We start from the raw sequence: 72,089 nt of genomic DNA, 5'->3' as shown, positions 1-72,089 counted from the left end.
CTCAGAGACAGTGTATCCAAGCTGTTATAGCATCAAATCACAGCCACCTAGTAACAATCTAGGCATGAAATAAATCATTTAGAGACTGGCTAGTGATTACTGAATGTATAGTGATCTAATGATACATTTTTCTGAGCAGGAATGTATGGCCAATAAGTAAAAGCCAGTCTCAGAAATCCCATTGCCTACAATTTTCTCAGCAGTTACATACTCCTGCTTTGTCTTTCAGGTTAACCTTGATAAACTGAGATTAATTAGGTGTAACATTTAGAGCTTGATAATATACAATATTATAGCACTCCAGGCCATTTCTTTCCTAGAACACATAGTGCTTCCTCATCTGCTCTTATACTGTATATTTAGCAGCAAAGGAAATGTGATCCTGGATGCTGACAGCATCACCTTTGAAGAATGGGCTGAGCTACTCTAACAGCTTTTTTCTTATTTTTATATACCAGATGTGGAATTCTGGCTGCTGCCAGATGAAAATTCAGCCAGTCATTTCAGCTTGATTGCATTGATAGCAATGAAAAGAAGTTTCTTGTTTCCATATTTCCTCCTAATAAATTCATAGCATGCTGTCAAGCTCCCTCTATAGTAAAAGTTACCTAATATTGTTAATATATACTCTCAGTTTTATTTTCCTGGTGCTCTCACCAAAAAATGTAAAGCATGATATAGAAATGTTCTTTAATTACAAAGCCTTGTTAACTATTTTATATACCACGTGACATGCCACAGTATCTCTGTTTTTTAAACTATGTTGTGCCGATTCTTTCCTTGCAATATTGATTGATCCCACTGTTCGTGCTCTCATGGTCATACATAAAACTGACAGTTTTACTACTCCTCAGGACTAAAAAAAAAAACAAACGACCACCTCACTTTGAGATGAAGACCACTTTATTTCAAATAAAAACAATAAATTCCATTATGTAGCTTTGACTAACCCCTTTCACACACACACAGGGCATCATCAGAGTCAATCTACAAGTACAAATCACCTCCATTTATACTAATTGAACATAACTACCTTTCCCACCCCCATTCATTTCTTTAATTAATCAAAATGCTCCATAAGCACAATGAATGCTATAACAATACTGCATGTAAATTTTTAAAATAAACAGCGACACCACAGAATTATGATGAAATGTAATACATATATACCCTAAAACCAACTACATAAATACAATAAAAATGTATTAAGATTGCAATAAAAATGCCATAAAAATGCCGTAAAAATGCAATAAACAAAATGCAAAAAAGATCATATTAGCAATGAAAAACATATTTGAATGCATGAATACATTCATAATTTTATTTTGTATCCTAATCATCCTGTTACACCTGCCCTGCTCTGTATTTCAAAACTACTGAAATAGAAATACGGTCATTTATTCCTGGTTCTTGCTTCACATTCAGCCTTATTTGCCACTCAGTTTCCTTTATTTCCACCTGTAATTTAGCCCCCCCTTCTCTAATATTAATTTTATCAATAATGAATAATATGAATGTTTTAAAATTAGTGCAAATTGTACTGTGCATATATAAAGCACTCCTTGCTTTTTTATTCTTAATATCACGGACATGCTCCGAGATTCTCTCTCTCAATCTTCTACTTGTCTTACTGACATAGAATCCCGGGCAAGATGTAGGCAAAATAAAGTGGTCTTCGTCTCAAAGTGAGCGGGACATTTCTCTTTTTTATACATAAAACTGAGCATGTCATTGCTTAATAGACATTAAAAAGCTAATATCATAGTACCTACTGAAAGAACAATAGTCTGGGCTTCCTTTGTTTGAGTGCTGAGATTGTCAAGTGCAGCAGTTTATTTTAATACTTTTAAAACACCCTAAAAGATCTTTACCCCAACATTGGGTTTCTTCAACAACTTGTATCTACAAGCCAAGAAAAAAGGCTCATGTAGAATCCAAAAAGAAATGTTGCTTATCATGTGCACCTTAGAAAGTTGCCTGTACATGTGTATGCCATAAGTAAGTGTGTGCATGAAACCTGAAATGTACTGATACCTTGTCCTGGATTAGTTTTTCTGCCTGTCATGAACAGAGTGCTGATGGTGGCATCAACTTCCTCACGGCCTTAATGTGGCTTAAGTGGGGAAACAGAAAATAAATGAATGGATAAAGAACTGAATTAATGTACAGCTTTATTCTACTGTTGACAACATAAGGTCTGAGGTAGCTACCATATTCATTGCTATAGCTCTAAATTGCCTGGGTTCTATCACCATTTACTCAATATGATAACTTGCACTGAACAAAAATGCACAGGGGAATGCATCTGCTAATAAGTCACTGCATCCAAATACTATGATGATATTGCATGTATGCATAATGAATACAGGTCTTTGATGTTTAATAAACATGGACCTTTAGGGTAAACATGGAAAACATATTAGTGATATATTCAGAAGAAGAACACTTTACTTTGTTGCTATTTTGATTCTCAAAACACTTCCCAAAGCAGCAAGGGATGAGTGCGCCTTGTAGTTCATATGCCATATTTTGACTACATGTTTTATTCACTTTGTCATTTGAAATTATGTATAATTATCATTATCCTATTCCAAGCATTTTTCATGGTTTGAGTTTAAGTGTTTTCAGAAACATATTGCCCAGGGTTAACCTGAATGTGAAGTTGTTTAATAGCTGGACTGGTTTTGTCTTATTTTGTTTTCATATAGTTAGTTATTCTCTCATCAGTATTACTTCAAATAGACTCATAAGGCACATTATCTAATACTTTTCTCAATTTGTCATGCAATTTACTTGAAGTTGGAGGGTAAATAGTAATAACTATTACATGTAAGTAAATGGGATAAATATTATATTTATGTTGATTTTAACTGTTAAGTAGGAACATTTTCATCAATTATCAGATTGTTCCATATGAGATTTTATATAGTTAAGTAAATTTTGCTGTCTACTTTTATTCTGCATTTTACCTTCAAGTTCCTTGTTTTAAAAGAGATACGCCACACTCATGTACATTACTATGCCTGCTTGTGGTCATTTTAATATAACAATAAAAAATACTTTAAAATCCATGTAAACTTTAACTTACTTTAATAAAACTGTATTATTGTTGCTTTTAAAAAATGGTTATCAGTAATCTATGAATCACATAATACCGTGTTAGCTTGGGAAGATAGAGTCATGAAATGTAGCATTCATAAATCCATCAGGATGACAAAGAAAGCTCAGGCTAGATGTGTTTATGTTCTTGCGATACCAAGAAACTATTTTAGAAACATCTAAAATTAATAAATGACTATAGATATGTTTATTGATATATAGCACATCAAAGCCAGTTGTTGAAACCTGACAGACTGACAGGGTGACTCTTTGGCCATTTTTTACATGAGGACAAGCCCTTCATTCTGAGGTCACACCACCTCAGGGTAAATTCTTTTAGTTATGTACTGTTGCCTGTTTTGCCAGCCAGGCTCAGCTGAGCAGGTTTCAAGGCATTTGGATGTCTACACAGTAACTGAAACACTTAAAACTACCATAATGCTAGAGCATCACTAATGTTTCACTTTACAATAACATAATCTGAAACTATGTCATGTGTAAGGTGTACATCCAATCTACAGAGAAAAAGGACCCCTCATTTTCCACAGAATGATGAATGATGACTGTTCTGAGCAGCAAGTTCAAATTATGAGTCACTGTTTCATTTGCTGAAACAAATGCATATGTGTTTAATTAGTGAGTTACTTACAGAACATTTTCTTTAACTCACCAAAAGAATAGGAATCTTTCTGGTCTCTCAGAGTGATAACGCAAAATAGTTTCCTTTTGAAGAGCCTGCAAATAATTTCTGTTACTATGCTACCATTTATATATTTAAATATGACATAGCAATAAGCAAAACTGAACCAAGTTGTATCCTTTAATGCTCCAGAACACATTTTTTACATCAGAACTGTTAAACAGAAGCTCAGCTTAATAAAGACTGATAAGATCCTTATCTAGTTCCTGTAAGTGTAATGAGTGTACCATTGCTTAATAAAAATCTAAAATGTAATAAGCTTATATAGAAGCTGAATGGTCCATTGTGTTCAGATCTTGAAATATATTTAATCTTGTCTTCTTATTTGTTATACTAATGTTGCTGAAGCACTGTAGTTAGTTATTACTAAATTTTAATTTCTTCTAACAATGTGACTTGATTGGGATAGACATGCTATTTTGATTTTATTTTTTAGGTAAGCTCTCTCTTTCTTGTAATTTACTTTATGTCTCTAAGAGGATCATAATACAATACCCTGCCCTGTAATGCAGAATCTTCCATACCTCTCAACTGTGCAGATTTTCTCAGAATGTCTAGATTTTTTTCCTCATATTTTAGGTCTGCTCCTCACAAAATCTGTGATTTTCCAGCAAATCACTGAGGACTGAAGTCACTAAATAATCACATACATTTTAGTTTCAGACATAATATCCTTCAAAAAATGCTTGATAACTTGGGGGGGGGGCATGGCTAGGATGCTGACATGGTATCAGCAGATTCCTCCTATTTTTATATTTCTTTGACTGGAATTTTGAAAATAAAACTATCTTGCAAACTGTATTCATAAAGATTCTGATACATTTAAGTACTATCTTAGTTTCCAGAAACATTTTTATGAAATCTTTAATTTTTCCTGTCAAATACATTCCCAGAAATTTTCTCTACCAATAACTTTGAAATGAGTCATCTTAAAACCAGATCTCAGGATTCTTCATTTTAAAAAGGAACTGCAGCCTCTTCTCAGTAATAGCCAGGAATTGTCATTGAAGATGGACAGAACTGATACTAAACTGGATAATTTCAAAGAAAAATGCACTAAGCAAATGGACCAAATACAAGAAGCTTTACAACAATAAAAAGCCCAGATGTCTGGTATAGAGGTCTCATTAAATGATGTAGAAGGAAGATTGATGGACGATGAACAGAACATAGAATTCTTATTAAAACAAAATACATCTCTTCTTAATAAAGTTGATGACCTTGAAAATAGGTCACTTAGAAATAATATCACAATATTTGGTCTTCCCGAGAAAATAGAAGTTAACATGACAAATTTCTTAACATCTTGGCTTCCCAAGATATTGTATTTACCTGAGGCAATGTCTTTTGGCATTGAGAGAGCACATTGGTCCCTGTCTTGTACCCCTTCATTAAAAAATAAATCATCTTCAGGATCTACAATTGTCAGATTTATTTCTCCTCACGGGACAAGGAATTAATACTTAAAACTCCCTTGGCTAAATCTCCTGTCAGAATTGATGACAGGATTATTCATTTTGACAATGACTACTCCTCTACAGTTATTTCCTAAAGGAAATGTTTTCTTCACCTAAATAAAGAACTAAAGAAAAAAAATTGAAGTCCATTTATTATTTACTGTTAGACTGAAGGACTTTCTTTCAGGTGAAATGAAGATTTTTTGAAGATTTGGATGCAGCTGTTTCTTTCTTAAAAGTCAATAACATTATTAAACAAAATGAAGACATGGATTGAGATGCTTCTTCCCTAAGAAGACAAGCCAAGAGATCTGGGTGGAAGACAAATGATAAAAAGAAGAAAGTAAATGACAAATTACTTATTTTATTTAGTATTAATATATTAACCTTCACTTTCTTTTTTTCAGCTTCCCATACATTCATTTCTATATTCATATAAATTTATCTGATATTCTTGCCAATATCACAAAGGGAAATCTGGATTTTCCTGCAGTAAGGTAAATTATTTATGTCTTACTTATTAATCATATTGCAATTTTATATGGTAATTTAATACTAGTTATATGTAATTATTTCATTATTTCTAAGATAATTAATTTATACTAAACAAATAGGTTTATTTGTGGTTAATATTTTTATACCATGTCCTTCTTTGATACCTAATATTAGGATGCATATGTAAGACCTGTGTTTTTCTTTTAAAAGTAAATATTATATTTTTTCTCAGATTATTAATATTTTACTTTTTGTTAATAATCCTATGTTGCATAATGTAGTGTTGATTTGTTTCTACTTTATTAGTATTACACTTCTCCATACTGTCTATCCCTTTATAATGTATTATATTTTTCCTTTCTTTCGACTGTTAATCCTTGGGTGTACATTTAATGTTTTTTCAGGAGCTTTTGTGTATCTGTGTTCAGAATTGTGATATCTGTCTTGTTTCTGTTTGTCTTGGTGCTGTTTATGTTCAGAGATGGTTTGGACAGTTGGGGTTGATCGCTTTATTTGTTGTGGTTAAATTTGTGATGTAGGTGTTGGGATGAGCTTGTGAACTTGGTGTGTGCTGGCAGCTTTTATTTGTTTTGTGGAGCTTTGGGAGATTTCCTAGGCTGGATGTGTGAATTTGTGCTTGGTATGTGTCTTTCAATTAGAGGTTTCTGTTGTAGCAGTTGTTTAGGTAGTTGTGTCCTTGTGTGATGCTCTATTTGCTTTGAATGTCTATGTTGACTTGGATAGAGGAGGGGGTTTGGTGTGTGAGGTGCACTTTTTGGGTATTTGCTGGTCTCTCACTGTGACTGTTTGTGATGGTGTGCGAGTTTCATAAATAATTCTGATAATGATTCAGCAATCCTGTCAAGATACAGATTTTGAAGTTTTTTGTCAATTGCATGCAATGTTTTTGCAGAGTGTCAATCAATAAAAAGGGCAGGTATATTTGACTCCAGTGAGGGTTGATCTTGTTCTTTAGCAAGGCTTTAGCTTTGTGACTTTTTATTTGTAGACATTTTCCACTAGAAGGAATTTGTGTTTTGGCGATTCCAATCTTGTGGAGCTCAGAGATGAAGCAGACACTCACTGTTTTCTGACTGATGGAAGATGTGGCAGTAGAATTCAAGCACTGATTTAGCCTCTTTGACATGCTCCACCATTTATATTTTTCTGTAAGGTTTTTGTCTGTTGTTCAGCAGCTTCCAGAATGAGATGGGCTGGACTAGAACTATATTAATATTGCAAAGACATCATGGGTAAATGTGTCTCAAGTATCTACAAACAAGAGCAAATTTCTAGTTTCCTACCAGAGAGATGCACTTCCTACTAACAAACCTGATACTCAGACAAAGTTTGTCATACTTCATCTAACATTAAAATCCCAAGAATTATAGTAGAGTTACTACAGAAATGCATTACTTCCTTATGATCCCTAGTAAAGCTTTACTGTGGATGAAGCAAACAAATAGCCCTTACTGTTAAAATCCTTTTATGCAATGTATGAATTTTCACTATGTTATTATATAAATATGTGAACATGCATAACAAGGGAGGAACAGTGAGGTGGTGTGATACACAATTAGTATGCCTTATCATTAAATGTTTGCAAGTTTTTCTTGAGTATACATATGTGCTTGTACATATGTATTAAAACAAAATCTATATTTGTTCTATACGATAACAGATTTAAAACATTTACATGCCTTAAGGCGAATTTAGTTGGTGGCAACGCTACAGGTTAATGCTTTGATTTAATGTGTTATGATACCAGAAAATGACTGATTATCATTTTAGAAATACATGAATATTTCTGGCTAGACAATTGCTGGGTTGCAGTAACTCTTAACATATTCTGGAAATTGTCTCCTGTAGCACACATAAGACCCTTCTGCTCAGTTGTCAGGTTTTATCTAAGCAGAAATACTAGTACAATAAACTTCCAGAGCCACATAAATTACATATTTTTAAAATTTTTAATCATATTCTTCAATTTTCATCTTGGCACTTTTAGGGGATGTTACTGTTTAATTTTGAGGTATTTTGAGCTATTTTGTGAATGGTTATATATTCAGAATTACTCCTTGTGCCTAATTGCATCTTGTATTTCTTTAACACTGTACTCATGATTATACAGATATTAGGGATATTTACTCTGGGTTTATAAATTTAGTTTTTAATATTAAATGCTATTTGAAATTATTATTATAATCTGCTAGTTATTTCTGACTGAAGCTTGCATTTCTTTTAAGCTTCTGTTTTTTGGAGAAACTTGAGTTAGGGCTGATTTTTATTTATTTTATTTTCATCTACATTGTTATTTAATTTTACCAAATATTTCATAATAGCAGAGAGGATGTACTTTTGCATTCTTCCCTGTTCGATGGGAGGGATTGTTTGCTCACTACTGCTGTATAAACAAGGAATTTTAGACTCCATGGACTGTTTGAATGGTTGCTTAACTTTATGTCTAATACTAATGATACTTATATCCTTTTTGGGGGTGTCTATTACTATTATTTTTACTTACAAACTGAATATTCTGAATTTCCAGTTTTTTCCTATGTTACTTATAACTTTTATGTAGTAGTTATGATATCTTTTTTTAGTTATGTGACATATTGCTTATGCCTTACATAAAATACATTTCTTTGAACATTAATGGTTTAAATAATAGTTGTAAAAGAGGAAATTTAATTTTTTTTAATTATTTAATGCTCATATTGAATTTTTTCAAGAGATCCATTTATTACAAAATGATTCAGATAGGCTTAATACTAAATCATATATGGTGTTAAATAGTTCTCATTATAATCAGAAAAAAAAAGAGGAGTAGCCACTTTAGGGAGAAATACTTTACCTGCACCTAAGATCATTAGTTCTTTTAAGGATGATAAAGGGCAATTATACTGGATTCCTGGGATAGGGGTTAGAATTGTTAAACAGCATTTAGATCTGATTGTTCAGACTTCAAGGGGCAGCATTATACTAGCTGGTGATTATAATTACATTTTAAAAGGGGAAGATACTAATGCTATTAAAAAGGAAAAATTACTGCCACAGCTAAAAATTATAAAAAAATATAGATTTAATGAATATCATAGATATATTTGATTTCTTAGACCCAAGTTCTCTTTTGTTTACTAATTAGACATATAATGGATCCTAAGCTAGGATTGATAGAGTTCATATTTCAAATGATATAATCAATAGGTTAGATAAGGTAAAAGTGATATCTTGTCCGATTTCTGACCATAATGCTATAACTTTTGACCTTCTCTTAAATAGTAACAATAATATTCCTATAAAATGTATCCCTGACTACATAACTAATTTAAAAGATTTCAAGAAAGTTTTCAAAAAGGAAGTGTAAACTTTTCTTGAAATTAATTATACTAGTGATATTTCTGAGCTTTATATTTGGGATGCATTAAAAGCATACCTATACAGTAAAATTGCTGATGGGTATTCTCTTAAGAAACAGCAATGGGATAAAGAATTAATTGACTTACAAAATAAAATAGATAATTTAAAACTTGATTCTTCAAAACCAATTACAATACATATAAAAGAGATGAGAGTTGAATGACAAATATCTGGAAATACTAAATCCTAAAACTAGGATTAATCTAGAAAGGGTTAAGCTAGTTAATTTTCTGTTAATCCTAAATCAGTACACTTTTTATTGTTTTGCAGGGGGGGCAAGCCTCCCTGCAACACCCACACACCCTGTAAATTGTATATACCAACTTCAAGATTGCACTACAGTGATGAAATGGTTAATTTCCCTGTTCCTCACTGGACCGCGATCTCCACTCACGAAACTCAGGCTATCAAATTACACTGCACATTCGGTATTGTGCATTCTTAGTAGTCTGGTGGTTCGGCATTGTGCCTTCCTGAAAAGTTTCTTTCAACCACTTGTCATTCAATCAGTGGCACTATGGGATTTCAATAGTAACCCATATATATATATATATATATATATATATATATATATATATATATATATATATAAATATAATGTTTACATATCTAAGGTGATTTGTGATTGTATTCTCCAGGGTTTTCCAGTGTTTTGTTATCTGCTGCTCTTTGTTGCATTGTTAGCCTGTATCTAAACATGTGCACCTGTAAGCTACATAATGTAGCAACTCATGTTTGATTATATTTAGGTTCATAGGTTCATACTAGGCTATCTGCCCTAGGGCATTTATAAGCCTAGCCAGAGTGTGTTTGGCTTTCGCCACCCATTTTAAATTAATTTTGCTATGCCCTTTTTCGAGGTTAGTATACTGTGCCTCTATCTAACAGTGACACAGAAGTGATACCCAGGGTAAACCTACGATCTCCCATCCACTCATCAAGATTCCTCTTGAAGAGAGTCAGTGAGGGACTCTGCCTAACCTGGACTGGGATTTTATTCCAGAGTGAAGGTAGCCTCTGGGTTATGAATCTGTCCCTCCATCATGTCCTATTTATTTCAGTGCTGAGGTTTAAGTCTCTCGAGCACGTAGCTCAATGGGATTTGGATTTTCTGAGGTGCAGCATGTCCATTAATTCCGGGTTGGACATGGCTTTATACGTCAGGCACAGATCGCCTCTGAGCAGGTGGTATGCCACTGAGTAGAGCTGGAGTTTCTTTAACCAGGCATCATATGGCATCTGTATGAGCCCTTTGATCCTCTTGGTGAGGTACTTTTGGGGTCTTTCCAGTTGCTGCAGGTGTCTGGTAAGGTACATCCCAAAAGGGGCATTGAACACAATTATGGGCCTGATGAGGGATGAGTAAAGAGGCATGATGACCTCCCCTGATCTAGATGTGAATCCCTTCATGATTAGGTGGGCTATATAAAATGTTTTTCTAACCACTTTGGCCACGTGGTTGTCAAATGAGAGATTGCTATCAAGTGGGTCCCCAGGTCCCTAATTACTTCTTCTGTACTTAATGGATTACCACCTATGTGGTAATTTGTGGGCACTTTGTTTTTGCCAAAGGGGATGACTATACACTTTCTGGCGTTTAGCTTGAGGCCATGGCTCTGGCACCAGTTGTCTGTTTTTATGAGGCCCTTTTGGAGGATGCTTGTGTTGGCTGGAGAGTCAATTATGGCGCCCAGTTTGCAGTCATCTGTGAACTTGGTCAGCCACAGTCCTTCCGTGTTGACCTGTACCTCCGAGAAATATATACCGAACAAGAGAGGTCCCAGGACTGAGCCTTGTGGATGCCACTTGTAACTGGTTTGGAGTCTGACATGGCTCCAGCAATTCTAACCATGTGGTTTCTGTCCTTGAGACAGTTTGCAACCCATCTAGTGACATAGGGGTTTATATTTAAGCTGGTGAGCTTATCTATAATGCCCAAGTGGGGTATTGTATCGAAGGCTTTTGCGAGGTCCAGGTAGGTTGTGTGGATTACCTTCCCCTCATCAATGGCCTTGGTGACTGTTTCAAAGAAATCAACCAGGTTTAAGAGGCAGGATCTGCCCTTAACAAAGCCAAACTGGGTAGGATCTAGTGTCTGTAGGTCCCCAATATCTTTATTTATGAGGTCCATGATGATCCTTTCCATAGCTTTGCAGACCAAGCTAGTCAGGCTTATGGGGCGATAGTTTCCAGGATCCATTAAGGCACCACCTTTGTGGAGAGGGACCACTGTTGCTGTACGCCACTCTTTGGGTACATATCCTGTAGTAAGGCTGAGATTGAACAGTAGTTTTATGTTTGGGTTTTATTTCTTCTTGGAGTTCATGTAGGAAGCAACCCGGGACACCGTCTGGTCCCATTGATGCTGAGTTTTTTGCTTTGGAGATGGCAGCTTTTACCTGAGCATCTGAGATGTCAGGGGAGCAGCACTCTGCTGGGATAGATATTTGCCCTTTTGGTGGGGAGGGGGGGAGAAGTTTGTGCTGAACCTGTCAGCTAGGATGTTGGCAATGTCTGTGGGTTCGGTGTATTTTTTGTCATTTTGGACTAATTCTGAGCATATCTGGGAATTCCCAGCCAGGTTCCTAACATAACTAAAGAAAGCCTTGTGATTATCCTTAGTGTCCTGTGCAATTTTTCTCTCGAAGCTGGCCTTAGACGATTTTATGAGTGCCTGTAGTTTTTTGCTAATACTGATCAGAGATGTCTTCCCTTTTTGGGATTTTGCTATATCATGTAGTAGCTTTCTCCTTCTATTGTATAGTTTCTTTATGGCTGGGGTCCACCAGACAGGACGTCTGCCTTTGGAGGATTGGGTCTTGGTTTTATTTGGGATTGCATGATCCATGCATTCCTGAAGGTGTTCATAGAATGCGTTTATAAAGGATTCTGCAGTCTGGGCCATATTTTCCACAGGCCCAGGGGCTTTGAGGGATTCCACCTCGGCTTTGAGGAGTGTGAAATTTGCTTTAGAGAAGTTTTTCACTGTGGTTTTCAGGGCAGGGGGTGGAGTCGGGATGTGAATATCCAGTGAGATTAGTTTATGGTCTGATCTTAGCAGTGAGGGATACACTTCTGGTCTGGAGCATAGAGTCCTCATGTTGGTGATGATCAGGTCCAGTATGTTTTCCTTTCTTGTGGGAGTGGTAACAAGTTGTTCCATAGCATTTGAGTTTATAAATTCTAGGAACCTTTGGGCTAGGGTGTTGGAGCTAGAGTAATGCTCCCAGTCTATGTTTAGGTAGTTGAAGTCACCCAATATAATGGTGTTTGGAGAGACCTTCATATTTTCCAGTGTTCTCAGGAAGACCAAGTGGGGTTCCTGGGTTTGGGAGGGTGGTCTGTAGCAGGCTATAAACTGGAAGGCAGTTTTACCCACTGTTAGTTGCACATGGATAGTCTCTGATGCTTCGTGCTGTGCCACCAACCTGGAAGTGTGGGTATCTTTGACGAATATTGATACTCCCCCTCCTTTTGTGGTTCAATCCAAGTTTTGGGGCCGAAAAGCATGGCATGAGGTATAACCTGGTAGTGCTGGGGTGCTCTCGGGAGCCTTGAACCAGGTTTCTGTTACTGCATAGATATCGATGTTCTCCATGCTAAGGAGAGTTTCGAGTGCGTGCATCTTGAGGTTTAGACTTCTGGCATTGAGTAGCATTACTCTTAGTTTCTTATCCCTTGTGATACCTATGGAGGTGGATTTGTCTTTTGAGCCTTGCCTAAAAAAGGCACTATGGGGGTAGCAAGAGCCTTTGCCAATATCCGAAAGCACAGGGGTGACAGGTGCAAGCCGTCCCTAGCGAAGCATTGTGGCTTGGCGAGCATGTCATCCCAGGCTGACAGGCATTGGATCTCCTTTGAATGACACCAATACTTAAGCCAATTGTTGAATTTGATCATCTTGTCTTCATATTGTGGCATCATTCTTGGTGAGGGTAAGATGCTACTCAAGGTCAGGGTCATACCAGCCTGGGCTACATGCTCAGAGAGCTCCTCTATGTCTCTTTTCATGTAGTCCAGGGAGGTACGTCTCAGGTCATTCACACCAGCATGGACAATGACTGAGTCATATTTGTACTTGCCTTGGAGTGACCTGAGTGCTTGTGTTATGTGACGGATCCTAGCGCCCGACAGGCAGCTCACCGTGACCTTCTCCTTGTTCAGCCTAGTGAGCGGGACGTCAGTGTGCCTGACGATAGAGTCACCTATTACAAGTGTATCAGGTGTGTTGTTTAGCCTTAAGGGCTGTGACTGTTCGGCACACTGGCTTTGTGAGCTATGTGTTGCACGTGTTTTGTTTTGGGGTAGCGGTTGCTTGGGTGTCTGCTTTGGAGGTCTCTGCTGCTTAGACAGATTTTTATTTAGAGCCTCCAAGTATGTTTTTGTATGTTTATGTGTTTGGTTTGCTGTTGTTGTAGGTCTATGTGAGACTGGAATTGTAGTGAGTGTGGTTTCCTTCTCCTCCTGACTGGTTTTGCCAGTACTGAGTTGAGAGAGCTTAGCCTCCAGTATGGCTATGTGGTTGCATCTCTCACATGTGTTGGAATTTGTTGGGAGGAGGAGAGGGTTGTCTGTGTACATGAGGCAGTTGTAACATTGCCTCAAGATTCCCAGATTCACGAGCTGGACCGGAGAGGAGATTGACAACTGACCTTTGGACTTGCTAGAATATTATTGAGAATTCCTTTATAATTGAAAAAAAGGGCCAATGGGGAACAAGGTACTCAAGGGGAGTTTGTGAGGGTGTAGTGCTTTTAATTTTTTAGTGCTGACTTATATAATTGCTTTAGTGAGCAAGTGCCAGGTAACTTAAATGCAATGTGTTACAGGTAACTTAAATGCAAAAACGACAAACAGTAACTTACATTTGTATTTTTTCCAGACTTGCTATGGCAATGAATTCCAGGCTGCTGGTGATGATTCAGCGAATACTTTTTCTCCTATTTTCTTTCTGAAGGATGGTCTTACCAATGTTGTGGTGTTGTCCATGTTTGATCATTGGAAACAGATTCTGTATAGTATAATTCTGTGGCTAGAGGTGGCCAGAAGAAGCAGTGTCTGACCTGAAAGTAAAGTAGTTTAGAAACAAAGTTACTCTATCAGTAATTAGAGACAATATTTATATTCCACCAGGAAATAACATCCCTTTCTTGAAGATATCCTATCTTGGTTCTCATCCAATATAAACAATGAAACTATACTCCTAGGTGACGTAAATATAAACTAGGCTTCTATTCAATCACCTGCATCACCTCAGAATATAAACCTATACAACTACACCCAAATAATTACCTCTCCTACTAGATTTAATAAAGATAAGAACTCTGGTAGTATAGTGGACTGGATATTAGTTTCTCACCCCAACTTCATTTCTGACAACGGCACCCTACCCGACTCCCTCCGCAATCATCTCCCTGCCTTTACTCATCTCTCACCATCTTCCCTCTATCTTCACCACAACTACATAACAATTCCTACCCTAAAAAACTTCAACCCTCTAGCTTTCTCTGACTCATTAAAACATATGAACTGGAACCCTGTAAAAACTCTCCCTCTTGACGCCACTATTACATACTTCAATACTACATTCAATAACCTACTGGATAGCTTCGCTCCCCCCAGAACTAAAAAAATCAAAACCAAATCTACCCCTTGGCTAACTAAAGCAAATATTATACTCATGCATCTCTGAGATAAATCTAGGAAGCATTACCATAAATCTAAAACACCTAACACCCTTACTGAATATAAGCAACTCCGTAATAAAGTGAAAAAACAAATTGCTTTAAACAAAAAGTCCTACTAGTCAAAGCCTCAAAACAATCATAGATCCAACCCAAAAAATTTGGAACAGTATATCTGGTCTCCTCCCTCCTGGCAAAAAAGGCAATCCCTGCCCTGACCCTAACTCTTCAGATCATATCTTAGCTACCCAATTCAACTCTTTCTTTATTGATTCAATAGCCAAGCTCACCACATCATTCTCCAATAATACTTGTACTCCACCCTCATCCCACCCCTTCAATTCTAGTCCCATTCACATCAACATTACTCATCTCCCCCCTTTACCATACAACCTGTCTCTCTATACACCATAAAAAACTTCTACTAGAACTAAAACCATGCTCTCATGCCCCACACAAACTTTCATCTAACTTTCTCAAGCTAGCTGCAGATGGCATAGCCCTTCCCATCACCATACTTATCAACCATTCAGTCCAAGAATCCTATGTACCCCTCCCTTGGAAGAAAGCATTCATCATTCCCCTTCACAAAGGAGACAACAATACTGAAATCTCCAACTTCCGTCCTATAGTCATCCTGTACCCTATCTCAAAAGTCCTTGAAAAATGCATACACTTGCAACTCCTTCCCTACCTCCTAGACAATCTTCTTTCTACAACTCAACATGGATTTAGATCTGGACATAGTACTACCACTGCCCTTATTTCCTGCCTTGACATCATCAACCATGCCCGAGACTCTGGCAACATTGTATCTACCTTTCTCCTAGACTTATCAAAGGCCTTCGATACTGTTTTCCACAAACTTCTCTTGTCCAAACTCTCTCTTCTCAATCTCTCCCCCTCCTCTATTTACTGGTTTTCCAGATACCTTTCTAATAGATAACAAGTTGTCATGTTGAACAATAATACATTTTCCTTCCTTCACACAGCAACAGGAGTGTCACAAGGCCCTATACTGGGTCCCTTACTTTCTAACATCTTCATTAATAATTTTCATCAGTGCATTCCTAATACCAAACTTGTCCAATATGCGGATGATTCCACCATAATTTGTTATGCTCAATCCCTGCCCAAACTCAAGCAACTAACACAAGATGCCTTCTCTTATACCGAGTCTTGGATGCTGAATAATCACCTTGCTCTCAATGCATCCAAAATTAAAATCATGATCTTTACTCCATCAGAAAACACCTCTATCAATAAAAATTCCTTCTCCATAGTCAATCAGACTAAGATTCCCATTGAAATCATCTCCCTTACAAAACTTCTAGGTGTTATCATTGATGAACATTTAAAGACTGACATTTGTATACAAACCAGTATTAAGAAAACACACCAAAAGCTCGGAATGCTGTATCATCACAGCCGTTATCTCACTCTCTCATCCAAACATACAGTTTCTATTTCCTACCTCATCCCCTCTCTCTTATATGGAGCCCCTCTTCTCACCAACCTTTAATCCCCCCTTAAGTTAAAACTGTTATTCTGCTACAATAAAATCTCTAAGTTTGCTACTGGGACCAAATCCTCCTCCCACCACTGTGATAAACTCCACTCCTTCAACTGGCTGGAACTCCCCCACTATCTCTCTTACATTCAGTTGCTAACTCCTCACAGACTCATTTTCAAACCCTCTAACTGCCCTTCCCTCTCCTCCTTGCACACCATGCATCATCTTGACAAACTACTCAGGTCCAGTAACCAGAACCTCCTCGAAGTGTACAAACCCTTACACTCATCTGTGCAATTTCTCCTGTCTTTCTCCCTTGCTCGTCTATGGAATTCACCCCCCCCCCACATTCAAATCACCAAAAAACACTCCACATTCATGACCATGCTCCATTCCCATCTCTCTTCTCACTGGGAATGCTCATGCTCTCACCCCACCTGACCCCCTCTATATAATTTATGCTCCTCCTTCCTTTTTTATCCTTTCCCAAAGCTCAACCTAGTGACTCCCTTCATTTCATTTCCACTCCCTCTCCCTTTTTTCCTTTCTCATAACTCAACCTATTCACCTTTCACTGTTCTACTCTTCTCCTATAATTCTTCCTCCCACTCACCTCATGAAACTTAGAGTGCATAAATGCCTGCACTCCAAATTATAGTTATGTACTCCAAAATACGTATGTTTTAATTTCATTCCATACTATCTTACAACACCTTCCTCAAATGTTATTATTCTGTCTTCTGTATTACTGTGCTACTCGAATGTTATTATCCTCTCTTCTATATTATTGTGTTTTAGTATTTTTTGAAAATTGCATTGTACTTGTTAACTTTGTTGATATTAACTTTGTAATAATTGTATATGGCACTTTTCTCCCCGGGCCACCATTGAAAATGGGCTCATTCTGGCCCAATGGACTTTCCCGGTTAACAAACTGCAAATAAATAAATAAATAAAATATATTTTTTGTCAATGTAATGCAGCGATGTTCTCTGGGGCCATGCATGGAAATGAACCAACAGATCTTCTTGGCTGTAACTTGAAGACTGTAGGTATTTTGTACAGAGTTTAGTGTGAAGAACAGCAAACATTATTCCCTTTTTGGAATCAATATTTATATTGCCACAGCCTTTGCTGCCTCTTAAGGAATATTTGAGTACTCATTTGCTATTTTTAATTTAAGAGCAATGCTTGCTGTATGTTCAAAGCAATGGGAGAAACTGAGGTTTTGGTCAAACATTATACCAAGGTATTTTTTTCTGTGTAACTACAAGTGCTGCTGTTCATAGAAGATCTACTATGACCACTGAATTATTATTTCTAAATTTTTGATCAGATCCAAAAATCATTGCTGTTGTCTTTTTGACAGTGTATTACTAAATCCATTTTAGTTAACCAAATCCATTTAGCACTCAAAAGTTTTTGGAAGTTGTGTCGTAGTTTGGGTAAAGTATAACCGAAAATGAGCATTATTATGTAATCAGCATAAAGTGTATAGTCTATAATAAACAGATCAAATGTCATGTTAATGATATATACTGAAAAGAGAAGGCATCACAAGCTAGAACTTTGGGGTTCTGCTGAGGTTATGTCTCTTCCAGATGTGTTCTGGCCATGTTTATTTGTAAAACATCAGCTTCATAGGTAGGCCAAAAGCCATTTCCAGACTATATTACTGATACTAAATGTAGAAGAGTGTGGCTATCAAATGTTAATGCATATTCAGCTTAATAAAAATGGCTCTTGTTAATTTTTCTTTCCCATTGCCTCATAAATGTAGTTAGTTACTTACTATATATAAAACTGTTTGAATGGTGTTTTCATCTTTGGATCCATTCTGCACTATGGAAAGTTGTATTTGGAATGTATTATACTGACTGGCTGTAAGGTAGTTTTCCTATAATATTAACCTGTCTGCAAAATATGTAAATTGGTCTGTAGTCTCCTGCTGAGTTTCAGTGTTTGATTTTCAGAAAAAAGAGAATTATATCATGTTTCTAGGTGTATGGAATAATGCCTGTGGGAAGAATTAGACTGTAAACATGACATAGTAGTTTGCAAAAATTGTTTGCTGACATTTGTACACATTTGGAGTTTTTTTTTTTTTGAGTACTTAACTTTTTTTACTTGTATTAATATTTTGTAGTATCTCATATACCTGCTTTGATGAAATGATCTTGAAATGAAAAAGTGCAAAATTGCAGAGGTCCCATAACAAGTTAGAAGTAACTCTTTGGCAACCTAGAAAGAGGATTTAAACTACCATACTCCTCTGATCTGGGCTACCACGTCAAAGTGTCAGTGATATAAACCAATGCAATCTGTCATTTCCAGTGACTCTCAAAGTGTTTATTCCAACAGTAGTGCAATAGTTTACCTTGCCTCAGTTGGCAATGGACAGGCTACAAGGACTGGCACAATCCCTAAACTATATGTGGGATTAATTTGAGGCAGTATAGCAGGGCTAAAGCAATAAATGTTTGGACAGTGGTAAATTGGAAGAAAAGGAACAAGTACCTGAACAAAAGAGAATTGAAAAAAATGTTTGAACACTGGCAAGTTTCAGATGGAAAAAGATGGAAAGAGATATGCCATTTGACCACTTGAGTAAACATTAAACTTTAGGGGAATAGTGGTAATGGTGACCAAGTATAGTATTGTGAAGAGAGAGTGTGTGGTTAAAAATATATGTTAAAGTCCCAAAATATATGTTAAAGTGCCTCATGACTATAGGCTTGCTCTTTGGAATGCCTAAGAAGTGCTTGCTGTTTATTCACCATTTGTCTATTCCAAGAATGTGAGCTACTTCAATAAATATAAGGGCTTACGTTACTAATTTAAAGGACTAAGTCAAATACGGGCGGCACAGTGGTGCAGCGGTTAACGTTGTTGCCTCACAGCAAGAGGTTCTCCGGTTCGATTCTCAGCTGGGGTGCCTTCTGTGTGGAGTTTGCATGTTCTCCCTGTGTTCGCGTGGGTTTCCTCCGGGTACTCCAGTTTCCTCCCACATTCCAAAGACATGCATCTGGAGCATTTCTCCCCGGGCGCCCGCTGAAAACAGGCTCTGTGGAACCTAGTCGGACATTCCTGGTCAACAAATGTTAAATAAATAAAAATAAATAAAATAAAAAAAAAAATACTGTGAACTGGCTGAGCTGCATGATTCATGCATAACAGGCAGAATAGGTTGAGGTATAAGAAACAATGAAACAGTGAAATAAGTGATATGTTATAAAGGGAAGCAAAAGCAGACATGATCTAAAGAAAAACAAAGTATGTATGAGAATAAGAGAAATATCAAATACATAGTTAATAGACTTAACTGGAAATTGATTTGTTTTAAGATAAAAAGATAAGTCAAATAAAATCATAAATATAAATAAATAATTTGAGAATGTTTGCACCAATAATACAGAAAAAAAGGATCTATGGGATGCACAGAAAATATTATGCAGTTGAAATTCAATCCTTGCATACTTGGTGCGGCTATAATTATTAGACAAATCATTGTTTTTTCATTATTTTTGCAGAACCTATGCTAGAAACAAGTTTTTCAAGAATGTATAAAGGAAAGATCATTTGTGTTTGAAATAAACTGCATACTATTAAGCAGAAACATGAAAAATCAGCTGTCAGTTGGCACAACTGAAGTGAAAAGAGTTGATGCAGCTAAGAATCAAAAATCTTCAGTAGTGAGACAAGAATATGAGCATTAACATAACATGAAATGTGGAAAGCTAGTAAGCAAAATGTTGAATTTATACTAGACACAAGTGCAGATTGAGACATTCTGTCTGAAGATACATTTGAAACATTATGGTTGAGAAGCACCAAAAGATAGCTATCTGCACATTGTTAACACATTCAAGGTGCCAGAAAACAAATGGACCAACACTATGGTTAACATTCATTGAAAAACTGCATCACAAATTCAAAGAAAACACTTCAGTGATAGGAAATGCTTAGGAACAGAAAAGTTTAATAAAACAATAAATCACAAAACTTTCAAGCCAATGCCCTCCTTTAATTGCACACTGAAGAAGAGCATTGGACACTCTTTTTGTTCTTGGAAGAAGGGACAGGAAAAGTTTCCCTGTTGTCTCACAGTGCTGTGCCCATCCCTGGTGAAACAGCTGCTGCCATTAGTAACACAGCTGATCCGATTTCTTCCTGCCAAAAAGAAAGAGAAAACCAAGAATGTATTTACTTCTCCTCAAATTAATTCAGATAGCAGTGGTTTACTGGCTCTGACTCACAGTTTAATTTAGGGTATTGATCCTTCTTTTAAAATAGATTCTGGTAAAAGAAGGAGCAATTCCTTTTTTCCTGAAGAGATTCAAGATTCTGAATCTTAACAGGAAGATGCAGGGACAGATACAGGGATTTTTCCTAGGATTTCTGACTCAGCTTAGTTGTTGATTCTCCCTGTGGGAGAGGTTCTTCTTCTCAGAGACTATTGTTAAGAGCATACCAGTATCTTCAGTGGGACAAAACTGAGGTTTTTTCAAGCCCTCAGAAAATACTATGAGTTGTTCCACAAGGATTTTCCAGAACCTACATGCATTCCTCCTGTTCTGCCTGCTTTAGAAGATGTGTATGTGTGTGTGTTACTGCCTGCAGTTTGTATGATAGTCAGGCAGTTGCCCCTAAAAAGGCAGATAGGATGTATAAAGTTCCTCAGTCTTTTGAATTTTTATACATTATTCACAAACCTGACCCAGCAGCTCTACCTTTAGTTGATCCCACTGCTGCTAAGCACTTAGCTAATTCCATGTCCTACTCTTTCTGATAAGGAGTGAAAATCATTGGTAGGTATGGTAAAAAGTGCATACTTCTGCAATTTTTATTTTCAGAATTTTGAATTGTCAGGCTCATATGTTAATGTTTTTTCTGGCACATTTTGAAAGCATGAGGAATATTTTAGCTGCAGTTTCTGCTTGTCAGGAAAAATCTACTTTAAATAATTTAGTTTCTTCTGTTGCACAGGCCATTCCTCTTTGTCTGCAGTGTGTGTATGACTCTTTTGATACTTTTTAAAGTGCTATGTCCATGGGTACTGTTTAGAGAAGGTTTGCATAGCTGTAGTCTCAAAACCTTCCATATTATGTTAAAATGAGATTTTAAATTTCCCCTTGAAAAGAGATTTAGAGTTGTTCCCTTTGCTGCAGAGGTGATCAAAAAATGTGATGAAAGTGCCAAGCTCATCCAGGGAATCTCTAAGATTTTTCAGCCCTCCTTTTCTAAATTGTCCAAGGGATACTTTATCTACTCATCTAATTTTAGCAAAATACACATTATACAGTCTCAAGAAAATTCAAGTAAACAGACATTTAAGAAGAAACGGCAAGTGGGTGGTGCTTGCACCTTTTGATTGCTTCTTCATGTGTTAATGTACACAACTTTTGCGGTTGCTTCTTGTTTTCTGTTACGTCCATGAAATTTAAATGCAAGATGTTCCTGCAAAACAATCCTGCCACAGATGAGCGAATAATGTTCTATCGGTAACAGGTATGGGCATTATCTGTTTTTAATACTATAAGCATGAGAAATGTAAGTGAAGAGCAATTAATGGCTCATCTGGTGGCCATTTCTGATGAATACAACTATCACTTACCCTGAATATTAGTCAAGGTCACTAATCTGTTTTTCCATCTTATGCTATACCTCTCAGCCTCTGGTTACTTAGCTAATCCTGGATAGTTAGTGATCACTACTTGAAGCTATGATATGTTTATTTTTTTAAATGGTCCCCATCATGTTCTGCATAGGCTTTTCATTGCACTGGACCAGATTCATCACATAAGCTATTTTGAAGTAAAGACATTGTAGACTGGGTCCTGTAAAGTGTCCATGTTTAATAACATCACCATCCTGTCCTTTAGCATAATGAGAAGTGGTGTTAAGTTGACTAGCATTTATTTCCCTGGATACCATTTTCTTGGATACCTGCTATCTCACAGTAATATACATTTCATGCTTCTGAAGGTCATGTGATCTGTACGGGAAGATTATTATTGATGTGAATACTGCCACCTTTATTTCTGGAAAGTCTCCTTCTCTAGCAAACCAAACATACATCAGAAATATTTTAAACCTCTACTCTTATAACCCCTGGGTATAGCTATCAAATACATAGGCAACTGTTTCTACATCTGTATGCAGTACAAAATCTACAGTCTACTTGCAAAATGAAATTTAATGCCATTAAGGAATTATTTCTTCTGTACAGCTGCAACCTCTGTAATGTATGTGTGTGTGTGATGCCCTAGTTAGGGATGTCAGGTTAATTAATTTCCTCAGGGTCAAACCCTGTACCTTAGTGACAAGAAACAAGAGCCTGAATCCTCTAGACCAGCTACCAAACTACACAACAATGTGAGTTTTTGGTGCATTTTAAAGAAAGTACGATCTTTACTGCATTTCTAAGGAATTGTGCGCATCAAGGGAAGATAAACTTACTGCTGCTTGTGCCAAGTCTGTTTACAATGTGCAACTGTTTTTTCAGCAAATGGTCATCACTATTGTGCTTCAAAATTTGAAAGCAGTACAACAGGTAGCATATTGCTTTCAGTGCAGAACACTATGGGCTCTACTCCCACAGGATGTAGCTAGATTGCTCATATTGTGTAGTACTTTAAGGGGGATGGGGGTGCTGCAGGCCTAAGTGTGTCCTTTGGATAAGATGACTAGTAACTATGAACCTGTTATTGGTTTGCCATTCATTCCCTGTAACAATATTACCAGCCTACCAATTTTTTTTTCTTAATGTAACAAAGGTAATTTATTCCTCAAGGGCAGCAGACACTGACTTTGCAGATGAAATAGTGAAATATAAAGTTGCTAGCCGCAGCATCTTCATTAGTTACAGATCTCCTTAATGTGGAATTATTCAGATGACTTTTACTTTTGCAGAGATTGTGCATATACTGACTGATTTTTTGTGACTTGTAATGACAGAAGTCTGAGATGCCTTTTTTTGTCATTATTGGTTCATACCTTTCATTTCATTGCTAACTGGAAAAATGTTTGAAATTACAAATTTAAAACACACTCTAAAAGTGGTGCTGTATTATACAAGGAATATAATTTAATAAAATCAGGAAGGTGAATCAAAGAAAACAAGCATGTATGCATGGTCCTAAAATGTGCACAAGGGGTCTGTGGTTTGAAAACAGCCCAAAGTTAAACTGGCCAGATGCATTTTCTTTAAATGTGGGTTTCAATGCTATTTCAATGAACGTGAATTTCATGGGCAGGGAAGTTTACTGGTAATGCTACGTCTGTTTTCATTGTGACACTGTATTGTTTTGCTTAGCAAAACTATCAAGAAAAAAGTTTTTGAAAACTCAAAGCTTTTAAATGGAGATTGCAGTACAGCGAGGATTGGGAACTTTACACTTTTCTTCACTGTAGTGCACTCTCAGAGTTGGTATACATAATTTGTTGGGGGTGTAGGGGGCACAATTCCCCACATGGGGCTGCAGGGGGGCTTGCCCCCCTGCATAAAGGTAAAAAAAGTAGATTTGTGTGTGTTTTTTTTTTTTTGATGTTTGAATTTTCAGAAACTCAGTCATATGGTCTTGTCCTTATGAATTTTGAGCTTCTGAAAACTCGATCATCTGCTATATATATATATATATATATATATATATATATATTTTTTTTTTTTTTCTTTTTTTCTTTTTTTACACTGTATATATGGTTTACCTTTACAAGCTCACAAATAAAATATGCGACCCGTCAAATATCTAACTCAAAAGGTCAGAAACTGCACTTTGGAATGCTTAAAACAGTGAAACTGCTGATCAACAAATTCAATATTCCAGAAATGTTGAATGTTTTTGAAACACCTGACATTTCAGGGTGTCTCTAAATACCGTTATGCAGGGGGGCAAGATGCCCCTGCAGCCCCCCCTCCTAATTTACTACACTAACTCTGAGATTGCACTACAGTGAGGGAATGTTCCAATCCTCACTGTAGTGCAATCTGCACTCAGAATGCCGAATTCACATGAGTGAATGCACACTGGCATTCTCTCAGTTGTGATTTCAGCAATTCTTTGTTCGTCATTACAAACTTTGGAACTTGTACTTTGGCACATCTGCCGTCGCAGATGTGCACTTCAACCATATGAAAGTAAACCATATATATATATATATATATATATATATATATATATATATATATATATATATATATGATAATTCTTCTTTTGAATAAATTTTTCCTTTTTCTTCTTTCTTTTTTTTTTTGTCATTTCTTGTTTCTCTTCCCATAGGTCTGTTACTGAAAATTATATCACAACTAATGATATGTAATATTTAACACTACTTCTGTTTTTATATATTCTGTTTACATTTGAAGTTCTGCTATTTTCCCACTTGGGCTGAGCCTGCAATTGGTCAAACGTGATCTGTGCTTTACCCAGGTAAAAAAAAACCTTAAATAAATAAAAAAATAAATAAAAGCATCTTTCTGCTGTTCAATCTGCACTGTTTTCCCCTAAGAAGGATTGTACTACCAAAAATTCACTAATCAAATATACCTTCCTTCAATTCTCATGGTATATATGCAAGAAAGTATGGCATCCTGAGAAATTACATCATTTAAGTGCACTTTCTAGGAGCTTCACTCTGCTCTATATAGCAAGCTATATCTCCATATGCTTCTTTAAGGTTTTCAGCCTATAAAGCTTCTAAACTGTTGGATATGCATGCACTTTGAATTTCATTCATTTTTTTCTCATCAGTTGACCCCAATTTCTTTCCTTGTTTTATCATATGTCCACATTGCTGTTGTTCTAGGGGTCATCAGCAATGTCAAAACTGCTTATAGCCTTTAGAATTTTAATTTGAAGGCACCACATACTCTTGCAGATGTGTCGCTACAATTGCTATGTCTTTTACCTGCTCTGTTGTACTCCCATCCCCACCTTTATTAACTTAAAAAATAGTCCATTAATCACCTTCTAGTATGTGGACAAAGCACAAACACTCTAGATGTTGGCAAAGAGAAACTTTGCCTTATCCTTACCCACTTATAATCATCTCGGACTCAACTTGATGTTATGAACCTCTTCTTTGCTTCTTGTATTAGGCCATTACCTTTTCCAAACCTGTGTAGGGTAGAACCTCATCATTCAGTGCCACTGAAGTTAATAATATGTCCTGACAGCATTCATACTCATTTGCACAGTACTAGATGCTGGTTCTTAGTCAATCCCCTAACTCCCAGAAATATTCAGATATTGTCCAAGTTGAACTTTCTTTTTCTCAGTACTGTTATGAACACTGCATAAAGCCCCCAGCAAATGTTTCTATTTAGTCATTAGAATGTTAATCAAATATTTTGTTGCATTAGTCTGCTAGGTTGAAAAATCAGTACAGGTGAGTGCAGATCCTTCCCAACCTTTGGCAATAAGGCCACTATGACCTCATCCATTCAGTTTGATGTACTTCCACTTGAACTGTTGTCAATACAAGGACTTCTTCCAAACCTTTTAAATCTTCATCAGAGTACAGTGGAGTGCCACAGCCTTCCTCCATGTCAATAAACCAGTAAGTGACTGTGACTCTTCCTGCTTTAATGACCTACCCAGCTCCTCCTTCCCTCCTCACCATTAATCCCTCCTAAAAATCTCCAACAAATCCCTCATTACAGCATTCCTTGTTTTCAGATTACTCTTTTGGAAGTGCACTAAATGTCACATTTATCTCTCTCTGGCTTATGACCACTGTTTTTCCCACTAGCTGCAAGGCACTTATTTCTCAACCAACTGTTTCCTATTTTACCTTTCTCACCAAGACCTACCCCTGGCTGTTATCACTCCACATTCATGCCTGCACATCACATACAGCAGCACCATGGTTTCCTTCACTGTTTTGTTAGCCGGTTTGAACTCTAACTTCTCACATACTATTTTCTCATTTGATTTGCGCAATAACTTCTCCTTTACTATTTTCTCTTTCAATATGCTCTAGAAGCTGATGGCAATGGTATTGAGACAGGCCAGTTTGAGCTCCCATTGCTGATTCTTCAGGATCAGTGCTCAGTATGAAGTCTGTGGGGAGAAGGTTTGTTGGTCATGTTTGGGGTAATGTCATATAGCAATACTAGGTCATGGTAAAAATAACATCTATCAGAAAAGTGGAAGAGAGAGTGCTGAACATACAGAGGAAGGTGTGATGCAGTAAGTTTAGATTTTTAATGAGTGTATCCGTCAACAGGATAGGACTATGTGCTGGGGGTATCATGAGGGATGGAGTGACCACTGGTCAGGTATTCATGGAAGGAGTGAGACAGGACAGTTATATGCTCAAGAATGGAGGTATGCTGTAAGGGAAGATTTGGTGGACATGATCACTAATGTGGATCAAGACCAAATTATAACATGGCAAAGGTGAAGGAGATCATAATGCAGTGTCTATTGCATTTCTCTTGAAATATATAACGTAGTAGCTGGAAAAACAAAAGGAGGGGATCATTTTATAGACCTGGAGCTGAAGAAATAAGTGTCCATGTATCCATATGCAATCTGTTCCCATGGTGAGGGTTGTGAGATATCTGTGGTTCAATACTAGAGGAGAAATGAGTTTAGGTCATGATCAGAGAAGAGACATACTGAACTTTTCTCAGTGTAGGTATGGATACTGCAGTATCACTAAAAGTAGGACAGGGGAGCTGTATGTAATTCACTTCAAAACTCTATTGACATATATTTTAATGTCTGTTGAAGGCTTCATACTACAGAGACTGGTCAGAGAAAGGTAAAGGATCAGATAAAAAAAATCAGTCTATTAAATATATGTGATTAATGCAGCCAGAGGTGAACTCTGAGTGGAATCTTACAGCTTGCTTCACTTCACTTTTTTGACAGTAGATTGTTTCAGTTCTGTTTTTCTTTTATAGCAGTTATTTGATACTTAATTTCTTACTAAAAGGTAGGTCTTTGTCTCTTACTCCTTTAGTAGTTTTTAACCTTTCATTTACTGGTACCATCTTTTTATATAGTCTTTACTTCATTGTCAGCTAGCCTATTTTTCCAAAATAACAACTATGCTTACTTCTTTATATACATTGCTCTGTCATGTCTAAATGTGTTGTTCTTTCTGCTGAGTTGATCTTAGTAAATTATGTTTTGTCATTAAACACACAGATAGATGATTAGGTACAGATTATGGAACAAGAGGGGATCAGAATACTCTAGAACAGTCAATGAGAACAAAGAAGACTGGGACAGGAGTGAAAAAATAAAAAAACGGTGTCTCTTTGTAGCAGGATATGTGATTGCTAATGGGGAAGAGGAAAAATAGAAGGATCACTTTATTAAGAGAAGGAAGGGTCAGCAGATATACATAATTTCTCTGCTATACACAAGCACAGAACTGTGATCACTGCTGCTACATGACTGCATAAGTGAATATGTTAAACAGTCACTGTGTGATGTTGCAAGCATGATAGCGAGTGTGTTAGCATAAGTTCATGTTTTTTGATTATTCACTTAAGCCTGGGAGAATTTAAGTGTACAATATATTACCTAAAGTAATTAATGTATTTTTGTGTAATGGATATATCTAGAATCTTGGAGCATTGTTACAGCATTATTATTCATCTCTACAGAATCTGCTTTTGCAACCTGTTTTAACCAATGGGAGATATGAACTGTAAATGGTTGACAATATAATTATAAGGCTAGGATTCTTGAATAAACATTTCAGCCATTCCAACTAGAAGAAATGTCTCTGAAAGTCATGTAAGGGGATCTTTGTGAATTTTTGATTGTTTTAGGAGTTAATACAATATCTAAGATAAATATATATCCATAAGAGTACAGCCTTTAGACATCTTTCTTCTTGAGAAGCACATAGGAATGGATACCTGCATTGTATATTAGTATATGTCTATTTAGATAAATAGATATAAGATTAATGAACACTGAAAAATGAAAAATCACACACATTTACACATATACACACATATAGTAATGCTATTGCTAGCAGACTGCACTGTTTTAAGCTTCTCTGAAATTTAATTCCATTAATGGAGCATCAGACCCAGAGGATTAATTCTCAGCCATCTGTCAAATTCACTGCTACCCTAGTGTGCTTTAAGGAATTTGTTGAGACAAGGTCATCTTGCATAAGATGTCCTTTTTGGGAAGAAAGCTTCCTGATTCAATAGTAATGTGATTGTGGACAATGAAAGGACTTTCAAATGAGTGTTATTTTGATAAAGAGGAAGGTGCAAGCAGGAACAAGAATGAGTTCACAATAATATGCTGATTTTCTCTTTCTTTATTATGTGTATATTATCTGATATTTTATTGATTTTCAACACATGCTAACTTTTTAAAATACCCTCAAAAGTTATAACTAGTTTGTGGATCACTCTGGAAATTAGGGTACTGTATCAGTGAAATTGGTACTCATCACTTTGCTTTGGGGATCCCACATCAAAACTGTAAAATACAAAAAAAAAATGTACACACCTATTTTGTCAGACAACTGCTACATGGCTGAGTTAATTATGGTTTCCATCCATGTTAGTAAACTAGGTTGTAGCATTTTCTTTAGAATGATTTTGCCTAAATATAAGAGTAGAATTAATTTTACTTTATAACTCTTTCTCTTGGAAAATAACTGTATGTATTCCACAAAACATATAATCGTGGACAGTTTATGAAGTAATGCATGAAATAATTCAAAACAGTTCAGGTTTAATAAGGAGAGCAGCACAGTCAGAAATGTTTTCACATTGAAAACAGTAAAGAAAATTACAGCAGGCATATGCACATTTGTCTTTTATTTAGACTCATCTGGGTGTCGTAGCTATTCTACATCTTTAAACAAACTGGCCCATGCCTTTCTTTGCTGGCAGACTTCTGCATGATATAAATACATTTCTAAACAGCAAAAAGAGATCTGCTTATTTGTCACCACTTCAGAAAACATACAAGCTGTCAGCACTTGGCCTCCCTAGGCTACCAATGTTATTTCAAACATTTTGGCTGCAATTCATAAAGAAAAATATTTATTTCTTTATTAATTTAATTCCTATTGCTTTATGCTGCCCTTTCTGTACTCAGCTGCTCCTTTTGATTAGAATTCTGCTAAGGAAGACTACTACATGCATTTACACTTTCTGTGTGCAAAAAGTCACAGTAACGTCACCCTTGTCCAGTCCCACCTCTATCTTCCATCTGCACTTTTATTATTGAATACTTATAAGACAATTACTATAGCTTTATCCTATGCATCATAGTATAGACAAACCATTCTTGGCTGCATTTCTGCATTTTTGTCAATGTTTAGATAATCTAATATAGTTATATGTAGATTTCATGCCACTTGAAGTTATGTCAGTAGCCTACTTGCCAATAGATAATATTTCCTTGTGACTTCTTACCCAATTGTTTTATTATGTGGTTTCTGCATCAAAATTAAGCATTCTGCCACATATCTCAGCACAAACTCATCTTGTTAAATGTCTAATTAACAAACGGATAATTAACAAACTTAAAAGGGATATTGAGGAATATAAGAACAATACTAGCTACCCAGAGCCACCTCTTAAAAGATGGGAACATAATGATAGAACTAAGTTTAATAATGCAACTGGGTACAAAAACCAAAGGACCACTTGGAGTGATGAACAAAATAGGGGAGATTATGACGTGGATTTTCCACCTTTAGAGAATGAGGACCAATATAATTATAAAAACCAAAGGTGGTTCCAAAATTTTCAGAAGAGGGGAGGGAGAAGGGGGAGAGGGAGGTATTAACAAGAATATTATACACCCATACCCCCACCCCCATCCCCACTTATACTATTTTACACCCTTTTGATACAGACCAAGATGATGGGATATTACGAACAGGTACCACACATACTTTTAGGAATTTTTCTATATATAATTTTAGTGATGTTCCAATCAAAAAAGTACATTTTGATTTACTCAGTAAAGGATTTAAATTCATCCCTAATGTAAAAGGGGACCTGGTACAAACAATCATAGATATGAAATTGTTTCTCAGGAAAGTAAACTTGAAAGCCCTACTGCCCCCCATGCTTTCGGAGCCTGATCTTCAACATCCTTCTCTTATTAGACGTAGTACCTACAACCCCCCATACCACCCACAAATCAAGAATCTGGATATAGTTCTTGAAAAGGAAATCAGAAAGGAATTCAAACATAACAATAAGGAATATAACCTTTCTGAACATGAATACGAAACTTTGAACGAATTAAGACACAATACTAAAATTAGAATCATGAAGCCAGACAAGGGTGGGGGGGTTGTTATTATGGATAACATACTCTACGAAGGGAAAATGAATAGTATACTTAGAGAAGAAAGTAAATACAAAAGTGTATCATTAAATGAGGTGAACCTGGCCTATCATAAAATAGATATTATACTTGATAATATGTTGATGGAAGGTACAATTGACAATAAGATGCACAAATTTCTATCAGTACCCAAACCAAAGATTCCTATAATCTTTGGAATACCAAAGGTGCATAAGAATGTGTGTGACCCTCCATTAAGACCAATAGTAGCAGCTGATGGTTCAAAAACGCTCCCCATGGCTAAATATGTAGATCTAATGACAAAACATATTTGTAACAGTAATGAATACATTTTAAAGGATTCATGGGATTTGTTGAGAAACATCACTCCTGACCTCCTGTCTGATGACCTTATTTTTGTTACAATTGACGTCATAGACCTTTTTACTTGTATACCCCATGATGAGGGGCTGAGTATGTTTGAAGATATGATTTTTATGGATAAAACACTTACACACGTAGAGAAGACATCAATAGTGGAATTAGCTGACACAGTACTTAAGTACAATTTTATTCTTTTCAACGGCGAATACTACCAACAAGTAAGAGGCGTTTCGATGGGTGCGGCATGCGCACCTATATACGCCAATATTGTGTTAGCTAGTTGGGAATCCACTTTTGTTGTGAACTCGGAATATAAACAGTACTGGTCACTTTACAGATGCTATTTGGATGATATTGTTGTTTTCTGGACAGGAGGCAAAGATAAATTGGCAGAATTTCTAGATTACATTCAGAATACTACTAATTTCTTGAGATTTACACACACAACTTCCACCGATAGGTTACAATATTTGGACATAGAATTGTACAAAAGTTTGAGTAAAAATGACTTTGAAACCAAGGTATTCAGAAAAAGTACTTTTTGTAACTCTTTCCTGCACTTTACCAGTGCACACCCCCCACACTGCAAAAAGAACATTGTTAAGGGGCAGTTTGTGAGGGGGTGTCACATGACTAGCAGGGATGAGGATTTTTTTACAGAATGTAACACCTTGGAAATGATGTTCTATGCAAGAGGGTACCCACTTGAATTTATTAAAAGTATAAGAAAAGAGGTAGAGCAGAGCAGATCAAATAAATTTAAACCTATAAAAGGTAGTTTGACAAACACCAGGGGTTCTATTAATGACATTGATACCACTGTTAATTATTGTCATTTCAATAAAAAGAAAGAAAAAGGAGAATCACATTATGAATCAGCTCTGATTCTGGAATTTAATTTATTTAATTCGAAGGTGAAAAGGATATTTCAAATGGAATGGGAAAAATTCATATCTTTTTCTGACATTACAAATATAAATGAAAGCATTCCTAGAATAGTTTATAAGAATGCATGGAGTATTAAAAAGTTGTTAGAAAACAATAGGACCAACACTTGTAACAGAATTACCAACAAGACTGTATTAACAAATGCTAAAAATGGAACATACCAATGTGGACATTGCAACCAGTGCCAATATATTTTTAATAAAGGAGAGGTCTATTTAGACACTAGGGACATCAACATCTACAGTACAGGTCATTTTAATTGTGAATCAAAGGGGGTTGTATATATGGCTATGTGTGTAAAATGTAACTCATTTTACGTCGGTAAGACGGAGAGAGCGTTGAAAAAAAGAATTTACGAACATACATACGAGATATTCAAGAATAAAGAAACAAATGCCCTATACAAACATACAAAAGTATGTAAAGATTCCAAGTTTTTGTTTTTAGTGCTTGAACAGGTTAAAAAGGAGATGAGAGGTGGTCTCTGGGAAGAATGGCTTGAGTTCAAAGAATTATGGTGGCAAATACTGTTAGAGGCCACTATGTTACCTGGGTTAAATGAACATATTTCTTTATCCTCAGTTTTAAAGTTGAGAGCAGCTAAAATATAGAATAAGCTTGCATTAACACAACATGAACAGTAGATGGTGCTATTTGAATAGAAACAGATTGTGCTTTCAATAAATAGTAAAACTCTTAACATTTTTTAAATCAATATTATTTATTATATTTAATTATTTATATATAGGAATTTATTTATATACAATGATAATATGTAATTAATTGATTTTAAAGTGTTTTAACGTAGTAATAATGTTTTAAACAAGATTTAATACTATACCACGTACCTATGGAATTCCTAATATAATGAGCCTTTATGTTTTATTGGTTTAGGTAGGATGCAAATAACACTATTGGATAATTTGATTTTAATTAGAGTACTTAATAGTAATTAGAATTAATTATTTTGTCTGATGAAGTCTTTCTGTTGATGTGGACGAAAACGCACTTGGATAATAAAGCATTCATGTGATTTTACTACAACAAAGCTTCGTTTCTAAATGTGATTTTACTGCAACAAAGTTACGTTTTTTACAGTTGGTGCGCTGTTTCCATTTGTTTTGGATTTACTGAATACTTATAAGACAATTACTATAGCTTTATCCTATGCATCATAGTATAGACAAACCATTCTTGGCTGCATTTCTGCATTTTTGTCAATGTTTAGATAATCTAATATAGTTATATGTAGATTTCATGCCACTTGAAGTTATGTCAGTAGCCTACTTGCCAATAGATAATATTTCCTTGTGACTTCTTACCCAATTGTTTTATTTTGTGGTTTCTGCATCAAAATTAAGCATTCTGCCACATATCTCAGCACAAACTCATCTTGTTAAATGTCTCTTCACCATTTATTCCTCAACTTCTGCATTGAACATGTCATGGATCACCAAGTCATATGCAGTAAGATACCTTTATTCATCCAGCCTCTCTATAGTGTTACCAAAACAGGCAATACAGAGGATTAAATCAGGACAGAAGCGAGTGGCACCCCTCCTAACATCACTATAGACTCCATTTACAAATGTCCCATTTTCCTTGTTGACAAGACAGTTTTCCATCCAAAGACTCCCATAAAATCTGCATAATATGCACACTCATTCCTTAAATGGACTGCTTCCACAGACCCTAAGTGCCTACTACTGCTTTGGTGAATTACTTAAAAAATGTATGGCATTTGTTTACATTATTTTGTCATTTCAACTTTCCTTCCAGCTCTTCAATTGAAATTCTAGGGACAGAATAAAACAAAGGTCTTCCTTCTGATTATTGCTAGGCTTCTGAACCTGGACTTCTGCAGAGCTTCTAAGGGGTACCAGAGCCTTCATGCTTGAAGTATTGCTTTCTACTTCACAACATGTTTGGTTTATTTATAAATGTTGACTTTAATTACTTTGTATTCATCTTTTATTCAATTATATATTGGAACCACATGATTTGAAATATGTACTTATGTGTGCAAATGAAGTCAACAATTTTCTGAAGTTGTTGTTTAAAATTTGTGAGATGAAAATACTTAACCTTGCCAAGAAACTGCTTTTTTTCAAATAATATTCTGAATACTTCATGTGGTTTATTGGCAATACATGATGTTATGAATGCTCTCTTTCATAAAATTGTATTCATTAACTATTGTTGTCCATTCATCCCAGACCTACTTACAGAATAGCCCTCGGAAACCTTCATTCTTCACAAGACATGTGTATCCAAGCTATTCCATTGTTTTGCTTCAGAAGTGAAAAAAGGTCATTCACTTTGTTTACACTTATGCTATGAAACCTAAAGTACAGCATTGATTATTCCTAAAGGAAAGAATAAGTTATAAATGAGCCAAAGAAGATTGATAGGTGACTTTGGAAATTCATTGCAGTGGTAGATTAAGTAATATCACATATGATGATCAAGATGGCTGCCGACTAGTTTAGTCCCTACTCCTTGAGCTCCTCACAGCTATTTAACTTTTGGTTTTTTTACAACTTTATACCAATCTTTTTCCTCAGTTTTTTTTACTAAAAGATTTTATAAATCTTTTACTACGAATTTGGATTATTTTTTACTCTGGACTTCTTATCCTGGGATTTATTTTACCTCAGAACAATTTTGTTCTCTCTGCTGCTGGGACACCTGCTGCTCCAGTCTATTCCTGGTTCCTGAAATCCTGTCAATTGCAGTTCATCTCTGGGCATGGCTACAAAATCCGACTCCATGGAGACTCAGCCTACAAAGGCCAAATTTTCTTCAATGCTCTCTCCTGAAAAGATTCCAGTTCAAAAGACTAAGGACATCTAAACAACCTACTGAAACTTCCAAAGTAAGTAATAAAGACTTAAATGATTCAAATTTCCTTTTAGACGAACTAAAAGTAGCATTAAAGCCTATCCAAAGTGCTATCCAAAACTTTTTCAGAACAATTTGCTGACTTTAGTAAAACTTTAAAGCAAATAAATGATAGAATGGATATGATTGAAAACAGAAATTCAGCTTTAGAGTTAAAACAGATTCATTGGAAAGTGACCTTAAGTCTAAAGATAAGATTATTTCTGATATACAAGCTAAACTGTTGGATTTGGAGGCCAGGAGTCGAAGAAATAACATCATTATTCATGGTTTGCCTGAATCTTATGACAATAAAACTTGCTATCTGTGACTAAGAATATCTTTGAAACATTGTTAAACTGTGAAACATCTTCAAAGTCTATAATTGTAGAGAGAGCACATAGAGCATTACGTGCAAAGCAAGATTCTTCCACACCAAGGATTATTTATACTAAGTTATTAAACTTTCAGGATACTTTCCAGATCCTGGAAACAGCTAAAACTAAAAACAGTTCATATGGAAGTCTCACAAACTATCTTTTCCCAAGATCTTCCTTCTCAAATTAAACTAAATAGACAAAAACTTGCCCCTGTTGTGCTGACTTGATAAAAGAGGGATAAGATTTGTATGTCCTATCCTAATACTTTGTCTTTTACAGTTAATGACAAAAGGTTTGTGTGCTCAGACCCCAAAGATGCTAAAGACATTTTTCTTAAAACATTTAAAAGCTTCCTGACACTGTATCATAATATGTTACTGTCAATGGAATACAAAAGTGTTATTTTCAGACAATATTTATAATATAGGATGTACATGTCTGTTATGACCTAATCCTATTTCACTTCAATAACTTGTTTTGAATTTATTTTGTTTTAATTCTGATAAGTTTTAAATAATATTGTGCTATGACAGGCTTTCCAGATTTATAGATTTACTATAAGTGCTAAAAACAGTCAAATAGTTATGTTTCTTTCATTTCCTTGCTTTGTGTGAAGGCAGTATACTAGTTTTTTTAAAAAGCTTTTAAATTACAGTCCCCTGTGTCAGTTATAAGATTTATGGAGGGAGAAACCCTCTCGAGACTCTTGAAGGAAAAATCTTCTGCTCATAGCTTCAGCTGCTGTTCTACATGATCGCGCACCCACTACGGACTCTCTGAGATGGATGGTGACGTCATCATTTGTTTAAGCACGACAACCATACACAATTGCGCTTGTTTTCAGCATGTATTCAGCATCAGGAATGTTTTAGTAGGACTTTCTATCATTTACAGTGTTCCTCTTCACAAGGAAGGATGTTTTTAAGTTTAAATATGTCTTTCTCACGTTACATTCAGCGATCCTATACATGTCTCTCTCGCTCCAAAGCGAGCAGTTACCTTCATGCATTAGGATGGAAATTGTTCTTGAAACAAATGAACAGGTTAGTTTCATTTATTACAATTCAGAAAATGGGTAAAGAAGAGAACATATATTTTCCTACAAAATGTTGTTTTATGTTATCTTGAAAGATGCCAAAATGTTTAAATAGACAAGTATTACACTGTACACCTGTTCATTTGAGAAATTCATGCATTTTTTTCAGAAGCTTGATTAGGGGACTGCAGTTGGTGGTTTTGTTATAGAAAGCCTTTACACAAATGTAATGCTTGGAATGGATATCTTTAAATGTTATTAGCTAAACTTACCTGTCTATATTTAAACTCCTTGATTTTTGAGTTTAGCCTACTTGTTTTGTTCTATTTAGATGTTATAATGAGTATATTTATGAACACTGTGTTTTACATCCTGTTTGCTGTATTGCTTTTATATTTTAGAAGGACAGTTTAACTATATAATTTAACAGAGCCATTAGTATAAGTATTCTAAAATTTATTTAAATTCATATGAAAGTACATTAATATTCATTTAATCTAGTGTACATACTGTAGTTTAAGGTACTATCCAATAGTTCTTATTTGTATTTATCTTTGAACATTAGATGGCGCCAAAACCTATTCAATTTATAATATATCATTGTGAGCAGATGCTATATTACTGCTATTTAGACAGTCAGCTTACATCTATATTTAATTGCTTTTTAGAGTATGGTCGCTTGGAGGACAGTTTATGCTTTATTTGAACTATAGTTAAATGCTCATTCTATAGTTATTTGAGTTTTTTATCACACTTATTGTCTATTTGACTACTGGGAAAAAGTTACTAAGCATTAAAGAGTGTTTATTGGAGTAGTGCATGATTTTATCTGTTTAGCAATGTTTATGGCTTTTTTATATATATGTATATCTAAAACATCACCTTATATATGATACAACTATCCCTAGATTTCTCACTGTTTTGTTTACATATATGATAGTGTTATTAGATGGGTTTCTTTATATTTATTTATATTACCTAACATATGTTCTGTTTTAATTGTAATACTTGTTATGCCGTATTGTTTTAGTTAATCAAAATTTATTCTATTTTTTTCTTCTTTGAAATACTTGAGGAAATGCATTTAATCACTATAATTTTTACTTAATAATAGGAGCTTTTAGCTTAGTATTTCAAGTAGGGATTGAGTATGTTGGACATCTTGAATTTAGTTAGTCTTGTATATAGTTTTAGTAGTATTACTCTGGTTTTAATTTGTGTTAGGCTTCCTTTGAGCAATTTTTATATTAATCCGATGTTATTATTATTTATAATTACAACTTCTATCTTATTCACTTCTGATCTTCCTTTATCACAGGGTGATTGGTGGGTAGGCACTAGGGTTAGGATAAAGGATATTAATATACATTTTATTGCTCTTGAAACATTTATTTCTTTTTTCAGCAAATGATATTTGTTGACCCGATTGCATATTCAAATGCTGCTTTTTCTTTTTTCTTTTTAAAGTATTATTGGATTTTTACTTTGAGTTCACCTTTATAGCATCAATAATGATTGTATGCCTTGAATATGCCAGTTGATATAATACTGGATTCTTGGAATGTTAGAGGTATTCAAGGCAAAGCCAAAAAGTCATTATTATTTCATTTGATTTTTAAGTCACAGGCAAATATTTGTTTTATTCAAGAGACCAATATTCCGCGTCTTGATTGGAATAAAGAGAGAAATAAAAAATGGATCAAAAGATAGTAGCTTCAGGTGACTCATCTAATTCCAGAGGAGTAGCTATAATCATTAAACAAAAATTCATGGGGAACATTATTGATGAGAAATTTGATAATGAGGGGAGATGGTGCTTATTTACCACTTCTATTGTTGGTCTGGACAAACTTCTTTTAGTCTTAAACTTATATGGCCCATGTAATTCACAACATTTGTTCATTTTAAAAATTTATAATATTCTCACATCCTATAAAGACCACCATATTATAGTGGGTGGTGACTGGAACGCAGTAATAAATCCAGTAATTGATCAATCCCATTCCACTGTTACTTATAATTATCAATCTACTATGGCCCTTAATGATTTGATGACGGAATATAATTTAATTGATCCACTTCACAATGTTAAAGTCTTAAATAAGAATGATATCTATACTTATTACTCCAAGTGTTACCGTTAAGTGGTCCAGATTGGATTTCTTTCTAATTTCTGATTATATCTCAAAATATATTTTGGATTTTAACATTGAACCTAGATTCTTTTCGGACCATTCAAGAATCTCACTAAAATTAAACATAAACTCTAATATTAAAAATAAAATTGACTTTAATAAGTGGTCTTTAAATAATAATTTACTGCTAAATGAAGATATTTGCAAACAATGTTCAGAAATATTACAGGAAATGGAAAATAACCTGGGGTCATCAGGCGTTCCTTATGACATACAATGGGCTGCATGTAAAGTGAGATTAAGAGGATTATTTATTAGTAAAGCAGCTTTTTCAAAAGCAATACTTTAAGAAAGAGGAGTTCTTAAAATCTAGAATTTTTTCCTTGGAAAATCATCTTAGACTGAATCATGACCCTACTATAGAAAAACAAATTCTCGACTGTCAGAAAGATTTAATTTTGCTTCACCAAAATAATCTCTCTTTAGCTGAACAAAAATTACTTGCCTCATATTCAGAATGGGCCCAGGTTCCTTCTAAATTATTAGCGAGAATTATTAAAGTTAATTTTGAAAGACCGAAAATCTCATCTTTATCTTATAAAAATAAATTATATAACACGGATGAAGAGATAATTCAGCTATTCACTTCTCTCTATACTGATTTATATTCAGGTTCTTCTAATTCAGTTATTGATAATCAATTAAAAATCTTTTTAAATTCTCTACATTTCCCTAAATTAAATGATAGTCAACAAAAATTACTTTCTGCTCCTATATCGTTACAAGAAATCTCGGATTCAATTGATAATCTTAAATTGGGAAAATCTCCTGGTCCAGATGGTTTTACTTCAGAATTTTTCAAAACTTTCAAATTGGTAATTCTTCCCTTTCTTCTCAAAGTATATAATCATATAAGAGTTAACGATATCTCAGATATTCATTGGAATACATCTAAAACCATCCTAATTCTAAAAAATAATAAAGAAAAATCTGACCCAATAAATTATAGACCCATTGCTTTAATAAACGTAGATATTAAGATTTTATCATCTATTTTGGCTAACAGATTGAAATGGATTTTACCCTCAATTATTTCCCTAGATCAATCAGGTTTTATGTCCCACAGACATGCTTGGGATAATACTCTGTCCTTAGAGTCTATCATTCATCTCATTAAAAAAAATTCAAACCCTATATATGCTCTGGTCATTGATGCATCAAATGCCTTTGACAGAGTCTGTTGGAACTTTCTCTTTCAAACTATGTCATGTTTCAATATTCCTTTATTCTTTATAAATTTTTTAAAAGTTTTATACAAAGATATGTTTACTAGACTTTACATTAATGGTCAATTTTCTTCTCCTATAAAGATTACCAGAGGAACAAGACAGGGTTGTCCATTGTCTCCCTTTCTTTTTAACATTTATTTAGAACCTTTATTGTTGTATATTATTCAAAATACTTTTCATAATGTCCCCAGAATTCTTAATACCAAAATTCATTTTTCAGCTTCGCTGATAATCTAGTTATTTACTACCAAACAACATTAAGTGATTATAGAAAAATAACAAACTCCATTGATTACTTCTCTTCGGTTTCGAATTATCTTTTAAATTCTTCTAAAACTCATATCTTTCCCTTAAATCACTTAGCACATAAATCATTTTTGTTTTCAGATCATCATTTTCAGTTTACTTATAGTATAAAATATTTAGGTATCAATTTAGAACACAATAATAAATCTTCTTTTCAAAATAACATCAATAAAGTATGGAACTCAATATTATCTGATATGGACAGATGGAAACATCTAAACCTTTCACTTTTATCAAAGGCCATAATTAAAATGAACATTCTGCCTAAATTCCTTTACCAGTTCACATCATCTGATCAGATAATTCCAAAATCTTTTTGAGTCTGTAAATAAAGCTTTGGCAAAATTTTTATGGTTCCCTAAATCTGTTAGAATTTCCTATTCCAGATTGTCAATTTTGAAGGACAAGGGTGGTTTAGGCCTTCCTAATCTATATCTCTATTATTTGATTGTCTCATCTAATAAAATTCTCACCATATCTAATTTCAAGAATATTTCTTATACAAATCATTCTTTATGGATAAAATTATGGTACAATTACATAATTTCAAAAATATAAATCCAGAAGCTATTCCTTTTATCTCTTTGGATAGTTTATTTATTAAAAATATGTCTACTGTAATTAAACAAAAGATTAGAGCCTTCCAAACCTTACTCAAACTATGTAATCTAGAAAAGATTTCTCACCTTATTCAACCAATTCATCTAAACCCAAATATAATGATAGACAACAAACCCTTTAACTTAACAAAATATCCTTTAATAAAAATTTAAAAGTTAGAGATGTTTTGAAATATCTTGACTTATCTTTACCCGATTGGTAAAATTTTGAAAGTAAATTGGAACTATTCACCAATCCTTAGTCAACTAAGAGTAATAATTAAAAACAAGTTTTTATGTTTAGACCACATAGAACTACAAATGAAAAACCTACACGATTATCAAAATACTTTCCTCATCAGATAAAATGCTCTCAAACTCTTATAAGTTAATCAATAGCTTAATAATGGACCATAATTGTCTTTTATCAAATGTTTGGTTAAGTTATAACTCCCAATTGTCAGAGTCTCAGAAACTTTTGGCCATTAGATATACAAAGGAATTTATCCCTTTTAAAAATTATCATATACACAATTAATGATTAATAATGACGCCTACTATACCCCATACAAATTAAATAAATTTAACCCAAGTAAATCCCCATCATGTTCATGTTGTTCTCACCCCAAGCAGACCTTCTACATATCTTATGGTATTGTCATTTTTCTCACAGATTATGGACCTCTTTGAAAGTCAGATTGCAGAAAATGGGGTACCAAAAGTCTACATTGTCCTGGGAACTTGCTATTCTTCATATTCCATTAATTCATCTTTCAAAATTAGATATTCATGTTATCATTTTATTTGCTCATTACTAAAACTTTACATAATACAAAATTGACTGGATTGAACCAAACTAAATTGGGTTACTTTCCAGAAAATGGCTTTTTCATATATTGATGCTCAAAGGCACTTAGTTAGAAGTCCAAAAAAAGCATTAAAAAAGTTAGTGTTAGAAAAAGTCTTAAATATAATAAATAGTTAATGTTAAAATTTTTTTTTTTTTTTTTTTTTTTCAGGTTGCCTAACTTGTATATAGTGTACATATTGCGTATTGCTTTATTACTTAATAATATTTTAAATCTCCTGAAGGATTGTTTTCTCATCTATGAGTCGAAATATGTTTATTTATACCTACTGTTCATGTATAAAACTTCTAACTGTCTTGTTATTTATATATTTAATAAAAAAATTTTTTGAGAAAAAAAAGTAATATCACATATACATTTACATTTTCAGATTAAGGTTAGTTTGACATTTATATTTTAGTTTGCATCTCTGCTGTCATAGTAATCAAAATAAATTGATAAAGTGTGGTGCAGAAAGGCATGCATGTGACCAGTCAAATGCAAATGTGGTGTGCATAAAATAGTCATTAACATACTTGGACACACAGCCATTCCACTGGTGTTTTTTTTTTTTTTTTTTGGAAGATCAACAGCTAAAGGCACTAAACCACCTCAGTAAAACCATACAGTTAATTTGTGGGCCGGATTATGTGTACACCTACTAAAATCAAAGGTGGAGGGTCTCATCCCATATTACTAATTAACTAATGTCTAAGACAAATAAATAAAAAAAAGTAAACCTCACAAATAAATGCACAAAAGTCTCATAACATAGCAATCTTTTAAGCGACTTCATATTTTTATATGCGAAACTGGGTCTGTCACCTACTATCTCTGATATCTTATCATCATTTTTAAGTTTTGAATGTAAAAGCTCCATATCTAACATGGAGTTCTTGGATGTACAAATATGGAAAAGTGAAGGTGATGTACATTCGGAGATGTATAGGAAGTCATGCTGGAAGAATAACATCCTACACCGCACCAGTATGCACCCCAAGCATGTTTTTTCTAATATAGTCACAGGACAGGGTATGAGAGTTTCCCGACTTACCACGGATGAGGAAATATTTAATAAGACACAACAAGTATTAATGGAAAATTTTAAAACAAGAGGTTATGATACACTTGAGGTGAAAGAAGCTCTAGTATCTGTTGAATCAAATAGGAATAGTAGAGGGAAACCATATTTGTACAGACAGAAAAGAGATCAAGGCTTGAGAAACAACAACAACTATTCACAAAGTTATAAGAGATTGACTATTCCCTATTGTAATTTAGACATGAAAATAAAAGACGTAATTAGGAGAAATTGGAATATTTTAACAATAGATGATAAAATAACAGCGATAGTAGGTGACAGACCCAGTTTCGCATATAAAAATATGAAGTCGCTTAAAAGATTGTTATGTTATGAGAGTGAGGGCCCCAGACCTGTTAATTCAACAAGAATAGGAACTTTTCCATGTAGGAGTTGTAACCAATGTACTTTTATATCTGGTAGTAATAACTTTACACATCCAGACACTGGTAAGACTTATCATATGAATTTTTATGCTGATTGTAAGTCTAGAGACATCATATACATTGCTGTGTGTCAGATTTGTTCATGCTTTTATGTGGGCATGACAAACAGAAGTTTGAGAGAATGTATTAGAGAGCATGTATACGCAATACATAAAGAAAACTAATCTAATGCCCTAGCTAATCATATTTTACAACAAGGTACATCACACAAATTTAGTTTTACAATGTTAGAATTAATAAGAAAATCCAATAGGCTAGGTAACATTAGGAATTATACTGAAGAAAGGGAAAACAAATGGATTTTAAGGTTACAAGGACATAAAGGGCATGGTTTGAATGAACGTGTGACACTTAAGCCTTTTTTGGCAGCACGTTCATATGTACATTAAGTTTCAATTCAATATAGAAGATGCATGTGTGATTTGAAATATTTTAGAATGTATTTTATATGATATATTTATATGTGTTGTATTAACTTCATAGGGATGTATTATAAAGTGCTTTTTAATGAATAATTAAGACAACATTAATTGATTTATGTTTTTGATTGGTTGATTGCATTTTTGAATAGTATTTAAATGGTTTGATTTCATGGCAGTTATTCAAGTCTGATGAAGCGTTCTTGAAACGTGAAAGCGCTTACTTGCTGCAGTATTAAAGTATTTTATTTATTCTTTATTGGTCGTGTTGAGCCTCTTCTGTTCTTGGACTATTGGATTATTAGTAGTTACTCCTGCTGGTACTGAAATATATAAATCATATTTTAGTAAGTTTAAAATTTTCTGTCCATAGTGCTTCACCAAATGCTTGTATATGCACCTGATAAGTCCCATGATTTGTACATTCAACAAAAATATGCTCACAATTTTAATCTCCATTTTGTATACATCTGCATAATATGCAACTGGTTTTGTTATTTTGTGATTGTAGCTATTTTATGTGGATTGTGAAATGTTCTGTTTGAGAATTTCCATGTATAGCTTCTCCAAAATAATAAAGTTGTAATACACTTGATCGTAACATTACTATTTTTCTTTTAAAGTAAATTAAATTTTTTCATTTTATGTATTTGTGTCAGTTTAATTTCTTCAAGTCTTTTGGGGTTTTAATACCATGACTGGAATGGACTCCAGTCCTAAGTCAAAGTATGATTAAAGTTCATGAAATTAGTATTATATCAGTCTTTGATGTTCTCTAAAAGTACTCTTCGCAGTATCCACAATCTGCCAAGAACTGACTCCTTCTGCGATTCATAGAATGATACATGCATTGGTAGCATATCTAAATACTACTGTAAATTCTTTTTTTTATGTGACCCATTACTCCTACTACTATTGGAACTGTCTGGGTATCCTTCTTATTCATTGTCCTTGTTTTGCCTGCAAATATTTTATGATTTTGTGTCTCTCTGTACATAAGACACCACAATAACTTTGTGTAGCAATTTCAGTGTTCAGTGCTACTTTTGTCTTCTTGTCATGAACTACTATATCTCGTTATCTCAAATCTATTTTTTTGAACAGCTGGTAATAGGTGATCTCATGTGATATAAACTTCATAATTTTCTATAATGCTTTGTGGGTCATGTTTCCAATGTTTCTAAACTACTTCAATATTGTGATATTTGCACAATCCCCAATGCAACAGTCCTGCTACATTATTATGCCTTTCAGTATATAGGCCCTCTGCCAGTACTGTATCACATCTCACAACAAGATGTGTGTCTGTCTCAAGTTTTACAGAACCTTCATTTGACTATTTATCTCATGTGTTCAGTGGACTTTGTAAACCATTGTGTATGTTGCCCATTATCCTGGGCTGATAATATTAACCTTTCATCTCCTGATTTAAATTTACCTCTTCTTAACTATTCCTGCATCAAATCCTGATCAACCTGTGGTTGTTCCAGATGTTTTCTGTACTTGCAGCTATATTTATGCATTTCCACATTCCATGCCTTCTCAGCTGATCCTTCTTATATTCCTTCTTTTGTTTTTTTGGCACATTCATTTGCTTCCAGAGTTTTGTCCTACATGTCATGTCTGTTTTCAGTATTAATTTTAGTCTTTTAAAATATCCTTTACTGAGTTTTGTTCGCATTTGTTCATGTTTTTGTCAATCCTTCATCAGTTCCCAAATATTTATATATTCCAACTTTCTGAAATTAAGTTTATATCACATTCCTGTCCCAGACTAATATTTTCTAGGTGCTGTAACCTTCCTGCTTTAAATGGTGCTTTTGCACATTTATCAAGACCAAATCACATTTTTATATCATCTGAAAAAGTTTTGATCATTTGCAGTTGTGCTTTCAGCTCATCATCTGATGAATTATACAGTTTTAAATCATCCACAAAAAGAAGATGAGAAGTCTTTACACTGTGTTGTTTTCTGGGAGCCAAATTGTAACCATGACCTAATCTGTCAAGTAAACAGCTTAATGGGTTAAGGGCAAGACAAAAGAGTAGCGGCAACAAAGAGTCACCCTGAAATATTCACCTTTGAACTTTTATCCCTAGGATAATAATTTGTCCTTTATCATGGGTTAGCTGCAAAGTGGTTTGCATCTGGCCCTCGAGCTTTCTATTTAAGAGCTTTTCTTAATTTTATTGCAATTTCTTTGGCTGTTACTTCATCCCATTTCATATCCTGTACATTTGAACTTCTTACTATTTCTTGTAGTTATTCTATCCATGCTACATCATTTTTATGTTCAAAGATATTTCTCCAGAATGTATCTATGTCTTCTTTATCAGTGGTTTCTTTTCCTTTTGCTTAGTTTCCCAATTCTCTGTAAATTTTTTGTGGTTCATTAATGAATTCCTTATTTTGTACTTTTCTTTTATATTTATCTGTATATCTTCTAAAATTGTCTGCCTGTGCTGATATCTTTAGTTTATTATTTGCAATAGTGTGTGATAGATCCTGGTTTGTTCTAATACTGCCCATTGCTTTTATCACGTCTATCTTTCTAAGTATTTTTGTTTATTTGTTCTCTCTTCTATAGTGCTCTAACAGTGACACTTCTTGTCTTAACTGCTTTATAGTTTTCTCAGTTTGCTACTTCCATGATGGCATTTGATTTCTTCCCTTCCTTTCCCTTGTTGCCCTCTATTTTTGTGGTAACACTTTATCCATTATTAATTTAGCTGCACAGTAGTATATCCTATTTACTTCTGTTAAATCTCATGAATTTCTGTTAATTGTCTTGATTACTGTGTTCATTTGTCTTATCAGTCTTCTAACATTTTGGGTCTTCTTGACTTTCTGTAATATGTTTCTTTTTGCAATCTTAAAATGTTCCTCCATCTCAATTAAATCAAGTAACTCTTCCCTTATATAATTTTATTCTAAACTGAGGGCACATTCTTTATTCTCCATTTCTTGCAAGCATTTAACAGAAAGTTCCAGAACATCTTCCTGTGACATATTCTGTTCAGCTGCATCCTGCACCATCCATTGCTCTTTCATAGGGGAACTCACTGGCCTATCACTCCACAACATTGACTGTGCCACAGTTGCCACTGCTTCCTGTTCCATTCCATTGCTGTGAAACTCCAGCTGAAATTTTATACTGGTTTCCCACAGAAGGCTCCAGAGTATCTTCATGTGGTAAGTGATCAGATGCCTCCCATTCTACCCTTTTCCTCCTTAATTTGGGGACTCATTTTTCCATCATGCTATGACATTATCAGAGTTAGATTTTCTACACTAAATCTTTCAGTTCGCAAGTAATCCATAAATTTAGTTTATATTTTTTTTATCTTCTCCATTACTAATCCTCTTTTCTACTTTCCCGCTTTGTTTTATTTTTTGTATTGTGAAATTGCCCATGTCTAGATGCCTTTGTCTGTGTTTCTCTTCAAATATCGTTGGTGATTTTTTTTTTTTTTGTATTGATTAGTTTTCCTTTCTCCTTTGCATAAATATTGCACAGTAGTGGATCTCTTTTTCTTTCCTATGTCCCATATTTCTTCTTCAGATGTCTCCAACTCCACCTGTTTCTCCATTGTTACGTCATGCTATGACATGAGCTGTGTTAGACCTTGTACACTAAATCCTTCATTTTGCAGGTATTCCATAATTTCAGCTTTTATTTGTTTAACTTTTTACTAATCTTCTACATTCCCCTTTCTACATTCCTTCTTTGTGATCTTATTTTTGACATTGAGACATTGTCCATATCTGGATGCCTTTGCTTGTATTTCTTATAGGTTCATAGGTGTTTACTAGGCTAGTTACTACTAGAGCTTTTGCATGCCATGCATCACAAATCTCTGACAAGTTCTGATACCCTTGATAAATCTAAGCAGGGGGTTGGGAGATGAACCATTTACAGGTTATCTGTGTCCATTAGAGCCAAAGATGCCAAACCAGGGATGAATTTCTGGTTTCACTTCCAATTGTCCAAGTTGCACTTGAATTTGGTTAGGGAGGAACTTTGCTTCACATGGCTGGGGAGCCTGTTCCATAAACGGGTAGCCTCTGGGATACATACCCATCTCTCCAGCAGAACCTATTTATATCACAGGCAAGGTTTAAGTCTTTAGAACAGGTAATTCTGGTGCTGTTTGTGTTGTGGAAATGCAGGAAGTCCATCTGAATGGGGTCTGACAATGCCCTGTATGCCAGGCATAGAGCTCCCCTCAAAAGCCACTGCACTCCCAGTTCTAGTCCTGATATGACTACTGGTGACCAGCCAGTAGTAGTACTAAGGGACTCCAAGCTGCAGGGTTGTGCACGGCATATTGCTAACCAGGTAAATTGGTGGCATCTAGTCCAGAACTATGGACCATGAAATTCAGGTCAGTGTTTCCTTTCTTGTAAAAAAACACAAGAGTATAACTGATGCATGCTGTGATATATGTGGCCTACATGGTGCTACTATCACTGTTTATCAGACATTCCTTCTTATGTTTAAATTATATTTTTTTATTTCAGGACAGGCATTCATATTATTGTTTGTAAAAGTCAAGCATGAGTGCTTACTGACTCCTCAGCAATGTCATAAGGCATCATATAAGGAATAATCATATCTGTAACTGTTTTGCACAATACATTTACGAGAGGTGGTGTACCTGGGTATGCATGTACTGAATGTCCTGATGTAGTACTATTAATAAAAAGTGTCATTTCAGTATATAAATTGAGCTTATACCTTGCAAATGAATGAAAACATACCATATTGTTTTATATATATATATATATATATATATATATATATATATATATATATATATATATAACACAATGTTTCCTTGGTTTAAACTACATTGTCTGCTAAGGTACTGCACATCACATTACTTCATTTCATCATATACAATAATTTCTGGCCTTAGAGATGAAAACATCATCATTTGTGTAGTGGTTAAGGTGAAGTGCCAGCAGTGTTTGTTTACATGGCAAGATACTCATTTTTTATATTCAATTTTCTTATCTGCATTATCCTAAATACTTGTTGTAGATCAATATGTATGTATACCTTTAAGAAGCTTTCCATGGGCTTGCACAAGTGTATAAATACTGAGCACATGCAAGCCTGTCTTCCATTTTGTAGTAAACTTTAGATGTACCTACTATTGTTTTTTCTACTCTGAATGTCAAGGTTTTTACTGTAATTCAACTACTATTGTAACATTCTCCATTATATGATTTTATTTACTTGTGGAGCTTTTCTCCCCAGGCCTCCACTGAAAAAGGACCTGCGTCCAGTTGGAATTTCCCAATAAACAAATGTAAATAAATAAATAAATAATAAATAATGTAAGCATGCATGTCTGTCTAGTCTGTCAGTTAATCAGTTTGTTAATATTTTTGTACTGCTGTTATCCATCCTGCTGTGTTTCTATGTAGTAAAGTATATAAACAAACTACCTTGCCTGTTTGTCTCCAATTGTAAACCAAGACGAGTGACATGGTGTCAGAATGGAATCCAAATTCAGAACTAGAAGGCATTCAGCTAATGGTGGAGGAATACAGAGGAATGGATCATCCCTACTGCACATATAACTCGCAAAAACAGGTCAGATACAAATTTCAGGTACCAAAACCTACTTAAATGATTTCTTATTTTAAAAATATAAAATGAAGCACTTAGAATGCTCAGAATGAATTTCTAGTTAAACAAAATGTCTGAAACTGCGACATATTGATAATAATATTCAAAATAATTATGAAATTGTTTGAAATGAAGTCTGAATAGCATAAAATGTATAAAATAAGGAAAACGATCACATTTTTTCACTATATACTACTTTTTTTTCATTAATTAAAGCTATTTGAGCTATCTGAATATCTGATGTATACAAGTGTTTGCAAGTTTGTGTAGTATTTTAGTACAGTTATTTCACAAAATACAGCCATTTCAAAGCATATTTCGCAAAGTACAGTATTTTGAAGAGTTTATTGAGCATTTGAATGTTCTTACAAGTACTGGCTGTGTGTGCATGTTCATAATTACAAGGGCCATATTCTCAGTGTGTTTAAGCATACTTTGTTGGCATGGCTGAAGGATTTTGAAAATCATGTCCACTTGTCTTTGATAATAATATTGCAGAGAATTAGAGAGTGTTTGAGCAAGAGTATGATATTTTCATACAAGATGCTTTTTCTGATAAAGATGACTATACAAAGGCATTTATTCTGCTTAATTTAGCTGTGTCAGAAGCCACAGAAAGAGAGTGTTCATTTGTGTATGCACCTGCTGTGTTTGCAAAAGAGGGGTAAACTGTCATATAGTTGTACCGGCTGAGTCAAAGGAAGACCCCTAGTGCTTAAAACATAAATTTAGAGAAATGTGTAACCCCCAAACAAATATTTCAATGGAAAGGCACTTATTTTACACAAGATATCAAAATCCTGGTGAAACTTTTGCTGCATATATAACTGATTTGAAAAACAGAGCTAAAACATGCAGATTTGTTGATTTAAGGGATGAGTTGATAAAAGACAAGACTTGTGTGTGGTATTAAAGATGATGCTGTGAGAAAGATTTTGCTTCATGACAGTGATTTAACTTTGAATAAGTCCACTGAGATTTGTCAGATGTATGAGCTCACAGAAAACCACACAAGTATGCTTACAAATGAGAAATGCATGCTTCCAGTATCTTCTAGTGCTTGTGTTGATGGTATGCAGCACATGGTTAAAAGAAACAGGCCCAAACACATTGCAGCAAGTGTGAATCCTGCAACAGTCACTGGGAAACTCTGTAGCTTTCTAGCAAATTCCAGAGTGTGCACAATCTCAATGAAGCACAAGGGTGAGTCAGCAAACTCAAAGCATGTGCCCTCACCTAGCTTCATACTCAACTGTCATAATTGTGGTGGTAATCATGTGTCTAAAAGAGAAAAATGCTTAGCTTTTGGTCAGCAAGGCCAAAGATATAAAAAGTGGAATAATTTCCAAAGATTTTGTAAATCAAAAGAGACACATTCTTTTATTAAAAAATAACATTCAAAAAGACAAGTTGATCGATTAGAAAGCTGTAACTCTACTTTTTTGGGCTGTTCAGATAAATGAAAGACCCATAGAGCTCAAAGTTGATACAGGTTCAAAGTGCAATGTTATGTCAGCAGAAACATTTCCTAGAGTATGTGCTGGTGAGAAGCTTGATTTGGCAAAAGTGAAGAAATTCAAACCGAAGGTTCAGTAGTGCTTTCATGTTACTCTGCTTGGAACAGCTATGACTTGCAATTTTATGTGGTTAAAAGGCACATAGAGTCATTATTAGGCCTCAGATACAGTTTGATAAAGGGACTACTTTCATTTAATAAAGAAGTGCACCATGTAAGTTATTCTAATTTTACCCAGTCTATTTTTTCTACCTATGCTGATCGTTTTGAAGGCAAACTAGGCAAACTTCCAGTTGCGTACTCCATGAAGTTGGACCCAGAAGTCAGCCCAGTTGTCAGTCCAGTCCAGAAAGTTCCAGTAGCTATGCAGAACAGAGTCAAGGCTGAGCTAGATAAAATGGTGCAGCAAGGTGTGATTTCCCCAGTAGGTTTGTCAGCTCCTACTGAATGGTTATCTTCCATGGTTGTTGCTTATCAGAAAAGCTCAGATGATATCAGAAAATGTATTTATCCATGAGATTTGAACAAAGCACTGAAAAGACCTCATCACCCAATGCATACAGTTGAAGAAGTCGTTGCTGTTATGCCAAATGCCACTATTTTTTTCTGTTTTGGATGCAAAGAGTTCATTTTGGCAAATTTTGCTTGATTGAAAATCTTCATTGCTAACCACTTTCAGTACTCCTTTTGGCAGGTACAGATTTTTGAGAATGCCATTTTGGATAAATTCTGCCAGTGAAGTCTTCCAGCATGCAATGGAACAATTTTTTTTCTGGTTATCTGTATGCTATTATAGTATATGTTAATCTAGTAGGAGATAATGGTGAAGCTGAGCATGACAGAAACCTCAAGAAAGTTCTGGAAAGAGCACATGAAGTGAATCTTAAGCTGAATCCTCAGAAATGCAAGTTCAGGCTATGAGAAGTTACTTATGTTGGTCATTTGTTTACCAGTTCAGGTTTATGACTAGATCCTTCCATGCAAACTGCAATTCTTGAGATGCCATCTCCAGACAACATTCAAGGCTTTCAATGTTTTCTTGGCATGGTTAACTACCTAGGCAAGTTCATTCCAGACTGGAGCCAACTTTCAGCACCACTTAGAGAGCTGGCATGCAAAGATGTATCTTGGTCATGGTCAGAGCAACATCAGAGAGCATTTGATGTTCTGAAGCAGAGAATTTCCCATCTGCCAACTCTCAGTTACTATGATGTTTATAAACCAGTAACTCTTTCTTGTGATGCTTCTAAGTTTGGTCTTGGTGCAGTCATACTTCAAGAGGGTAGACCAGTAGCCTATGCATTCAGAACTCGAACCTTAATTGAAATGTAGTATGCGCAGAGAGACAAAGAGCTCTTGGCAATTGTGTTGCATGTTCAAAGTTCCATGATTATATTTATGGTAGACCTATCCAGATTGAAACAGATCACCAACCTCTAGTCACTACTTTGAGAAAGCCTATGCATACAGCTCCAGCTAGATTGCAATGCATGATGCTCAGACTACGGAAGTATAATTTCAATCTTGTCTACACAAAAGGCAAAGTTATTTTATCTAGCTGATACTTTATCCAGATCACCCAGAAATACTGCTGAGCAGCATGAAAATTAGAAACTTGATTTTGAAGTAATGGAAGTGAGAAATTTTTCTTCCACGTCTTGATGAGCTTAGAAGTCATACAGCCTCAGATTCAGTTCTTCAGAAGCTCAACCACATTATCAGTCTAGGATGCCTGTCAAAGCAATCTTGTTTAATTCATGACCTGCAACCTTATTTTCCTTAAAGAGATGAGATTTTGTTCGATGATGGTATCATCATGAATGGTCCAAATGTGATTGTTCCAAAATCCTTACAACAACAATTCATTACCCTCTTGCATCGTGTCTGCCCAGGAATTGATTCTACCAAAATAAGGAAGAGAGGTCTAGTATTTTGGCCTTCTATGTCAAAGGACATTGAGAGAGTATTTTCATCTTGTTCTGTATGTAATAGTACTAAGCCACATCAACAGAAAGAATGACTTCAGCTAAACCAGATTCCCATACTACTTGCTTGACAGTTACTACAGACATTTTTGAGTGGAATGGTCAACATTGTTAGGTGTTAGTAGACTCTTATTCAAAATGGTTCAAGATTGACCTACTTCCTAATTTAGCATCCAATACTGTCATTACTAATTTGAAACATCATTTTGCAGTCCATGGTAGTCTGCACAAAGTTATTTCTGACATTAGTACACAGTTTACAAGCAAGCAGTGCAAGAGATTTGCTGAAGAGTGGGAGTTTACTCAGGTTACAAGTAGCCCTGAGTGCACATAGTCAAATGGTTTGGCAGAATGTGCAGTTCAAAGTGCAAAACAATTACTAGATAAGTTGAAATGAGACAATATTGATGTTGTCTTGAATCTCTTGAATTTCAGAAATATTCCTTATGATAAACATCTTGGTTCACCTGCACAGAGACTTCTGTGGAGACAAACCAGAACCACACTACCAATCAACAGTAATCTAATAGCTCCATGTGTGAAGAACAACAGATCAATGAAAACCCATCTGTTGAAGAAGTGCTTATCCTAGAAGTCCTATTATGATAAGACTAGCAAACTGCTCAATCCATTACGAGAAGAGGAGATAGTAAGGATGAAGATGTCCAAAGGTTTTGATCGGATTGGAGCTGTGAACAGTGTATGTCCAAAGCCAAGATCATACATTGTGGAATCACAAGGAGTAGAATTTAGGTGGAATCAGAAACATTTGATCCCGGTGCCTAAGTCTGTATTGCAGTATCATACCTGCGGGAAAAACTCTGAATCTCAGAGTGAGTTATCTAGTGTTCCAGTTCCAGCGGATGTTCCAGTAAACATCCCTGTCCTTGAGAAGAATCCCAAAACTCCAGAATCTGTTTGTTCGCCGATGACTGTCCCTGTTGCTAAACCCAGTTCTGATTGCTATATCAGTAGATCAGGTCGCATTTCCAAACCATGTTCCAGATACATGTAAACTTGGACATAAGGACATAAGAGTTGTTTTTGTTTCTTAGTGTCTATACAATTCCATGTCTTCTTCAAATGTCATTTTATTGTGGGCAATTCATTAAAGCAGGAGGATGTACATCAATATGTATGTATACCTTTAAGAAGCTTTCCATGGGATTGTACAAGTGCATAAATACTGAGCACATGCAAGCCTAACTGCCATTTTGTAGTAAGCTGTTGAGACGTAAGCATGCATGTCTGTGTAGTCTGTCGGTTAATCAGTTTGTTTATATTTTGTACTGCTGTTATCCATTCTGATGTGTTTCCATGTAATAAAGCATATAAACAAACTACCACACCTGTTCATCTTCTAGCTGTAAACCAAGACGAGCGACACTTGTGAATTACTACTTTTAAGTTGTAGGTAATTGCCATTTGTAACAATTATAATGCATAAGGCATTAATGGTGTTAATCACTGAATCTTATGTTATGACATACAGCTTTCTTTCCATAGTTCCATGAGATTTTAAGAAATGCCATTACAGGAATGAAATGTATACATTTGAAAAGTATCCTAAGCCCCCCCCCCCTTTTTTTTACCTTATTTAATAACTTATTTCCCTTCCGGTTAAAACATTCACACGTGTTAAGGTCAGCTTGTAAGTAACAGAACTGTCATTAATGAATCACAGCAGGACAAGATCAAATGTGTCATACTCAACTGCAAAAGATCAGGTGATGATACAAGTGATTTTGAAGAGGGGCTGTCAGGAGAGCTAAAAGACTTAATGGTGAGTTAGCCTGATGTCATTACCTACTTGATGCAGGTAATCCTGCAAACACTGATCTGACAGTGCTGTGAGGCTGTGATCTGGAGTTTGAACAAGAGGTTCTGCTAGGTGTAGATGAAATGTGACATGGTCCTCATGAAATCTGCTGTGCTTGTCCCCCCACCCCCACCACCACCACTATTATTTGCAGTACTTTCTTGGGAAGCACTCATGGTGTCTACTCCCATGTGTCTGAACAGTGTCCAATCCTTCCAAGACTGACTCCTACTTGAGTCTTGTAAGATACCATTTTCAATGGAGGAGAAAAGCGCGGCATAAAATACATGTTTACAATAAACAACAATGAAAAAATAAGCAATTTAAGCATTACTTTGTTGGTTGCACTGAGACAAATAGTAAAGACATTTCTCGTACTTTAGAAGTTACATAATTTTAAATAAGTAAAAGATATGTTAACATGCAATAGCTGGAGACTGAAGAACAATGATACTTAACATAGGTTCAGTATATGACATTAATGATGTAGGATGTCACTAGAGTAGGAAGAGAAACTAGAGGAGGAAAAACATAAGTAGAAAAAGTTCTGATGGTGAAGAGTTTGAGATAATAGATAGGTAAGATGATAAGGTGACTTAGGAGGGGGCATTAGGAAGATTAAAGATATAGGTTAGCTGGATAAGCAGTACTAGGAATGAAAGAGAGAGAGACAGGAATAAGAAAGGTGAAAGAGTCAGAGTGATTGATAGAGAGACTGGCGATGGAAGAAAAACAGAAAGAAAGGCAGGTTTAGTCAAGATGGGAGCATAGCCTGATGTGATGCATGCCTTGGTACCTGGTTTTGTATCACTACAGTACCTTTATTTTCATTTTATTTATTTATTTTACATTTGTTTGCCAGGAAAGTCCAACTGGACAATCTGTCCTTTTTCAGCGGAGGCCCGAGGAGAAGAGCTCCACAGAAAAAAAGAAAAAAAAAACATAACAGAAACATTTACAATGGTAGTACAAAGTTTTTGTTACATAGACGGACAAATATTTAGATTAGGTATAGAGGTAAAAATCACATAGAACATTTTATATAATTTCAGTATCACATTTTTTGTAACAACAATCTACCTAAAATAATATGCCACAAAAAACAACACAGAAATGAAAGCATGCCTGTTATCCTCAGAAAAAACGTAGGTGGCACAAAACCCCACAATTATATATACATGCTGAGTCTCAGTTCACCCACTGTAAATGTGTTCATAAAACTACTTCTCCTACCACTTCTTGAATTCATAATACTGTCATTTTTCAATTAGCAATGATACTCAAAAATCTCACAGTAAAGACACATGTATGTTAAGCCAACAAAACTTCCTTGACCTTTCAGTACTTCACAATTAAATCACTACATTTCTAAAATGTGTGCACAATCACTAAATGGCAGAAAAATAAAGATCTTTCTCAGTTATTAGCATTGTTGCTGTAATGCATTTCCATTTACAAATCACAGTTTTACAGTATGCACTTCTAATCTACCCATCATATCAGCAAAGCAAACTTTTTTAAACTAATCAGGGAAATGTAGCATAATTTTGAACCATTTCATATTAATGTGCAATATTTCTATTATTTTTGCTTACTTTAAAAAGTCATCAGTTTCCTAAGCTATTTGCCTCCTAATTCAAGTAATTGCAAGTTAATATTCCAATGTTAAGCTTACTTGCACAAACTCATGGTCATTTATGCATTTTTTCATGCAAATTAGACCTTTTTTCTGTTATTTCTGTGTATCAAAGTTATACATGAGCATGTAAGACAACTTATCTATTTAACCAGGCCTCGGGTAATCATGAACATGGCCTTGGGTTCAAATGAACATGATGGAGATAGCAGCGGGGTCCACAGCAATCCCCAGAATGCTGCAGGAATGCATAGATAAACTCAGTTATTCTGTTAAGCTGACAATGAAAACACAAAATGGGCTCATACACATGTAAGTTTGAAGAACCATGAAGCATAATCCATGCCCATCCAACATCATCTGGCACATCACATCACTCAAAACACCCAACATTTACTGAAAGCTAGTGCTGACACAGATGGGAATATTTATTTCTGCAAAAAGTACCCCCCCAATAAAAATAATAATAGTACTGATACTACACTGCATGAGAAATGTATAAAGAAATTAATTCTTACTGACATTCAGGTGTAATATTTCAAAAAGGTGGAAAAGCAAGTTGCACCAGCAGTAGTTACAGCTGTAAATAAAATAAAAACTGATTATTTTATTAATGACTTTTATCCACCATATAAATAAAATGTGAATCTATTCCTTTAAAAAATGTTGTTGGTAAAGCTTTTTTGGTCAAATCAAATATGCCAGTAATAACAGTAAAAGGTCTAATGTCTCTGCTGGTTAATTGGGTTTGGTTAGGATGATGTAACTTCCCAGAGGGAGTGGTTCTAAACTTGTGAACTACAACCTTGCTCAGACTTTCTTCATTCTAGTACAGGCACTGCAAATGGTGACAGCACTTGTGAAGGCACGAAGCCACATTCTGGGCTTGTCTGACAAGGAGACCAAGATTATGCTCTACTTCCTTAGAGAATCATATCTGGATAAGATCTAGATGTTTCTAAAAAGGTCTTACTGGAAGAAAACTGCATCTGACAGGAGTTGGATGAGCATATCATCCCTGACAGGGATCACCCATTTTGGGCTCCACTGTAGACACAGGTAGAATGACCTACAGAATCAAGGCATGACCAGATAGTTGAATGGGTGAATCAGCTGATGGCAAGAAGGCCAGAGTTCTATAGTATTTCTTTTAACTTTTGTGGTCATATTAAACATAGGTCTAAAAATAAACTATAAGAAGGTTGCATAATCAAAGATATTTGCTAGAAGAAATATGCATGACTGCAAAAATGCATCTACACGTCACTATAATGCAAAAGAAAGTATAAACATATCTGTGCAGAGAACTGTGTCTGTATACAGATATGGCAATTACGAACATGGCCATGGGTTCACAATAACATGATGGGGATATTTGTGGGATCCGCAGCAGTCCCCATGAATCCCAAGAATGCTGCAGGAATGCACAGATAGCCTCAATTATTCCCTAAGCTGAGAAAGAAAAGGAAAATGGAGTCACATACATGTGAGTCTGAACAACCATGAAGCATAATCCATGCCCATCCAACATTATCTGGCACATCATATCACTCAAAACACCCAACATTTACAAAAAGCTAGTGCTGACAAACATGGGAATATTTATTTCTGCAAAAAGTACCTCCCAATAAAAATAAAAACTGATACTATATTGCATGAGGAATGTATAAAGAAATGATTTCTTCCTGACATTCAGGTGTAATACTTCAAAAAGAAGCCAAAAGCAAGGCACACCAGGTGGTTTATGTGATGACATACTTTTGTGTAAAAATATCAGTGTATATTTATGAGTAAAGACATATATGCAAGTATACATATATATCTGAAAAATACAGCTTTAGGTGCAGTGCTACAACCAAATCAAAAAGAAATGGTAAGTAATAAATGCTGTTTTCTGATTTTAACTGATTTTATTACTATTACATTTTAAACACCGAAGATTCTCTTAGAATGGGGGCCATTCAACGTACAAACACCAGTTTTAACAGAACAACTAATGCTTCAGCTCCTTTTCCAATAAGGATGGACAAGTTTACCAGAGGCAGATCAATGAGCAGGGGACCAAGGAAACGGAAGTATTCCCAGGACAGACAGGGACAGCAGAAAAAGATGTGGAACTGACTTACTTGGTTTATAATTGTTCTGACTTTGTACTTTCTGACTCTGACTTTTCACTGCTGAATCGCGGCTTAAATTTTATTCCTTCTCAATCCAGCAATGTAGCTGAAACGCTTATCGACCTGAGACTGTTTGCAAGGAAGATAGCGTTGAAACTGTTTTTTAAAAATAAGGGTGATCTGGACTCTAATGAAGGTAACAATTATGTTAATACCAATGTGTTCAAAAAGAAAAGCACTTTTTCTCCACAATTACCTGCTCCAGTAGAATGCTTTGTTAAGCTGTGTGAAAAAGATCTGTATAAGTTTTATTCTGATAAAAATGTGAAGAATAAGTTTTGTAATTTAAATAGTTTAGAATTTGAATCACTTAAGAGGTTAAGAATGAATAATGACATCATAATAACCAAAGCAGACAAAGGTGGTGGGGTGGTCATTCTGAATAGAACGGACTATGTAAATACTATTGAAACCATGTTAGAAATCAACAGCACATATAAAGAAGTTAATATAGAAATGATTAAGACAATAATTAGAAACATACATGAAAACATTTATGACCTATTGATGTGCAGACAGATTAGTAAAGAAATGTTCGATTTTTTACATATTCAAGAACCACTTATACCATCATTTAAAGGATTGCCTAAAATACACAAAGAAATTAAGCCCATACCTATGCGACCTATAGTATCGGGCAGGAACTGGGCTACATATAATATTTCTATAATATAATATTTCTGTATTTCTGGAAAAAATGCTTAGACCATTAGTAAATAAAATAGAGACAATCCTAAGAGATACTGCACACTTGCTAGAAGATATAGAGAGAATCCAAAAGGAAAAGACTCACACTGACATTCCCATACTGGCAACATTAGATATATGCAATCTATTCACATGCATACCTAATGAATATGGATTGCAAGCCATTAGAGAATTGATGGTATGTATGAGTGGGTTCTCCTCAGACAGACAGATATTGATAAACCAACTTATGGAAACTGTATTAACAAATCATGTTTTTACATTCAATAGTAAGTATTATTTGCAAACATGGGGAGTCGCCATGGGCACCCCATGTGCAAATACTTACGCAAATCTAGTTTTATACTACTGGGAACAAGAGCATCTATTTAACAGCAGTTGGATGAATAAAATACAGCTATATAGGAGGTTTGTCGATGATTTGATTTTGGTATGGGTAGGTACTAAAATTGAGTTAGAAGAATTTGTAAAGTATCTAGAATCGACTACTGAGTTTTTTAGATTCACTCTTGAATATTCAGAAAGTAACATTAATTTCTTAGATGTTAATATTTACTTTGACAATGAGGGGCATCTAACCTCTAAACTATACAGAAAAAAATGTTGGAAAAACACAATGATAGAATACAGTAGTATGCATCCTAGGCATGTGTTTGCAGGTGTAATAAAAGGACAATTCTCCAGGTTAGTGAGAATATGTAAAGATCCAATAGTACTAAAAAAGGAAGTATGTTTTATGGAAAAAATATTTAAAAGAAGAGGCTATGCTTCTAGCTTAATAGAAGGAATAAAGAATGACATCTTTCATATTCCACATAAGAAAGATAGAAAAGATAACAAAGATGATAGTAATGTTGATGTATATGGATTTGACAATAGAGAATGCCCAACAACTAGTACATACCAATATTGGACTCACAAAGCCAATAGGATTAGATATGTAATGAAATATACCAATGACATTGCAGGCATCAGGAGTATTATTGATAAGAACTGGAATGTATTAATTATGATAGAAGAGATTCAAACAGTGGTTGGTAAGAAACCTAGTTTCACATATCGTACATGTGATAATTTACAAAGAATCTTTTCCAGAGACGCTAATAATATGAGCAAAAGAATTAATAATAGTTTTGTGGAAAAAGGAACATTTCCATGTACGAAATGCAATATGTGTCCATATATTACATCCACTCAATACTTCAAACATCCAGATGGACTATCAGAATTTACACCCAAGGAACATACAGACTGTAATACTATGAATTTAATTTACATGGCTAACTGTACGATATGTGAAGCTTTTTACATTGGTCTTACAAAGAGAAGATTCAAGGAACGTATCTATAACCATGTGTATGACATTCGTAAAAGGAATGAGTTAAATGCCCTGGCCAGGCATGTCAACTTACACCCTACACATGAGTTTAAGTTTAGGGTCTTGCAGACAGTTAAAAGTAACTTGAGGATGGGGGACAATGAGAATTACTTAGCTAAGTTAGAAATGGATTGGATTTTTAAATTCGGGGCACATATTACACCTGGTATTAATAATTACGTTTCATTAAAACCTATTCTAGAAAGGAGATGAATTTATTATAATACTTAACATGGAGGGTTCCTTTGATAAAGCCATCTATAGGGATAAATTGTATATAAATGTTTTAGAAATGTTTTAGAAATGAAAAATTTTCTTCTAATAATTAAATATTTTTCCGAGGGCTAATAAGGAACTGTAGATATATTACGAATATTTTTATTAGAGGTGATAGTAACAATTTATGCATATAATATTTAAAATATATATATTTTTTATAAGGTTATATATATATTTTCGGTTTCTAGTATAGCATTTGTACTGCATATAATTTAGTGTATATATTTCATGATTTTAGATAATAACACTTGAATTAAACTAGTATTATAGAATAGGATTCATGACTATTATATTTACATAGCACTTTATAGTTCATATTTAATCTAGATATTAATTGATTTATATATTCAAATATGGAATATTAATTTGATGAATATAGTTTTATTAACTTTTATCTAGAAATGAATATTATTACTAATATGAATTTTGGAATGGAGGTACAAATAGCATTTTAAATAAATTATAAGTAAGAATAATTAATTTATTATAATTTGTTAAAATTTTATGGAAGCTTATTTTAATATTTTAATATTCTATTAAAATAATTAGGCCAAGGTGTATAATGGATAGGAATATTTTAGACATATATACAGATTAATGTTTCGAACTCTGTTTATTTAAAGAAATCTATATGGGAATCCCAGCATATAATTTGCGCTAAAAAGATATATTGGTTTACAGCTAGCAAAGGTATATCTTTGACTAAAACTGCGATCCGCATGGCTATAAAATCTGCCTACAAAAAATACCTTGTGATAAATTCTGAAGCGCATTAGCATCAGAAAAATAGAAGAAGCAAGAAGAAGGTTGCATCTATAGGAAATGATCTGTTCGCTCTGTTTTGTCACTTGCATGGCTATAAAATCTGTCTGCAATTTTGTGAGATTTGCCTTGATATACAAATGGCGCAAAATTGTAGTGAAATAATAAGGTAGATCTTTTATATAGAATAGTTTTTTATAAAATCTGCCTGCAAACTCCTTGAGATTTGTTTTGATACACAAACGGCGTAGAATTGTAGTTAAATAATAAGGATGATTTTTTGTATAGAATGGTTACCTATAAAGCATGATGCATATAGATTGGATTTTTTATAAAGAATAAGTTGTCCGTTCCATTCATTTATTTATTTACTTAATATTAGAAGCCTAATTGAAAGAACATGGTGTGATGATGAAGTCAGAAGCACTAGCTTGTAGAATGTATAAGTATTTTTTAATAATATATATATTTAATTTTATTTACTTTGAAAAATCTAAAAAGCATATATATATTTTTTAAAATATAGAAGTTTAGTGATTATTTGTTTATTTGTTTATCTATGAATTCATACAAGATCTGAACTTGAAGGCTGAGTTTCATGCTGAAAATGTGAACGCTACTGACAGTAAACCTTAGAGTAGAAGCACTGATGCACTCTGTAGTTAGATGACTGGTTAATTGGATGATTACCAATCAATTGACGTAATTGAATGAAACTGTATAATATAAAAGTAGTAAGTTAGAATGGTTTAGTTAGATCTGAAGAAGCGTGTATAGTACACGCGAAAGCGCTCATCTCGTTCTTTTTTGTATATATCTATGGAATAAAGAAAGTTCATTTTATTCAAGTTGGATTTGTGATTTACTACAATCAAGTTCTCGTGGTGTGTCCTACAGTCTTTCAAAAGTTACGTGTTTCTTTCCATTTTTTGCTGGTGGGACACTTTGGGATAGCAGTGGTATATTTTCCTTATATTTGATTTTATTACTATATAAAACTGGAAGAGTATTTACAAAGAATGGTAATAGAAGTACTAAAGTACTTTCCGTAGAGCATTGCAACCAAATCCATGTCATGCAGAAATTTCAGCTTAGACTTGATACCAATACACTCATTCTTCCATCTATGCATAAGCAATTCCCACACACATTTTTTGTTACTTCAATAAAGATTTAATAAAAATAAAACCGAATGATTATAATAACTTGAATGAAGTGAAACATTATGAGTGAAGTTATTGTGTTCATTTCTTCTTTGCCTCTCCCCCTTATTTCTCTCTTATTTTAATTATCATTCATTTCTTCTTCTTCATTTTCTTTCTCTCAATTTTTACTGATCCAAATTCCTCAGGAGCATCCCAGCCATGTCCCTCACAAGTTTAGGGAATGTTCTCCCTCTGCTTGTCCAGGGACATGCTCACAGGGTCTTATTAAATTTAATCCACCAGTCAGACCAATTTTTAAGAAGGACTTCATGGTTACATGATCCTTCCATAACTGCAATACTTCTCACTCTCCAATTTCACCCCATAATTTCTCATTTATTGTTTTTATTCCTTTCCTATTCTAATATACTCCCTTTATCCATCATCTCTATCCATATTGCTAAATGATCTGAAAAAAAAACACATCACAACTCTATCACCATCTGCTACCCCCAAAACATCTGATAATAAAAAATAATCAGATTCAAGTACCCCCCTTCTCTAAGTTGATTGACTTTTGCTCCACACAGCTAATTTACCACATTTTATAACAAACAGCTAATTTACCATATTTTATAACTTCAAAAATCAAAAGTCGACAAAGCAGCTGTGATTTATATTTTATAACTTCCTGAGGAAGAACCTTGGTGCATGCAAATTTAAAACACTGTTTTTTTTCAGGGGGAAATAGTGAGGGGCTGTAGTCTCCCAACACCCGGGATTGTGAAAGGGAATTTTCCCCTACTGGGAATTGTTGATCACGTACACCTGTTCACTATCTGTATAGTCAACAAAATGCGGTCAATTAAACACATTTCAAGCAAACTCCCTGTTGACCAAAACCAAAGGAACCCATGTACAAATAATTTATGATCTCAGAATCAGATTTTCACTGGCTAGAACTTCAAAAAAATATTTGTGTCAATCCCTTCTCTTCATCTCTCTTTGTGAATGCAAACTCTATCCTCCTTTTTCTCCTCTATATTTTTCTTCTTCTCCAGTTTCTTAATCTAGTTAACCTTCTCCTTCAGCATCTTGTTGTCCTTCCCCATGTTTGTTTTCTTCCCTTTCACCATCTTTTTCAATATTTACTGTTTGTTCTTGGCAGTCCATCCAAAAGTGTCTGTTTTTTTTTATACAACCTGCATTCAGCCACATGTCTTCTTACTGTATGTCCTTTCTCTCCATGCTGGTTATAATGTATCTTGTCACAATCCTTAATTAAATAAGAAAAGTTCCCACTAAAGAAACTTGATTTAGGCAGGCCACCAAATCTTAAAGTTCCTCTATGGGAAGACACAAAAATAACATGTTGCAAGTGTTTCACCATGTTGTTTTCACATTTCATATCAGCTTCCAACCTTCACCCTCCATTTCACAAGTTATTTCATCTCTGACTTCCACAATGTTTTCAATAGTTAAAACAACTTCTGCATGAAATTTTTAACATATTTTTTTCCAGTTCATCAGTTCTAAACTATAAAGTAACATATTTTTAATATTTAAGTTACTACCCCAAAACAAATAATTGTTCCACAGAAAAATATCCTTTTTGTTATACAGCTCCAGAAATTTTATCAGCAGTCCCCAACTTTTAAATGTTAAGTCAGAAAAGGTCTCTGTCCTTATATGTAAATAAGATTGAATTTCTTGGGCCTTAAATCCAAGAAGAGTTACCAAATTGTCCCATACATAATATCAGTCCATTACATGGTCAATTTTTGTTGTTATTCTCATAGTTGACATTTTATTCTTTATAAAATCAGTTTTACTTACAGTTTTTTGTACTCTCATTTTTTGCCTGCTGCTCCTGCTGCATAAGTTTTAATTACTTCATGTATTCTCTGCTGCCACAAACCAGACTCCTTCTCAGTTTGTAATGGCTTTCCTCTTTTATTTTCAGTCACTGCTGCATATGTTTTAATTGTATTCTATGTACTACAATACTCAGCAGTGTAGCTAGAGGGGGGCAAGAGGGGCAACCATCCTGGATACAGAGTGTTGGGGGGACAATCAGCCATTCTGGTTGTTTTAGTCAATACCAGCTTTTCAAAGCTGGTATTGCATTTGTGGTCAAACCTGAGTGCTATAGTACTCCATGTGTAGTCTAAAACTGAGTCTGCTTCAGCTTAAAAGTAAAAAAAAAAAAATTTAACTAAATTCTGAGCACTGTAGTGCTCTGTGTCTGTAGGGTATAAAGTGTAGAAACTGTTTGCTATGGTTTAAAACAACTTACAATGAGGACCAGTAGCGCTCCATGCAGGCAGGATATAAACTGTAACAACTTTTTGCTACATTATCTCAGGCAGAGATAAGTTTAAATAATGTTCACACCTTGATCAACATTTTCTAATAACATAATCTGAATGCAGCTGATCCATTTCTAGCAAAAGTAAATCCCTCCTTTCTTAGATAATAACACAGCTCAAGTACTTTTGATTTTTTTCAAATACAAAATATGTGAAAGTCATTAGCAATTTTATTTGAAAAAATAAATAAATATATATATATATGGTTTACTATCAAAAGCACAACAATCACTTACGCGAACGGTGATTTCCATGACAAATAACGTAGACTCATACATATTAAGTAGGTTGTATGGTCGACGCAACAAAGTTGACAAATTCTGTCAACCATAGTTTCTAAATCCCCCATTCACAGCAATGCTGTGAATCCCTGCCCTGTGTACATCCTTCTAAATGGACGTACACATGAATGTCGACATTCCCACTGTCACTCCTACCATGGTCGAGGAGGTAGTTAAAAATGAGGCTTTACCTATCACATCCCCCCGTAACATTACCAAACTTACAACAAGTTTCAAATGAGAAATGTGCACGAAGCAGCACCACTCGCTGCCACAGAAAAGCCACCATCTTCACTCAACCACTCGTCCTTACAACCGACAAACACACACAGCTCTTTCCTTTATGGCATCCATTTACTTACTACTTCAACTCACTGAAAAAGTGCCATACTTAGCATTATGCGCATCAACCATACTTTGCCTGCAAACTTCTCAGGAAACAAATTAACACAAAAGGGAACAAATAACCTCACTTGTGACCATAAGAGTGAATGAATTCAAGCATGCTAGTCAACTCAATGAAAGAGATATTCACAAAAGTCTGATCCCCCACCAACCATCAACTGCCTGCCTACCCCATTTTGACACACAAACACTCCCTCAAATTTAAGAGGAATGTTAAATGAGGGACCCTATCTGTGTTCTCCTGCAAACACTTGCCTTGCCTTTAACCTCTCAGAAATAGTGATGAAAAAATTTAAAATTCTCCATCCCTCTTATAGGTCATTTTAGGTTAACTACATTGCAAGCATGATATGCAAAGTATTGTGCTTATCCATTCAGCCCCTTCATACATACAGGCTCTCGACCCCCCAGTGACCCCTAAACAAAGATGGGCCACAAGCCCTATACCCTGTCAGATCTGGGAACTCAAACTGAGAACCCCCAAAGTTTAAAGAAAGGCTTAAATTATGAGATAAAATCTATCCATTCTGCCACCTCAGGACAGCAATGACCTCTTACTGCAAAATAGCAGTAAAAGTGCATACCAGCCATACCTGTCAACGTCCCAAAGTGAAACATCTGGACAAAGCTATAAATAAAAGTATAAAAGTATAAATAAAAGGCCCAAAATAAGGTGAATTTTCTTTTCTTTTTTTCTTTCTTTTTTTTTTAAATATTGCTCTTACAAACTTAGAAAGCTGACAGATAACTGGTGATGCATCAGCATGAATCCTCTGAAGGATAGGAAGTCCGAACCCAGCTGCCCATCATCATTTTCTAATCTCAAGCCCCAATGATTTGCCAGTAATTTGCTAGAAAAAACAAAATTTTATGAAAAACGGACCAACAAGAATGCAAAAGAGAGACAAAGGAGTAGAAACTGAGACACTTACCAACCTATCATGGTGACAAAATAAAGGCAATGCATCAGCATGACTTTTCTGATGGACATGCAGTCTGAACAGCAAGGTGAAACCATGACCACAATCCTGGACACCCTGCAAAATCTCAGGCAGCTGAGAAGCATGCTGCTGTACAGTACTGCAACTGGGCAATCCCTAACTACTGCTCGTATAAAGTTATAAACTTGATAGAATAACATGGTTTGCCTTCCACCATACCTCTCAACCTCTAATAACTAGAAATCTGGACAAAGCTATAAATAAAAGTGAGACAAAGGCACAAAGGCATTTTTTTTAAATATTGCTCTTACAAACTTAGAAAGCTGACAGATAACATTGCATTAGCGTGAATTTCTGAAGGGTAGAAATCTGAAACTCAAACTCCAGTTATCCTTTCCTAAATTCAAGCTTTAAAGATTTGCTAGTATTTTTCCACAATTTTATGAAAACAGACCAAAGATATGACGCAAAAATCTGGACATTCCATTTTTTTTTTATGAAATCTACATAGTTGAAAGGCATGATTCTATGCAAGTGTGTACGGTGGGAAGGTATGCCTAGCAGAGGGACTAAAACTAAAATCAAGATTCCACAGACAGTCCAGTCGTGCCATGGCAGGTCAATAACACTGTGCACCCACACAGTGCTGTACTGCAACCCCTCCAAGCCACTTCCGCTCTCCATAACAATCTCAACACACTATTGCCACACTTTTAAAAGCTGAAACCATCAGGCAATTAAAGTGACCCAGGACTCCAGTGTGAACAATCCTTTTTTTTTTTTTTCTCCCTTCAGGCAACCTTAAAATTTACACTGCACATGTGGGTGACCCGTTAACAACTTGCAGGCAGTGAAAACCAGTCATGGCTCAACTGAAACCACACGAGCAGAAAAACACTGTGGCATCCCGCAACCACCAAGGAACACTACACAACAGGATTTGACCTAATGTACAATTGCCTAATGGCCATAAAGCTGAACTCAACTGTATGTCAATATTCAATGACTACAGTCCCTAGAGCATCCAACTGATTTGTGAGAAAACTGCAGCCTTTACAAGAAACAGCCCCAAAACTATAAAACCAAAATCTGGACCTTCAGAGAAAATATGGACACTTGCGAGATATGACTCATCTCACTCACACTACCTACAATGTTAAGCCCCGTCATGCCTACCATCCTGCCATGGCCATTAACCCCACAAGGCACATTCTTGGAGAATGACCGTTACTTGTGGGTGTAATCCCTACCACCATATTAAAGCTTACAACCTCTTAAAGCAAGAAATCTGGACCAGGCTATAAATAAAAGTGGGACAGAAGTCTGAAAACAAATGCTTGTCATTATTGTCTCACTTCGATCATTAATAATTTGAAACCAACCTACCAGAACACCTGCTCAGCTGAATGTGTACCAGCCACAATTTACATTCCTCAAAATCTGTGCAGTTGAGAAGAATGAACCTTATCCAAGGCAGAGCGCCACCAACAGCCATGATGCCTCCCACCATTACTCACCTCACCTTCATACTATTAACCCGAGGCCTACCTACACCCAAAAGTACCTACTGGTTGTCATGGATTTTGTACTTGCAATAGTAAGTTCACACCAAAATGTTATTCCTTACCCAGTTACACTTGCATAAAACCCATTAAGACCCCTCCTTACACTTACCTCATTTCTTCCCAATTCTCCTACTTTCCCATTTAACCCTTTTACCCACCCAACTAACTTTCTTCCCCTCTCCACTTAATTCGTAGGCTTATAAAATGATACTAGGCTATTGGCCTAAAGGCCCTTATAAGCCTAGCCAAGAATTTCGTCCATGTTCCCTCAGTGTCAGCACCTGTTTACCCTGTCCAGCAGGGACCCGGGGGGGGGGGATTCCAGGGGTGTAGGTGTATTTTCTGTTTCTCATCCAGTCATCCAGGTTCCTCTTAAAGAGGGCTAGAGAGGTACTCTGCTTAACATGGAGAGAGAGTTTATTCCACAGAAGGGGGAGTCTTTGGGACACAAATATATCCAACCAACAAGTTATATTAATGTCACAGACCAGTTTAAGGTCTTGAGTGTGGGTTGCATGAGTGGGGTTTGACTTACAGATATGCAACAACTCCATCAAGGCTGGGTCTGAGATGACCTTGTATGCCAGACACAGGTCACCTCTAAGCAGTATGTACAAGACTGAATAGAGGGACAAGGCTTTTAGCCTATCTGTAATGAGGTGCTTGAGACTCTAGATTTTCCTGGTCAGGAACCTCTGTGGTCTCTCCAGCTACTGCATGTGCTTGGTAAGGTACATGCCGAAGGGGGCACTGTACTCAATAATGGGTCTGATAAGGAAGGAGTACAGGGATGTTATGACCTCCTTGTTCCTGGATAAAATACCCTTATTTATAAGGTGGACCATGTAGAAAGCCTTCCGTACAAAGGAGGCAACGTGGTGGTCAAAATTCAGGCTGCTATCAATCTGGGTGCCCAAGTCCCTCACAACTGATTATGTGCTTAGTACATTGTTATTAATGTGATAATTAGTGGGGATGCCATTTTCCCTAAAGGGGATAATGATGCATTTTTGGCATTCAGTATGAGGCCAAGCTTCTGGCACCAGTCATTAGTTTGTGTACAGTCCTCTTGGAGGATGTTCATGTCACTAGGGGAATTTAAGACAGCGCCCAGCTTGCAGTCATCTGCAAATGTGGTCAGTCACAGACCACTGGTTTTGGCTTGCACCTCAGAAAAGTATATCCCAAACAGTAGAGGCCCCAAGACAGATCCTTGGGGTACACCACTCATTACGGGTCTACTAGTAGAGGTGGATTCCCCTACTTTGATTGCGTAGGTCCTGTCAGTGAGCCAGTTAGCTACCCATCTGGTAACATACAGGTCGATGCCTAGCTGGGAGAGTTTATCTATTATGTCCGAGTAGGGAATAGCATTGAAGGCTTTGGCTAGGTCAAGGTAAGTGGTGTGCACCATCTTTTTAAGAAGTTGACCGAGTTTAGCAGGCATGATCTCCCTTTGACAAAACAAAACTGTGTGGGGTCAAGCATTTGGAGGTTGCCAATGTCCTTGTTTATAAGATCCATGATAATGCATTCCATGGCTTTGCAGATCAGGCTAGTTAGGCTAATGGGCCTATCATTGTCTGGGTCAGTGGACACTCCACCTTTGTGTAGAAGGATGACAGTGGCTGTCCTCCATTAAGCTAGGACAAAGCTGTTGATCAGGCTTTGGTTGTATAGGGTGCCTAGTGGAGCTGAGAGCTCATGCCTGAGTTCATGTAGGATACAACCAGGGATGTTATCAGGTCCCATGGAGACTGTATTTTTTGCCTTTGAGAGATCATTAAAGACCTGCTGCTTGGTGGTGTCCTGGTTTACTGATTGGGGGGACAGGGGGTGAAGTTTTCAATGAACCTGTCTGCCAGCAGGTTGGCTATATCTATGGTGTTTGTGCATGTGGTGTTACTGACCACCAGTTCAGAACAGATTTGGGTATTATCTTTGAGATTGCAGACATATGTGAAGAAGGTCTTGTGACTGTCCTTTGTGGATGTGGCCAATTTGGAATCGAAGTTAACCTTACAGGATTTCACCAGTGATCTTATTTGCTTGTTCAGACAAAGGAATGATTGCTTCTAACTTGGTACCTGCTCCTTCTTGGTCCTGGACAGAAATTATTTCCTTTTATTATAGAGTTTGTTTATTGCTGCTGTACACCAGACAGGTTTACTCTTCTTTGAGGAAGATGATTTGGCTCTGTCAGGTATTGCTGAGTCCATACAGCTATGTAGGTGCTCATATAGTTTTTTTGGTGTAGGCATGGATATTAGTGCTAGTTCCATCTAAAGGGATAGTGGCTGTAAAGCTACTTATACCTGCTCTGAGGAGACTGTAGTCAGCTTAGGAAAAGTTTTTTTGTTTGACCCTAACAAGGGTGGGAGCAGGGGAGATGGTGACTTCAAAAGTCATTGCTTTATGGTCGGATCTTACTAAGGAGGATGACACTGTAGGGGTGCCACAGTGGCTACTCATGTTGGTTAGGACTGGATCCAGGATATTTTCACCTCTCGCAGGGGTGTCAATCAGGTGATCCAGTGCATCAGCATTGATGAAGTCAAGGAATCGCTGGGCATTCATGTTTGGGCTAGAATAGGTCTTCCACTCTGTGGTCGGGTAGTTAAAGTCACCCAGGATCAGGGTTGGGGGTTGAATCTTGATGGATTCAAGTAAGTCCAGATAGGTTTGACCAGCCTGGAGGTGTGTATGTCTTTGTTAAATCTTGACACTCCACCTCCTTTGACTTTGTAGCCCTCCGTTTGGGGTCACATTACTATTTCTATCTAACCCTCACCTGATGATGTCCCTGGACAAATTGGTTTGTTACCAAACCTCATTTATCCAAACACTTCTTCAGTCCACTATTTCACCTTCAGCTAATAAAAGCAAAGCCCATTAGTTTGAAAAGCATCACACAGAGCTCTGCCTGAAATTTATGTTATTATAAGTTGTTGATATTGAGCATGAGTGACTAGTGTTAAAAAGCCACCTTTGAATCATCTATAATTTTTTGACATTTAATGATAGCATTGGCATTGCCCTGACTGCTTCAAATATGATGTGATTTAGGAATAAATGTTTGCCTCTTTTCAGGTTCTACTAAACAGCTAGTTATTTTTGGATGCAAGTTTCTTTCCTTAAAGAATTGGTATCGTTGTCTAAAAAGAAAATTCAGTATTCTTGAGCCACTGATCAGTTATGGTTATGATAATGTTACCCGAAAAAGATTGGCATAGCATACAACTAGAGGGGAGTAACACTTTATTAGACTCCTCAACTTCTAATCTGTAATAAACATTTATGAATCAAGTACAATCATGGTAAGATGTGATTTTTTTCAAACAGAATCACACAAATTATTTAATGCAGTTAAATTAGATATTGATAAATGGAATAAACTCACTTTATTCTTCTTTACAACATGACCGACAAAAATGAAATTTTCCATTTTTTACTTTACAAATGATACATTTACAGGAATTCTCATGGTATTCCTCAAAGAATAAATCAGTTACTCTCCCTTTCATTTAGAATAGCAAAACCTGAGAAATGCTCTCTGTAAACTTTTATATCCAAAAACTATAGGCATACTTAAACTATTGAAACTGCTCCTATATTATTTTGTTTCCAACTTCACTAAGTAACTTCATTTCACAGGATATTTCAGGATTCTAACAGGCAAGTTGCCACTGTGCTGACAGTTCTATAGTCAGCAGTTATAGCTTAAATCTGAATCCATCCTTTAGGTAAACCATTCATTGAATCTTTTAAAAAGCCCCTGTTAGTCTTGAAACAAAAGAGTATTTTACTTCCATGTACATTATATTAGCATCTTTAGCACTTGACAGTACATTTGAAATATCCATAAGTATATATCTAGAGTATATGCTGTCAAAAGATAAAATTAAATGTTACAGAGATGTCAGTCCATGTGAAGATGTATTCTTGAAAACTGGAACCAATTATGACACTTGACTTTATTTCAAATGTTTTTGTTGAACTATTGTTTTTTCATAAAAAACAAAGAAAGCTTAATGTAACACAAAACACAGCTGAAGGCCATTTGGGAAATTTTGA

This window comes from Protopterus annectens, chromosome 16.part0, assembly GCF_019279795.1.
Source record: "Protopterus annectens isolate FY-2018-M chromosome 16.part0, PAN1.0, whole genome shotgun sequence".
Classification (NCBI taxonomy): Eukaryota; Metazoa; Chordata; order Ceratodontiformes; family Protopteridae; genus Protopterus; species Protopterus annectens.
The sequence above is the reverse complement of the archived record's forward strand: the minus strand, read 5'-3'. Positions refer to the sequence as shown.